Here is a 71,224-nt window from a genome sequence, read left to right on the forward strand (position 1 = left end):
ACAAGCACTGGCTTTTTTTTTTTAATTCAAGCCTCAGTAATTCCAAAGGTTAGATGTATATTTTGGTATATTTCTGAGAAAAATGTGTGGAATAATAATATTAATAATATTCTGTTTGTTGTATTTGTTTCTCTCTCTCTGTCGCAGCATGGAACTAATAGCAGAGCTGTCTTACTAGGTTAAAATATATTTTTATATGTTTTTGGGTGTGTGCCCGCAATATCAGCCCAATTGACCAAAGGATTTAACAAAAAAGAAAAAAGGCGAACATGTACATAATATGTCTGTGTATCTTGAAAAAAAGGCATTGTGTAAACCAATAACTACTCACAGTGGACATTTGGGCTCATCTAAAGGAATGTTTCCCCACTTTTCCCTCCCTTTTTTCTTACTCTGCAGTCTAATATTTCATAAGAGAACTCTTCTTGTAGAGTTTCCATCTTGGACTAAAAACACTGAGTTTCTTTCGAGTACAAACAAACAAAAGAGAAAAAAAAAGAACTAAAAAAACAAAACAAAAAACAACTGAACTGAAAGATTGTGTAGGAGTTTTAAGTATGTGAATCAGGATACATAGTAGGTTTTGATGCATTTGTCTGCTGTATTTTTGTTTTTATACACGTATATAAATAATCTTTTACTGTAAATGTACAGTTCTCTTTTGTTGTAAGCATCATTAAACCATTTTCAAGTGTTTTCACATGCCCTTGTCTGTTTTTTGCTTTCAAACTCATAAAATAGACCTGTTTGTACTCACCAGAATATAAGACACTTTTTAGCAACGTAGCGAAACAAAATTTTTAATTGCAAATTTTACTTTTGTCGAACCGAATAATAGACCATACATTGTATCCAGAAAGTATTAGCAGTGCTTCACTTTTTCCACATTTTACATTACATCCTCATTTAAAAATGAAATAAATACATTTGTCCTCAAAATTCGACACACAATACCCCAAAATGACAATGTGAAACAAGTTTTTTTGAGAGCTTTTTGCAAGTGGATTAAAAATAATACAAAATAGTATTCAGTCTTTACTCAGTACTTTGTTGATGCACATTTGGCAGCAATTACAGCCTCAAGTGTTTTTAAATACGATGCCACAAGCCTGGCAAACCTATCTTTGGGCATTTTCGCCCATTCCTCCTTGCAGCACTTCTCAAGCGCCATCAGATTGGATGGGAAGCGTCGGTGCTCAGCCATTTACAGAACTCTGCGGTGACGTACAATGCGACCCAAGTGTGGGTTCTGATTGGGCCACTCCAGGACATTTTCAGAGTTGTCCTGAAGCCATTCCTTTGATATATTGGATGTTTGCTCTGGGTTTTTGTACTGCTGAAAGATGAACCATCGCCCCAGTTCAAGAGCAATGTGGAGCAGGTTTTTCATCCAGGATGTGTCTGTACATTGGTGCATTCGTATTTCTCGCTATCCGGACCCGGGCAGGAATCTCACAATGGCCGTGCCCGTCGAAAAATACTACGCGCCACGGCCAAATTGGACGCAATTGTTTTTCTCTGCGCTATTTTCATGCCATGACAACTTCTTTGATCAGTCCCACATGCAGCACAGTGCTATACAACACAAAGGCATCACCAGGCCATACAGGAGTTAAATCTAGGCATGTAAAATATATGGGAAAATCTGCATTTTAAACATACATTTTTGCATCAAAAATCACTTACACGTTTTTATAATGAAAAGTCAAAACATCTCAAATGTAATGAATACTATTAACCGCAACATGCTAGTTGTCTTTTTGAAAAAGAAAACAATCTGAAGTTGTCTTTATTTTTTAATTTATCATGCCAGGATTTTACCAGCATGGCCCACTTGGGAATAGATTTTCCTCCATGTGGCCCCTGCGCTAAAATGAGTTTGACACCCCCCTGCTCTAGAATATTTATCAGTAGCCAGCAAGAAACAATATTTTTGGACAAGTTATTTTCCCTATACGAACCCAAATATAGGAGGATATTTTTCTTTAAACATGCAAACAGGTTTTAGAGCAGCAATCCTGAATATAGGACATTATTGTTCTTCTGAAAAAGACATGCGGTCTTGTACTCTCACCGTCTTGACCTGACTTTAAAATCCCTTTGTTTTCCCCTCAAAGTATTTAAAAAATAAAAGAGGAGTCTTAAATTTTAGGGGTTTCCATGCAAATGCAAACTCAAGAGCTGCTAAATAACTTGTCACTATGTGAGACAGAGCATCCTGAAGATAAGATTAGACAAAAAAGTGGTATATCTCAAGAGCCTACTGTCAGAAAAATGATATGTAAATTATCAAAAACCTTTCCGTTCTCTGAGTTCCCGGTGTACAGACGAAAGCTGTCTTTGGTGCACCAAGCCAGAGGCTTGGAAAATTCCGCTGTGTACGATGGGAATAGACGGGAGGGGTTATCTTTTATGATCCAAGACTTGCCCCAGCTCGATCCAAGAACAGTCCGAGCCCGAGGCATCTCTTTCTTTTGTGTTAATGTGACCGAACTCAATGGCTGTTTACATACCCCCCCATTCTTTTACAAACAGCTGTTGTTATGTAAACAGGGAACGTCCAAATAAAAAGAGGTGGCGTACAATCTTTCGCCAGAGCGTACTGAGACAATGTACAAGGGTACAGGGTCCAGGCGACTCTCCTCAAATTGAGCCAAATTAAATTCTGTCTGTTTAATTCCTTGCTTCTTGTCTCATTTAATAGATATCATCAGTGTTGGAACCTGACACTAATATAAGACAGTACCTTTTACTCTACACAAATATAGGGTTTACAGCTTTACACAAACCCAGTTTCTATATGAGTTGGGAAATTGTGTTATATGTAAATATAAACGGAGTACAATGATTTGCAAATCATTTTCAACCCATATTCATTTGAATATGCTACAAAGACAACAGATTTGATGTTCAAACTGATAAACTGTTGGGTTTTTTTGCAAATAAGAATTAACTTTAGAATTTGATGCCAGCAACACGTGACAAAGATGTTGGGAAAGGTGGCAATAAATACTGATAAAGTTGAGGAATGCTCATCAAACACTTATTTGGAACATCCCACAGGTGTGCAAGCTAATTGGGAACAGGTGGGTGCCATGGTTGGGTATAAAAATAGCTTCCCAAAAAATGCTCAGTCTTTCACAAGAAAGGATGGGGCGAGGTACACCCCTTTGTCCACAACTGCGTGAGTAAATAGTCAAACAGTTTAAGAACAACGTTTCTCAAAGTGCAATAGCAAGAAATTGAGGGGTTTCAACATCTATGGTCCATAATATCATCAAATGGTTCAGAGAATCTGAACAAATCACTCCACGTATGCGGCATGGCCGGAAACCAACATTGAATGACCGTGACCTTCGATCCCTCAATGGCACTGTATCAAAAACTGACATCAATCTCTAAAGGATATCACCACATGGCTCAGGAACACTTCAGAAAACCACTGTCACTACATACAGTTTGTTGCCCTATTCCACTCCCTTCAACTGTTCCACTGTCAAACATTCCTCTTAATTAGGACATAATACAAAATTGTTTTTTGAACTGGAAAAAGTCAAGGTTTTCCCGCAATTCCAGGAATTCCGTAATACCATTTCTCAATTCAACATCTTACTACTTTAACATTTCTCAACCAATTTGAAAAAATTCCAACACCAACTATTTCAAATCATTCAGACCATTCAAGTTTTTTACCATTTTCCAAAAAAAAAATCCGCTTTTCCAGAAATTCACAATTTTGGGGGGAAATTCCCATTTAAATCAATGAGACATTCTTCAAAGTTCCATAACTCCCACAATTTTCATCTGATTCAAACTGTTTCAACTTTAAAATATTCAGCCTGTTCAAAATGGTGTGCTCTCCTTCAACGATTCCCCAAAAATTCCAGGATTTCATTACAACTTCAGCAATTGAGCATTCACACACAATTCCTTTAGGAATTGCCTCGAGTTCCAAAATATATTATTGTATTTTGAAAAGTCTATAAAAACACAGGATTGTCTTGTATTTTGGGGGGCTTTCAGCTTTCTGTGCAAATCAATAGGTAGTGACAAACTACTTATTGCCAGAGCTTTTCTTCCTAAATAAATCGAGTTTTCCGCCTTGAAAAAAGTGGAAAAACACTGGTTATCTTGTATTTGTAGTCTAGAGCAGTGGTTCTCAACCTTTTTTCAGTGATGTACCCCTGTGAACATTTTTTTTAATTCAAGTACCCCCTAATCAGAGCAAAGCATTTTTGGTTGAAAAAAAGAGATGCAGAAGTAAAATACAGCACAAAGTGGCTGGGGAGAGGAAAGTCTGGGCTTCCCTGTTTAGGCTGCTGCCCCCGCGACCCGACCTAGGATAAGCGGAAGAAGATGGATGGATGGATGGATGGATGGATAGAGGGAAAAGTAAATAATGGGGAGATAGATAGATAGATAGATAGATAGATAGTACTTTATTGATTCCTCCAGGAGAGTTCCTTTAGGAAAATAAAGTAAACGTATAAATAATATGAATAATAAATGGTATAAATGGAAAAAATACAAAATATAACAATAATAAAAATGAAAAGCAACAGTAAGAAAAAAAATACAACAGTAAAAATAAGAATATAACAAGAGAAATTATGCAGTGGTGACCATGTTACGACAATGTATTGCACTGTTAATTGCACTGTTTTTTGATTGATTGATTGAAACTTTTATTAGTAGATTGCACAGTACAGTACATATTCCGTACAATTGACCACTAAATGGTAACACCCGAATACGTTTTTTAACTTGTTTAAGTCGGGGTCCACGTTAATCAATTCATGGTAGTAGAGCCCCAAAGGTTAAAACAAATCAATATAATGTAATGGTATTGAAAATGAAAACTATCAAAACGGCCCGTGAATGCTTTCAAATTTTCAGTGCCGATCAAGTTCTAAGTTAAGTCAGCTCACTACCATGAATTGATTAACGTGTTGAAAAACGTATTCAGTACGTGTTACCATTTAGTGGTCAATTCGCCGGAATATGTACAGTACTGTGCAATCTACTAATAAGAGTTTCAATCAATCAATCAATATACATCAAATGTATTTCTAATAAATATACTTGTTCTTATGGCTTCACGGTGGCAGAGGGGTTAGTGCGTCTGCCTCAGGGTTCAATCGTTTCTTTTCTTTTTCTTCTATGTCCCACTCTCCCTTGTGGAGGGGGTCCAGTCCGATCCGGTGGCCATGTACTGCTTGCCTGTGTATCGGCTGGGGACATCTCTGCGCTGCTGATCCGCCTCCGCTTGGGATGGTTTCCTGCTGGCTCCGCTGTGAACGGGACTCTCGCTGCTGTGTTGGATCTGCTCTGGACTGGACTCTCGCGACTGTGTTGGATCCATTATGGATTGAACTTTCACAGTATCATGTTGGACCCGCTCGACATCCATTGCTTTCCTCCTCTCCAAGGTTCTCATAGTCATCATTGTCACCGACGTCCCACTGGGTGTGAGTTTTCCTTGCCCTTATGTGGGCCTACCGAGGATGTCGTAGTGGTTTGTGCAGCCCTTTGAGACACTAGTGATTTAGGGCTATATAAGTAAACATTGATTGATTGAATCCCAGGCTCGGGATCTTTCTGTGTGGAGTTTGCATGTCCACCCCGTGAATGCGTGGGTTCCCTCCGGGTACTCCGGCTTCCTCCCACTACCAAAGACATGCACCTGGGGATAGGTTGATTGGCAACACTAAATTGGCCCTAGTGTGTGAATGTGAGTGTGAATGTTGTCTGTCTATCTGTGTTGGCCCTGCGATGAGGTGGCGACTTGTCCAGGGTGTAAACCGCCTTCCACCCGATTGTAGCTGAGATAGGCACCAGTGTCCCCGCGACCCCAAAGGGAATAAGCAGCAGAAAATGGACCAAAGGGAATAAGCGGCAGAAAATGGATGGATGGATATACCTGTTCTTATGCTATCTGAACTCACTATGTTCTCTGCTGGCTGTACATATCTTACTAAGTCAGACCTACACTGTTTCAATGTCCATTTCTCTGTTGATGCAACTGTTGATGACTGAAGTACTGATATCAACCAAAGCTCCTCATTTTTTTTGATTGATTGATTTTTTTATTAGTAGATTGCACAGTTCAGTACATATTCCGTACAATTGACCACTAAATGGTAACACCCGAATAAGTTTTTCAACTTGTTTAAGTCGGGGTCCACGTTAATCAATTCATGGTAAATGCCTTCCGCCCTATAACAAAGATTCATCCCACCCCCCGGATTGTAACTAATGTAAATAATTCAATGTATATACTCTGATGATTAACTTGTGTGATGACTGTATTATGCTGATAGTATACATTTGCACCATAAATTAAGTAACGTGGACTTAAACAAGTTGAAAAACGTATTTGGGTGTTACCATTTAGTGGTCAATTGTACGGAATATGTACTGTACTGTGCAATCTCCTAATAAAAGTTTCAATCAATCAATCAATCAATCAATCAATCAATCAATCAATATACATCAAATGTATTTCTAATGTATACACTTGTTCTTATGCTATCTAAACTCACTATGTTCTTTGCTCGCTGTACATATCCTACTAAGTCAGACCTACACTGTTTCAAGGTCTATTTCTCTAATGGTGCAGTCGTTGATTACTGAAGTACTGATATCAACCAGAGCTCCTCATCCCACCCCCCGTATTGTAAAAATTGTAAATAATTCAATGTATATACCATCCATCCATCCATTTTCTACCGCTCATTCCCTTTGGGGTCGCGGGGGACGCTGGTGCCTATCTCAGCTACAATCGGGCGGAAGGCGGTGTACACCCTGGACAAGTCACCACCTCCTCGCAGGGCTCAATGTATATACTCTGATGATTAACCTGTGTGATTACTGTATTTTGTTGATAGTATATATTTGTACCATGAATTGATTAACGTGGACCCCGACTTAAACCAGTTGAAAAACTTATTCGGGTGTTACCATTTAGTGGTCAATTGTACGGAATATGTACTGAACTGTGCAATCTACTAATAAAAGTTTCAATCAATCAATCAATCAATCAATCGCCACCACCTTTTTGTTGTTAGGAGGAACACTGGACCTTCTGGTCACGTGACGTTCTGGGTGCCTCCTAAACCTTGCGTCACATGACCGCCTCAGACGTCACTCTTTTGCGGAGTCTCTTCACAGCCAACACACGCCACAAACGCGACCCTTTTAACAGTCATCTTTGTTTTTGAATCTTTATAACGCAAAGAGCAACACTTTATCATTTAATGTGTCAGCGACGTAGACGTTTTTTTAACGCGGTGTCGACACGAGACTCCCTCGTCACGTGACTTTTCTGCGCGTGTCCCTTTAAAAAGGCCGCGTCACGTGACCCTGACGTCAGTCCACAGCGCTGCGAAAAAACCCGACGAAAACAAGTCCTTAAGACGAACAAACTTGAACAGCCGCGTACGTCGGAACACGGAACTTTACGAGTCTTTGTTTTGCTTTTCGCTCACAAAGAGCAGCTGTATTGCCCTTGTGCCCTCAAGATAGACTGGCGCCGGTTTCCCGCACCGCTCTTATTTTGCAGCTAAAGTTAGCTTGGAGCTAGCTGACACGGTTGGTTGTTTACGCCATTTCCTTGTTGACAAACATGACTCACATCGGCGGCGTCCTGGGATTCGCCCTACATCTTATTTTTGGTATGTATTGTTGACATTATTATAAACAAGAGTTTAACGACGATGTGAAGGTCACAGTCGTACTCCACGCTGAACAAGTTAGCATTTATTTGTACGTTTAGCATTTTCAAGGCGTGTACAAAGTCCCGTATTTCCTTGAATTGCCGCCCGGGCGCGAGTTAATTTAAAAACCTTTTCTCAGGCGCTTACCAAAGGCGTGTGGTAAAAGTAAGCATGTGCTAATTATTTTAAAACCTCTTCTCACTCCGGCCCTTACCAAAGGCATGCGGTAAAAGTAAGCATGCGCTTCTTATTTTAAAACCTCTTCTCACTCCGGCACTTACCAAAGGCAATGCAGTAAAAATTTGTGTGATGTAAAAATACCATCATGAAACCACATTTAATAATAAAAACGTCTCTAGGTCTTACCTTTACTTATAGATATAGTCCATGCCAGCTCCTTCTGATCAAAAGCATCGATAACTTGTTTATAGAAGTCTTCTTTATCTTTCTTCAGTTTTAAAAGTCTCTGTCTCGATGGAGATCTTCCTTTATTACCTTTTCCAGCTAGGGCTGGGCGATATCTTGATATATACGATATATCGCATGTTTATCTCTGTGCGATATAGAAAATGACTATATCGTAATATTTGATGATCTGTTCTCACACCGTTGCTTAAGCTGCGTGCATTACACAACAGGCGTTTCGCACTCCTTCTCGTCTCCTCAGAGACGTAAAATAAGCCCGCCTTCTTACATACGTCACATACTGTCACCCGTCTAGCGTCATATCTCATGTCCAAAGGCAAAACTCAGTAACTCAATTTTGGTCAAAACTAGGCCGATAATAATTTTGGAGTTACTAGGTGATATGCTTTATCAATCAATCAATCAATGTTTATTTATATAGCCCCAAATCACAAATGTCTCAAAGGACTGCACAAATCATTACGACTACAACATCCTCGGAAGAACCCACAAAAGGGCAAGGAAAACTCACACCCAGTGGGCAGGGAGAATTGCCATCCAGTGGGACGCCAGTGACAATGCTGACTATGAGAAACCTTGGAGAGGACCTCAGATGTGGGCAACCCCCCCCCCCCTCTAGGGGACCAAAAGCAATGGATGTCGAGCGGGTCTAACATGATACTGTGAAAGTTCAATCCATAGTGGCTCCAACACAGCCGCGAGAGTTCAGTTCAAGCGGATCCAAGACAGCAGCGAGAGTCCCGTCCACAGGAAACCATCTCAAGCGGAGGTGGATCAGCAGCGTAGAGATGTCCCCAACCGATACAGGCGAGCGGTCCATCCTGGGTCCCGACGAGCGGTCCATCCTGGGTCTCGACTCTGGACAGCCAGTACTTCATCCATGGTCATCGGACCGGACCCCCTCTACAAGGGAGGGGGTGACATAGGAGAAAGAAAAGAAGCGGCAGATCAACTGGTCTAAAAAGGAGGTCTATTTAAAGGCTAGAGTATACAGATGAGTTTTAAGGTGAGACTTAAATGCTTCTACTGAGGTAGCATCTCGAACTGTTACCGGGGAGGGCATTCCAGAGTACTGGAGCCCGAACGGAAAACGCTCTATAGCCCGCAGACTTTTTTTGGGCTCTGGGAATCACTAATAAGCCGGAGTCTTTTGAACGCAGATTTCTTGCCGGGACATATGGTACAATACAATCGGCAAGATAGGCTGGAACTAGACCGTGTAGTATTTTATACGTAATTAGTAAAACCTTAAAGTCACATCTTAAGTGCACAGGAAGCCAGTGCAGGTGAGCCAGTACAGGCGTAATATGATCAAACTTTCTTGTTCTTGTCAAAAGTCTAGCAGCCGCATTTTGTACCAACTGTAATCTTTTAATGCTAGACATGGGGAGACCCGAAAATAATACGTTACAGTAATCGAGACGGGATGTAACAAACGCATGGATAATGATCTCGGCGCCTTTAGTGGACAAAATGGAGCGAATTTTAGCGATATTACGGAGATGAAAGAAGGCCGTTTTAGTAAAGCTTTTAATGTGTGACTCAAAGGAGAGAGTTGGGTCGAAGATAATACCCAGATTTTTTACCGAGTCACCTTGTTTTATTATTTGGTTGTCAAATGTTAAAGTTGTATTATTAAATAGAGGTCGGTGTCTAGCAGGACCGATAATCAGCATTTCCGTTTTTTTGGCGTTAAGTTGCAAAAAGTTAGCGGACATCCATTGTTTAATTTCATTAAGACACGCTTCCAACTGACTACAGTCCGGCGTGTTGGTCAGCTTTAGGGGCATGTAGAGTTGGGTGTCATCAGCATAGCAGTGAAAGCTAATACCGTATTTGCGTATGACGTCACCCAGCGGCAGCATGTAGATGCTGAAGAGTACAGGGCCAAGGACCGAACCCTGGGGAACTCCACACGTTACCTTAACATAGTCCGAGGTCATACTGTTATGGGAGACGCGCTGCATCCTATCAGTATGATAAGAGTTAAACCAAGACAGGGCTGAGTCTGACATACCAATTCGTGTTTTGATACGCTCTAATAAAATATCATGACCGACGGTATTGAAAGCAGCGCTAAGATCGAGGAGCAGCAACATAGATGATCAGAGTCCATCGTTAGCAATAGATCATTAGTCAATTCTGCGAGGGGTGTCTCAGTCGAGTGATTTGCCCTGAAACCGGATTACAAGGTTTCACATAGATTGTTAAACGCTAAGTGTTCTTTTAGCTGCTCTGCAACAATTTTTTCGAGGATTTTCGAAATAAAGGGAAGGTGAGTCGGTAGTTTACCATGAGGTCAGGATCGAGGTTAGGTCTTTTAAGGAGAGGAGAATAACCGCTTTTTTGAATGCTAGGGGAACAGTGCCCGAGGAAAGTGATAAGTTTATAATATTTAGCACTGATGGACCTAATAATACAAAAAGCTCCTTGATAAGTTTCCCAGGAAGTGGGTCAAGTAAACATGTTGTTTGTTTTATTCCATTTACACGTTGTAACAATTCTTCTGTTATTTAATCAAAACGAGAGAAATTATTTTGGATATTTGCAGTATCCGCCGTATATACAGTCGTATCTGTGTTACTATAACCCAGTTGTAGCTGGGATGCATTGTCTTTAATCTCCTTTCTAATAAGTTCAATTTTCTTATTAAAGAACTTCATAGTCATCTTCCGAATGGGTGGAGCTACTGGAAGGAGTCCCTTGTTGGGTTAGCGATGCTACTGTACTAAACAAAAATTTTGGATCGTTTTTATTAATGCGGATGAGATTTGAGTAATAATTAGTTTTAGCTAAGGTAAGCATGCGTTTATAAGTTATTAAACTATCACTCCATGCTTGATGGTGCACCTCAAGTTTAGTTGTGCGCCATTTGCGTTCCAGCTTTCTACATAATAATTTCTGAACTCTAGTTTCTTCAGTAAAACATTAGTGTATGCGATATTGTAATTTGTTCCGTAAGTAAGAAGCTTACTTCCGAAATAAATTACAATATCGCATACACTCAATTTTTTCAGTAACTCAATTTTGGTCAAAACTGAGCTCATAATAATTTTGGAGTTACTAGGTGATATGCTTTACATTAGTGTAAAGCATATCACATTAATATGTACATTAGTTTACATTAGTAAGCTGCTTACTTACAGAACAAATTACAATATCGCATACACTAATGTAAAGCATATCACCTAGCATATCTCTAAGTAAGCTGCTTACTTACGGAACAAATTACAATATCGCATACACTAATGTAAAGCATATCACTTAGTAACTCCAAAATTATTATCGGCTCAGTTTTGACCAAAATTGAGTAAGCAGCTTACTTACGAAACAAATTACAATATCGCATACACAAATGTAAATCATATCACCTGGGATTCGCCCTACATCTTATTTTTGGTATGTAATTTGTTTAGTAAGTAAGCTGCTTACTTACGGAACAAATTACAATATCGCATACACTAATGTAAAGCATATCACCTAGTAACTCCAAAATTATCGGCTCAGTTTTGTTCAAAATTGAGTTACTGAGTTTTGCCTTTGGACGGGAATATGCTCTCGCCGAGAGCTAACGTTAGCATGGCTAACGTTAGCCGAGGCAGGTCAAGATGCATTTAGCTCCGGGCATCACACAACAGGCGTTTCTCACTCCTCGTCTCTCATTCAGACAGATACGGAAAACAAGCCCGCCTTCTCACATACGTCACATACTCTCGCGAGTCTAGCGTCAATAGCTTTCGCCGATCAGAGAGGTAGGAGCAGGGCTAATGTTAGCTGAGCCAGGTCGAGCGAGCGGAGCTTGTGACAATACAAGAGAGAGATGGTGCGAAACTTATCACAAATGGAGGAAGAACAATAAATGCCCAACATAAAGAGCAGGGGGTCCATTATCTGGCGGTGGTTTGGCTTCAAGTGGGAATATATTCAGCAGACAACAGCAATATGCTGTTCAATGTATATACTAGGATGATTAACCTGTGTGATGACTGTACTATGCTGATAGTATATATTTGTACCATGAATTGCTTAACGTGGACCCCGACTTAAACAAGTTGAAAAACGTATTCGGGTGTTACCATTTAATGGTCAATTGTACGGAACATGTACTGTACTGTGCAATCTACTAATAAAAGTATCAATCAATCAATGCAAAGTATGCAGCAGAAGTGTTACTACAAAAAGGTAGCAACACTATTAATTTGTTCTTTCATTTAAAAAGTCACCCGTGAGAGAATGAAGAGTATTTAATAAATACAGTTTTGGTCAATTGACTTAGTTGTGATTTCCCTCTCTGCATGAAAGTTTAAAATGAGCATATATTAATGTAGTATGAAGAAGAATGTTTTAATGTAGACACATAGAATCATCATACTGCTGTGATTATATGAATCAAGTGTTCATTCAAAATATCGTAATATATATCGTATATCGCAATATGGCATAAAAATATCGCGATATTAATATAAGCCAATATCGCCCAGCCCTACCTCCAGCACATCACGTCACTCATTTCACTTCTGCAGCCGAGTAGTCGCAAGAAGGATCACTAGCACCCTCTATACCCCCAGGAGGCGTGAGTCATTAAAAGACTCATGTTTGACAGACGCAGCTACGGTATTGTGACGGTCTCAAGCCATCGTCTTGCGGGTTCCCAGGACCACCAAGAAAGGACATGGCTTGAGCAGTTTGACTTTGTTTATTTTTCAATAAAATCTCAGTCCAGGTCGCTCTTCCCCTCCTCCTTTTGACTTTGTTTATTTTTCAATAAAACCTCAGTCTAGGTCGCGATCGCTGCCTTCTTGGGCCGGGCTCCAGCGTGCCCTGCCTGTCTGTCGGACCGTCGGCTCCACAGTTATATTAATAAAACATGGCTGCTTACTGTTCTTTTTAGCATACCGGTATTCAATAGCTTGGACCTTAAATCCTACTGAATATCTCCTAATTGTCTTCCCTCTATGCGATTTCAAATTACCGGTATTGAAATCAGCCTCCTTCATTTTGAAAATGATGACAGGGGAAGTGTCACTCGTGACGTCACGACTTCGACCCGGCGGTAATACTAAAAATGCGCTAATTATTTTGCGAAGCGAGTTTGACCCGGCAGTAATTCAAGGCAGGCGCATACTATATGCCCGGCGGCAATTCAAGGAAATACGGTTTATGTGTGGTATTCTATGTGTCTTACATTAAAACATTCTTCTTCGTACTGCATTCATATAAGCTACTTTTAAACTTTCATGCAGAGAAGGAAATCACAACTAAGTCAATTGACCAAAAGTGTATTAAAATGATTAAGCAATGGCACAAACATTCAAGTCATTTGTAAAACATAAAGTGCAAGATTGTCAGACATTTTAAGTGTCAAATAAAAATGAGCTGCATAATAGGAAATCGAATAGTATTTGTCCTTCACTACGTGGTAAGTTACTACGAACGTTATGAAATTCTCTTCATTCTCTAGCGAGTGACTTTTCAAATGATGCTACATATTAGGAATAATGTTACTTTTTATAGCAACGCTTTTGCCTCACACTTGACAAGTGTTCAAAAAGAGTCCATGAAGTTTTTGTGGCACTTACACAGGTCTTTTATTTATTTATTGTTTTTTTTTGATAGACCCCCTTCTGTTTTTATTGGGAATTTAAGTCTTCCTTCATTTGTTACCAGATCCGCACCTTCTTTCTCTCGTATTCCCACTCGTGCAGATACGTTAGCAGCTAACCTAGCCCAATCTGCTACCTCTCTGTTGGGCGGGGGCATATACGTATGTGACGTATGACGTGACAGTATGTGACGTATGTAAGAATGTGCGCCTGCTTGTCTGTGAGGAGAGACAGGAAAGAGTGAGAAGAGCCTGAAGTGTAATGCCCGCAGCTAAAAGCAACTGCGTGAGAACGTATACTCTAATATTACGATATTGTCATTTTATATATCGCACAGAGACAAACTCTCGATATATCGCCTAGCCCTACCTTCATGTCCACTGATTTGCTTCCTTCAAACAAATGTGTTCTTTAATTTCACGGGACTAAAGTTAGCCAACTTCCTTCCTTTGCAAACAATTTGCTAGTAATTGCGTTATTTGGATATAATGCAAGTTTACATACACTACCTTAAACTTTCTAATGGAATTACCGGAAGTAGTTTAACAATTTGCTTTGATTTGACGTTTTTATAAACTAGATTCCACTTGTCAACGTCCATCCATCTTCTGCTTAACCAAGGTCGGGTCGCGGGGCCAGCAGCCTAAGCAGGGAAGCCCAGACTTCCCTCTCCCCAGCCACTTCGTCCAGCTCTTCCCGGGGGATCCCGAGGCGTTCCCAGGCCAGGCGGGACACAGTCTTCCCAACGCGTCCTGGGTCTTCCCCGTGGCCTCCTAACGGTCGGATGTGCCCTAAACATCTCCCTAGGGAGGCGTTCGGATGGCATCCTGACCAGATGCCCGAACCACCTCATCTGGCTCCTCTCCATGTGGAGAAGCAGCGGCTTTACTTTGAACTCCTCCCATATGGCAGAGCTTCTCACCCTATCGCTAATTGAGAGCCTCGCCACCAGGTGAAGGAAACTCATTCGGCGGCTTGTACCCGTGATCTTGTCCTCTCTGTCATAACCCAAAGCTCATGACCATAGGTGAGGATGGGAACGTAGATCGACCGGTAAATTGAGAGCTTTGCCTTCTGGCTCAGCTCATTCTCCACAACGGATCGATACAGCGTCTGCATTACTGAAGACGCCGCACCGATCCGCCTGTCGATATCACGATCCAGTCTTCCCTCACTCGTGAACAAGAACAAGGACAACGTTTGCATTAAAAAAATACTGGCAACCCAATTCCTGGAAGGAATTAATACATTAATCGTTAATAAAACATAAGATAGGTTAGACTTAGTGTTGACATTTACAGGGGCTGTTTGCAACTATCTAACAAAAACACCACCGGCTGGCTTATGTTACTATTATTTTTTTAACAGAATAGATTTGTTATATAATATAAAACGGTTGGTGTTTACGGGAAGCGTGTGTACACATTAAAACAAGTCCAAAAGAAGCAAGTCATGATACGATAGAATACACACCTAAGGCCAGCTATCCAAATCGCGATTACAAGCCAACAACACCCAAGGCTAATGCACGCGCACGTTTTACATACGTCATTACTTCATAGAAGCAGTATTAGGGCGGGATATAAAATACATTGTAAAGTTATAGTACCACTGATAGTCACACACACTAGGTGTAGTGAAATTACTACTCAGTGGCCTAGTGGTTGGAGTGTCCCCCCTGAGATAGGTAGGTTGTGAGTTCAAACCCCGGCCGAGTCATACCAAAGACTATAAAAAATGGAACCCATTGCCTTCCTGCTTTGCACTCAGCATAAAGGTTTGGAATTAAGGGTTAAATCACCGTGAATGATTCCCGGGCGCGGCACCGCTGCTGCCCACAGCTCCCCTCACTTCCAGGGAGTGATCAAGGGGATGGGTCAAATGCAGAGGACAAATTTCACACCTAGTGTGTGTGAGACAATCATTGGTACTATAATTATTATTATTGATTAATTGTTTAATTCTTTAAATTAATTATTAATTAATTATTTAATTATTAATTACACTCTCCATTTGATCCATCCTCTTGTTCCACCCCATGGGACGTGAGAGGAGCAGTGAGCAGCAGCGGTGGTTGCGCTTTTTGGTGATTTACCCCCCAATTCCAACTCTTCTGGGCATCTGTGTAAATGTTGCAAACAGCCCCTTTAACTAAAACCAATACACCAAAGACATGGAAAATAAATAAATGCGGGAATAAGAAAAAATGAAAATCACAATTCATTATTAGCTTTATGTAAACCAAGAAATATCAAATCGGCGATAAATGACCTGTGTTCCATGCTATTGCTGCACTTTGACGTCAAGGTTCATCAGGTATTTGGGAGTTTTCTTTTATGTCTTTGGAGTTGAGACGATGTCGTCTTCCATATTTGTCCAGTTTCTTGATGTATTTTGACAAAAGTACTTACTCCTTGTGTGTAACCTAGCAGATTTTGCAATTGTAGCTCCAAATGTCTTGACTTTTCTCCTTGTGCTTTTGGACCATAGTGAATGTTAGCTTGTCTGGATAGGATAGATACATTTGAATTGTTTAATAACAATGTTTAATTCAACAATATTTTATTTAACACTGAGCTGATATTGATAAATGCGCTGTTCAGTTGTTGATTTTTGTCTCCCTTGAGTCTTTTGCTAGTGTTATTCTTCAATATAATTGCAATCAAACATAAGATGGCAGTAGTGTATAGGCTACAGAGGGTGTTTGCAGAGTTACGGAGTTAGACCCACACCAAGTGTCAGGATGTTGCTTCACCGTCTGAAAATAAAACCAAACAAAACAAGTGTCCCTTTTAGTAGATGTACTAAGTGTTTTTTGTCATCAGGAACTAGTCTTTGCCATTATGTTGTCTTTTGTGGAACCTACAAGTGCTGTACTTATTACACAATAACTGTAACGTGTATCTTAGTAGTTTTCATAAAGGAATTTGGAGGGTGTTGAAATCAGCATGCAAATACGCTTATCTACAGCATTCCTATGACATATCTTAGTATCAGCTAGCGCATTTTGAAAAAGAGATACTTTAGACGGCTTTGTATCCGGCATGCTCGCTTTGTTGGCATGAAAACTTGCAACATTACAGAGAGGCAGTCCGCTACAAATAATTTTCCCACCAAGTGCTGAGCCGGTGTCGAGTCTACAACCGGACGTGAGATCACGCGCAACAAAAGTATTGAAATAGTGAATTCGTACTCGGTAATACTATTACAGAATTCACTTGGTACCTACAAAGTACATTATTTGCTACTCATCCCAAATTTGCTAACGACAATACTTGCTATCATTTTTTGACGAGTTAGTTCCTCCTGCTAGATGGTATTGAACCCAATGGTGTTAACCTACACATCTAGAATTACGGTTGAGAACTGAATGTTAATTAGTTGCATTATATATTTAATTACTGACCTTTGAGTGTACTGTGAGTTGTAATGTGTATATTGTGTTTTCAAGTCCTGCAACAAAGCTTGGCTACCGTCGCCCCGCCAACCACTGACGCTCCTCACAAGAACCTCGGCAGACCCGAAAGGGGACTGTACCAAGTGACCGGAACCAATGACACTGTGTGCTTGCTGGCCTACATGGGCCTCCAGTTCAACATCAGCTTTACCTCTGCCTCCTTGAACAAGGTTGTCAATCCTAAACACACTATCGTTTTTCTATGCATGTATGTAAATACTAAACTGTGCATCTGTTTGTGCAGACGGTGCAAGAAGTCGTCAACCTTCAGCCCAACTTGACAAAGACTTCCGGGTCTTGTGGCGCAGACCGTGCCTCCCTGCGGCTGTCGCTGGACGCAGATAAAACCAACCTGACCTTTTTCTTCACTCTGGTAACTTTTATTTAAGTCTTAAGTGGTTAAGGGTGTCTCCTGCAGGGATATTCATTTGTTGCTACTTCCTTAATTGACAGCTAGATGGCAACAAAGTGAACTTTCTGATCATACTGTCATTTTCTGTTTTTTTTTTTTTGCTCCAGAACACTACATCCAATAAGTACCATCTGAGTGAAATTTCCCTGAATGCCACCTGGCCGGACATGAAAGGTAAATCATTTTTCCTTTCTTTAAAGCTTCACAGGCGACAACAAATTAGTATTGAGTTAGTACATAGTTTATCGCAGGGGTGTCCAAACCTTTTTCACGAGGGGTCACATACTAAAAATTGAAAGAATGCCAGGACACTTAGATACATATTGTACTTTTAAAGAAGCTAAAACCACTTCCATCAGAATATGCTGAGCATTCTTAGTTTTTATCGTAGGTGACAAAGGAAATAGAGTTGTCCTATTCTAATATCTCAGTCATAGGCCTTGTGGTTAATGTCCGCCCTGAGATCGGTAGGTTGTGAGTTCAAACCCCGGCCGAGTCCTACCAAAGACTATAAAAATGGGACCCATCTCCCTGCTTGGCACTCAGCATCAAGGGTTGGAATTGGGGGTTAAATCACCAAAATGATTCCCGAGCGCAGCCCTCGCTGCTGCTCAGTGGAGGGGAGAAGGGGATGGGTCAAATGCAAAGGGTAATTACACCTCACCTAGTGTGTGTGTGACTATCAGTGGTACTTTAACTTTAATAATGTATTAATTTAATTATATGAACATGACGAGGGCCAAAAAAACCTAATGGGTGCTGAAAATTGCCTACTTGGACACTTCTAGTGTAACACTATTTTGCCCTCTCAGAATGTAGGTATTCCGTCTGGCAGGTAAGTAAACAGGTCTTTAGTTTAGAGTCAAAAACACTTCAAAGTTGAGGTCGATTGATTTCCTAAGGGAAATTACTGTAAAACGTAGCACAAATAGTTCATTCATTTACAAATGAAAAAACAAACTTGTACAAAGAATGTTAAACAATAATACAGCCTGGTATGAACTGAAAAATAACTGAAATGTAAGCCCATATCCTGCTAGCTTGATGCAAACACAATGGATATTTACCATTGACAGGCTAATGAAGAATTAGCATCGCAATCCTGATTAGATTTTAAGAACAAATGTGACATCAAACCTTATGTTCATAATTACTCAGACACATATTCTCCAAACTGTCAAAGTGAAAATATATGACTGGGGACTTTGAATATTAACACTGTATGTTAACTGTCTACAAAATAACACTACCACTGTTATGTGGAATAACTGCCATGAGAGGGCAGCACGGTGAAGACAGGAGTGCTTCTATCTGTTGTACAATTTAATGAGATGCAGATATGTATGAAAAAATTATGTTTAAAGCAGTTTTAACTGACAGTCCACAAAAAAATGTTTGTGTCAGAGCCCTTCTCAGTCCGTAATGCCACCCTGGACTACCTTCGAGGCACCCAGGGTTTCTCCTACATGTGCCGCGAGGAGCAAACCCTCGCTGTGGTCCCACAATTGTCCATCAACACCTTCCAGTTGCAGGTGCAGCCCTTCAACGTCACCAAGAACCAGTTTGGCGCAGGTAGACAGAAAAAATCTCAAAATGCCCATCGAGACCTTTTTCTTACAGCCTTTCTGTCTTCCCCAGCCGAGGAATGCAATCTGGACAAGGAGGACATGTTGATCGCCATCGTTGTTGGAGCCGCTCTGGCCGGCCTGGTGCTTATCGTGCTGGTGGCCTATCTCATCGGCAGGAGGAGGAGCCACGCCGGCTATCAGACCATCTGAGGTGGCGTCCCCTTACATGTCCTCTCCTCTTCCTCCTCTGACTTTGATTACTGTTATATTATAACACTCCTCATATCTCTGCTCTTGTATGCTTCCCACTCCCAAATTCCTTCTTTAAAATTGATCTTGGGGGTAGACATTTTTCTTCATAACAAAAAATGCAGAAAGATGGTGATGAAAGTGCTTTTTGTTTGAGCAAAGCAAATGACAAATCCTCATTGTTGTTCTGCTATTTATGATCTGTAAAGGGAATTGGTGGAATTTAAGGGATTTTTTTGTTTTGTTTTGCTGGTTTTAATTTAAGGGAAATAATGTGTTCATTGCACTTAATTTAGTTACGCAAATATGTTAGCGGTTTGTTTGGGTTTTTGGTCCATCCTGCCGCTCATGATTGTCTCAGGAACACCCGGTGGAAATGTTGTTACATTACGCAAACATGCACTGATGGGGGGCTTATTTTTAAAAGTTTTAATGTTAGTCACCTCACAAAAACACTACTGTCACCACTGCAATGGTTACAATAAAGCTCCGCACCATACTTTGTCAGTTCTGATATAGCATCACAAAACACTGTCGGTTTCATTAAAGTGGCACAATTTATGACAGTGGCTTTAATAAGATGCCAGGGCTTAGTATGCGGGTTCTAAAAAGGCGGCACAAGGTTCTACGCTGGTTTTGATAACTAGGTATGCGGAACACTTTGTTGGTTCTTATAAAGCAGCACAACTCAGCTGTCGTTTCCAGAAAATTGGAACAACTTTTGACACTGGTTCTAATAAGATGCCACAGCTTGGTTCACCAGTTCTGATAAGGCGCCACAAGGTACTATGACCAGGCTGAACCCCACAACTTGGTATGCCGTTTCTGATAATAAATGTGCTTAGTTCTGAAAGCATTACAACTCACCTATATAGATCCCAAAAAAGTGGAACAACTTTGGATGCTTGTGCTGATAAAATGCCACAGCTTATTACACAAGTTTTGATCAGGCGTCAGAACTCACTTCACCTGTTAGGATAAAGCGCCGCAACTAGTTATGCCAGTTCTGACTAACATATACTCTGTTGGTGGTTCTGATAAAGAATCAGAACTCACCTGTTGTTTCAAATAAAGTAGAAGAACTTTGTAGACTGGTTCTGATAAAATATCACAGCTTGGAACGGCAGTTTTTGATCACCGATAAAACAATTTGGTACACTGGTTGCACGATAAAGCTTCAGAAGTTACTTTGTCGGTTCTGTTAAATCCCCACAACGTACTCTGCTGTTTTCCGATAAAGCGGTCCAACTTACTGCAGTTTTCAGCCCACATGTTCAACAACCACGATAATGTTAGCCTAGTTTTGCACAAAGCATGTTGTTGCTGCCTCATGTTGTGAAAGTTTTTTGTTACCACTTGATGATGCTTTTCCTTTCAAAACAACCCTTGAAGTGGCTAAAAATGCCATGGTCAGTGTTTTTCTGTTTAATCAGTGCCTTTTCCTGCCTGCTGCAACAAACAGATGATATAGGCGTACCTGCTCGGTTCATTTATGGAAGGTGTTGTGTGTCCAGCGTTGCTCCTTTTACGGAGCTTGATGTATTAAACACGCGTCTTTAACGTTAAGAAAGTGAAGTTTTCATATAACCTCCCTTCTCATCTAAATCATTGTTTGGGGACTTTATTTTGTGTGCTTTTATTGTATTATGAGATTTTTTTAAATGACGATCAATAAAGTGTTTCAAAAGTTACTCCAACTTTTTTCTTTTGGTTTGATGTAGGCCACATATGCCCCTTTGTGCAGTTTCACAGGCTATTGAAGAAACCGAGGAATGAGCTTGTGTAAATCAAAATAGATACATGTTCCAGTCTCCCCTTCATTCATTGTAGTAGAGTAATGGAATACCTTTACAACCGATATTTATGTACACATATGTCCAAAATGTACACTAACGAAGGGATAAAAAATAATGTCGACTATTTCTTAACTTGAGTACAAATACACTTCCGACTATAACCCTGACCCATGCAAACACTTCAAATTATTGCGTGGAGCAAAAAATACTTTCTTACATTGATAGACTACAAGCATAAGTATTCTGAATGTAAAAAAAAAAAAAAAAAACCCTGCTCAACACTGCATACATAAATGATTCCAATACAATGGAGCGAGGCCAGGGGTCGGGAACCTTTTTGGCTGAGAGAGCCATACAAGCCAAATATTTTTTAAAGTATTTGCGTGAGTTTTTTTGTTTTTTTTTAACACTGAATACAACTAAATGCGTGCATTTTTAAGTAAGACCAACATTTTAAGAGGATAATTATTCTTTTTAATAACATTGTTATTCTGAAGCTAAACAATAAATAAAATACTTCTTACCATTAATGCGACTTCTTGAACAAGTCGGGTTAAAAACGGATGGATGGATTAAATGCATGAGAATGTTTTATATTTTGAACGTTATTTTTAACACTGATTACCAGTAGAAGTATTCACTACTTATCGTGTTAAGCAATGTCAGTTAAGATTTATCTGAGAGCCAGGTGCAGTCATCAATAGAGCCACATCTGGCTCTAGAGCCATAGGTTCCCCTACCCCTGAGCTAGGTCAATAATAATCGGCATTGCCAATAACACCAAAAAAAGTTTTTAAAGAAAGTGCAATAAGGGCCTGCCCCTTAGAAATGCAACTCAAAGTAAATCAGGGTTCAAATTAAGTGCATTTTTTTTCCATGAAGAGTACCTGTTTTCCAGATGACAATGAGGTAAAACAACTCATTTGTCTATTTCTTTCGCCTTATTGCTCCTTGTCACTTATCAGTTCTATGGCTTCACGTTTACTGTGGTCCCCGCTATTAACAATAGGTCTTGGCTTAGCAGCAGGCAGCTTTGTACTGCTTCTGTAAATTTTCACATTAGTGAATTTTAAGGTGACTTACCAGATTTTATTGTGTTGGAGCTTGTCTTTAACCCATGCCGTTTTATTTCTGCAGAACGCGTTTCACAAACTTATGAGTGAAATGTCGTTTGACACTGCAAACTCGCACGTCGTGATCCTTTTCTCTATACAACAGGCCGTGCACGCAGTATCATGACACCACTAATATGCAACCATGCTGTAGGGGTGGAGAGGTTAAGGAGCCAGGCGCAAAAACCAACGACAAACGAAGATGATAAGCCTTTAGTATTATAGCCTCAATTTATTGGTTATATAATCGGAATGATGTGATGTCATAATGTGTTTGTTTTACTGTTTCCCTTAGTGTCAGCTTGGACAGAGCTAGAAAGAAAGTTACAGTTGCCCGTTTGTTCTACCCTTAGTCTCCTGTTGGATAAGGCAGGAGGGTAGATAAATATTTAAATCAACTTGTTCCATAGATCACTTTGCTCCAGTGGAATCAGACCAAGCTAGAAATGATGGTAAAAAAATAAGCAAAACCAGTCTCCACTGCTGATCTCATTCTCAACAAAAACATCTGTCCTCCACAGTCTCCACTTGGCTGCGGCAGTGCCATTTTCTTACTACCACAGTTAAATTTGAGTCACAGCTTGTTAAAAGTGTTCCGTTTTCTTGATGTCCTTTTAGATAAAACATGTATAGAAATGTCCTTAGTCTCCTTTTAGATAAGACACAAATATAATGATAGAAATATAAAAACGCATGTCCCACAGTCTCCACTTTGCTGTCGTCGAATAATATCGAGCCAAACATGACAAACTTAGTGATATTGCCGAAGTTATCTGTTTTCTTGCTGCCCTCACTCCTTTTGAATAAAATGAAACAGATTTAGAAGCAAAATGTGTTATATTCTCTGCTGCAGTGTGCGGTTTTCTTGCTGCCCTCAGTCTCTTGTGTCCATATAGTGTCTATATGATTACCAGTAATTTATGTCACGTCACTTCGGGGAAACTTTACAGCCGTCTTGATTCGTCTTCCTGTATCCTTTGCCGACATTTGTCTCTCAGTTTATCAACAGTTGCCATAGACAGACTCCCGGGTTCTGCAAAGATTTTCTGCAAGAAACACAAAAAAAAGAACATTAGTAATTGCTCCTCATGCCTGTCCAAAGTGGGAGCACTGAATGTGTACCTGCATGAACGTATGGCAGTCCAGCGTGAAAACGCCACAGGTGATCTGTTTGAAACACTGGCAAACATCCTGCAAAGAGCGAGCTCGCAGGATTTCCGGCTGGTGGTGTCGGATCAGAGTCAGTGCCACCCGGAAGAGTACCTTGGAGCCTTCGTAGAAGAGACAGTCCCAGATCCGCAGGACGGTCTGAAAGCACAGCGACATTAAGAAACACCCGCTACCTCAGGACCAGTGGAATCTATTATAGCCTCGCCTCGATGGGCAGAATGTCGACGTAAAGACAGATGAACCAACGTGACACTACCACACTCCATATGCCAGGATACTGGTCCATGAGCTGGCCCACAGCTGGAGCTTTGGTCTTCACCAGCTCCTTAAGAACCTCCTGGTCCGTCCTCAGGCCCAGCATGGCCGGACTATAGTAGTCTACAATGACACAACACTGTAGGTTATAAACAAGGTTGTTTATTCTGGTCATTGTTCCATTAGCTTTCCATGAGAAGTAAAGGATATAAAAAAGTTGATAAATGCTCCAAAAATTGCCTCGACCAGGGGTGTCAAACGTACGGCCCGAGCGCCGGATCAGGCCCGCAAACAGGTTTTATCCGGCCCGCGGGATGAGTTTGCGAAGTATAAAAATTTACCTGAAATTTTTTGAATGAAAAAAAACTGCTGTTTTAAATGTGTCCACTGGATGTCCCGATAGCAATCATTTATATATTTGTAGTGATGTTAGTACATCAGTCGAGGAAAATCTTTAAACTACAGAAATAACATACTTTGATTTTGATATAATTTTTTTATGTCGATAGAGTGAAAGTTAACACCAATGAGTTGACTGATGAACTTTATCACATAATGTATTAAGAACATATAAATAAACACAAAGTATATAAACCATTAATCGCAACAGGAAATTGTAAAAAAAACAACATGATTTGTACAATTTCAGAATGTGCTTGTTCTTTTTTTTTTTTTTTTTAAAGAACAATCTGAAGTTGTCTTTATTTTTAAGTTATTGTGCCGTGATTTTACCAGTCCGACTCACTTGGGAGTAGATCTTTCTCCACGTGGCCCCCCATATGGCCCCCCATATAAAATGAGTTTGACACCCCTGGCCTAGACATTTATTCAGCAAGCGGAGCTGCATGATTTCTGAACATTTCTGGTATTAATCGCATTTAACTAGCCCCTGGTCCATCAAGTGTTTTAGTCGGAAGCATACTCTGAGATGTGTTTAAAGTGGTGTGCAACAAGGCTCTCATTTAAGTCCTCATATGGTGTTATTTTGAGCTAGGTACCTTTTAAATTGTGTTTTTGAAAACCTATAATTCATTGGTTCTCAACCTTTTTTCAGTGATGTACCCCCTGTGAACATTTTTTCAATTCAAGTACCCCCTAATCAGAGCAAAGAATTTTTGGTTGAAAAAAAAAGAGATAAAAAAGTAAAATACAGCACTATGCCATCAGTTTGTGATTTATTAAATTGTATAACAATGCAAAATATTGCTCATTTGTAATGGTCTGTCTTGAACTATTTGGAAAGAACTATATAGACATAACTAAAAACTTTGTTGAAAAATAAACAAGTGATTCAATTATAAAGATTTCTACTCATAGAAGTAATCATCAACTTAAAGTGCCTTCTTTGGGGATTGTAATATAGATCCATCTGGATTCATTAACTTAATTCTAAACATTTCTTCACAAAAAAAGAAATCTTTAACATCAATATTTATGGAACATGTCCACAAAAAAAATCTAGCTGTCAACACTGAATATTGCATTGTTGCATTTCTTTTCACAGTTTATGAACTTACATTCATATTTTATTTTTTTTAGAATCTTTAAAAAAAATCTCACATACCCCTTGGCATACCTTCAAGTCCCCCCAGGGGTACGCGTACCCCCATTTGAAAACCACTGCTATAATTCATCACTAAAGTCTACCTGGAAGTATTTTTCCCAGCAATGCATCCATCAGCCAGAAAGCTTTTTCTTCCTCCTTGGTGATTATAATGATGTAGCCTGCAATAAAGTTCATCCCCTGGAATAATAAATGGGGATGAGTGATGAAGGTAAGTTTAAAGAACACATTTGCCTTTGAAGATAATTTCTGCAGCTTCTAAGAGGATCCATCATTCTAAAAACACAGCTGATGTTCGCAGTCTTTACCTGACAGTACCCCACACCTGTGTTATGGTGTCCATAGGCCAGCAGCACATTAGACAGTGCCTTCAGCAGGCCAGGCTCTGCTTGACTTTGGAAGAAGACATTGTCAGGGAAGGTCCTGTGGACGTCTTAGAAAAAAAGTATTTTAGATCATGTTGAGCAAAAAAGAACAAAAAAACAAAAAACCCCAGATTGGTTAAAAGGTGAAGCTTGCACCTAAGTGGATGGTCTCTGTCAGCCTGGGGTCATGCTGCATGTCCAGAAGAGAGCGGTAGTAGCCAGGCTTGCTGTCCAGTCGCTCCTGGGCGCCACTGGTTGACATCCACACTTTGGCACGGAGCTCGCTGGGTACGCCTTTACGCACAAATCTCTTTACTAACAATAAATGGTTATGGTTTGAGTTGATTTCGAACATGCATGCAATTACAACATGATACAAAGACCACCATTACTATTTTAACCAGTACAGAGATTAATTAAATTCTTTCTATCAGGTTACAGTTTTGTTCATTCAACCCATGTTTCATTGTTGTTATATTACATTCTCCCCCCAAAGTCCTCTTTCTCCGATAATATTTCCTCTCAATATTTATATTTGCAGGCTCTTATTTTGAAAAGCGTATTTTATTTGTTCGCTTCATTTCCTGTGGCACATCCGTCTTGTTTGCTGCACGCGCTTTTTCTTAGGGACTGTAAACAAGTCACTGTACGTATTCTTATTTGTGTCAAAATGTATTCAAAAAAGATGCTGAATATTATATTTATTATGGCTGTATTATTTATTTTAGTACGGAGTGGTGTTCTTATTAACGTGAGTACATCTAACTTGAGGAATTCGAATGTTTTTGCTCTTTATGCTAGCTAGCTACTTGAGAGAAGGCTCATCCGCCATTTTTGTTATTTTTTTGTCTCCATTTATTTTAGTGCTGTCCATCCTGTATAGTTTTAATGTGGTCTGAATATTATTGTATGACCGTTATATTCTTTTTTTGGCAAAGGGTGACGTTTTTTCAACGTGTGTATGTTTAACTTAAGGAATTCATAACTTTTGCTATATTTACAATTTTGTGCCGTAAATCCTGTATATATAGTTTTAATATATTTAAGTGATAAACTCAGACACGTGTTTGTTTAGTTAAACGGATACTTAGACTTAGACGTCCTTTTATTGTCATTCAAATGTTAACTTTACAGTACAGATAAGAACACAGTTTTGTTGCATTAGCTTGTTGTAGTGCAGGATAAAAGAGCAATAGGGTGCACATATAAGTACATAGATTACTGAACAGATAAAGCCTTGTACCTACGATATACATCAAATATTGTACAATTGTTATATTAGGGCTGGGCGATATATCGCTGGTTTGTCTCTGTGCGATATAGAAAATGACTATATCGTAATATTTGAGTATATGTTATCACGCAGTTGCTTTTAGCTGCTGGCATTACACTACAGGCTCTTCCCACGTCTCTCCTTCTCACAGACAGCTACAAGTGCACGTGACGTCTCTCCTTCTCACAGACAGCTACAAGTGCACGTGACGTCTCTCCTTCTCACAGACAGCTACAAGTGCACCTTACATACGTCACACACTGTCGTCACATCATACGTCCATTACGCATACGCCCTCGCGGAGCAGAGAGGTAGCAGCATGGGTAACATCAGCTGTGATGCTAGTGGTAATAAAAGGGAAAGAAGGTGCCAATCTGGTAACAAATGAAGGAAGAATTAATTCCCAAGAAAAACAGCAGGGGGTCCATCTTCTGCGGTGGTTTAGCTTCAAGTGGGAATATGTCGAACAGACAACCGTAATTTGTCGAGTGTGGGGCAGTATTGTGCTACAAAAAGTAGCATAACTGCTACTATGTAGCATCATTTGAGAAGTCATCTGCTAGAGAATGAAGCGTGCTTACTCCGCATGTCAACATCTCCATTTTGTGACGCTTAGCTGGCATCGTGGTGCGTGATTCCCATGTCGCATGTATTCATGTATTTTATCTACGTTAAATAGTTGTTACGAGGTGTCTTAGATGTTATATTACACAAGCTCTATCGCAAGCTAGGATTCCAACTCCTAGTGCACATGTTAACTAATTTGAGAACATTATTACGGTTAGTGATCAGTACCTAAATCCATAATGACACTGGTGCCGACACAAAAAGTAGTAAAAAGAGCGCAAGAAAAGTAGTTATCAGTGCCTTATTTCAGTGTTAAATTAATACAGACTCAGCCACTTAGTAAGTGTTTCAATGCTATATTTTGCAAGTAACGTCTTGAAGGTAGAGACATAGAGTCTGACGCTTTTTTTAAGCTTTATTGTTGACCATAATATGCAACTTTTTTTACTCAGCCCCCCACAGCTTCTACCTTTTTCCCACCGGCGACCCATCACCTTTTCTGTTGTGTACTCATGTACAGTGTTGGTCTAATCTTGAATGTTTTTTTTTAATGAAAATGACATTTCGTTGTACTTGTGCAATGACAATAAAGACCATACCATACCATACCATACCATACCATACCATACCATACCACACCATACAGTGTGGAGCCACTCTCCTAAGCTAATAATAATCACCTTCATTACGGCAAGTAAACTACATTTGTATCTTAAGTATTAAGTATTATTTTTACTGGAGGACGAGGCTGAATATATTAGGCATATAGTGAGAAAACAAGGAATATTGGTAAACCGTCAGTAGCACTCACCAAAAATGAAGAGAAAAATGTATAGTTACTGCAATTCAAATTATTTGTTATTTGCAAACATTAAACATTGTATTACTAGAAATGTCCCTAGTTTTAAGACCTATTTACTTATTGACTCATTGAGTAATCTTATTGTAGCATGAATAATTTGTTTGTTTACTCTACTTAAAAATTGTATGAAATAATTATTCAAATAAGATATTTTGGTTTCACCCACCTGCGATGAGGGGGCGACTTGTCCAGGGTGTAACCCGCCTTCCGCCCGATTGTAGCTGAGATAGGCACCAGCGCCCCCCGTGATCCGAAAGGGAATAAGTGGTAGAAAATGGATGGATGGATGGGTTTCACCCACATAGAAAATATTTTTTGAAAGATCATCTCGAGGATGCTTAATTTAAGAATTGCAAGTTGAATAATGCTCGTACTTTTTTCTATCTTAAAAGTCCTGCTAATTTGTAGATATACAAATCTTAATTTTGGATGTCTTATCAAGTAAAATTATTTGTGTATATAGCTGGTTAATTTCACTAGTTTTTAGTTTTTCTTTAGTAAAATCTAGTTTAAAAAAAAAATCTTTGTTCTGTATTTAAGTGTACACGTGATTGGTATTGGTATCGGGTGAAGTCATTAAGGGATGATCGGTATCGGAATGGGCAGCATTGAACCCCAATCGAAACACCACACTTTTTACTTAAATTATCCTGATGCATAGTAACTGCTTTATCGTGATGATATCCAATTATTCTAACGTCATTATATTGCAAGCTACTGTGTTTGTTTAATACCTGTCCAGTCCTTCTTGACATGCGGTTTCTCTTGAAGGAGTTTGGACCACCTCATGGACCGCCTGCTGAGGACACCTTCATACCTGTCCATCACTTGGCTGTAGGACTCCACATGGTGACGCCTCTCGAACCCGTACGTGTCTGTGCTGCTGAGGCAACGTCCATTGGTTATTACACATGGTAAAGAAGAAAAGGGTCAGCTTTCCTCCTCTGTCCACTCTTCTTTCTTTTTATCATCCCTCGATGACAAGCACTGCCTCCTCCTGGCTTGTGTTTCTCTGGCTGGGAGATCAAATGCCCTGACTGGTAAGTTTTAAGTTACGTTTATGGTGAAAAATAACCAGCTCGGAAGTCAAAACCCTGTGAATAAAAGAGGGTATAAAGTCTGTGATGTTCTTTTGCATGGTCACTGCAGGTGTAAGTTTGAAGAGCCCTGCTGCAAATGTTACTTCTCATATTACGCTGTTAAAAATATTGTCATAAAGGAAAAACTATGTCCATAAATGCCTCTTACCTGTCACTTTTCCCCTTTGTATTTTCCTCCATTGCTCCAATGGCAACAAACACGTTGCACTGCACAGCAGAGGCTATTCCATATGCGCTCCTATCAAGGTAAAAACCAATAAAGACACCTGAGCGTCTAATGTCTCACCTTACAGCATGGACTAGAAGAGGGGAATTGCAATAAGAGACATTCAAATGACATCAATTTGCATAGAAACCAGCTGAGACATGATTTGGAGGATATTTAAAGGGCAACTGTAACTGGAAATGTGTCGTTCGTTCACAATCATTATGAAAGACATGACCACGGATGTATTTTTTTGATGCATTCTAAATAATAAATAAATGCCATCAAAAGTCTGCTTACAATGGAGCTCTATTCTGTCTATAAAGCACTCAAAAAAACCCCAAAACCTCCATTAAGGTTGTATATACATAATGTAAGTATACCGTATTTCCTTGAATTGCCACCGGGGCGGTAATTAATTTATAACCTCTTCTCACTCCTGCGCTTACCAAAGGCATGCAGTAAAAGTAAACATGCGCTAATTAATATAAAACCTCTTCTCACTCCGGCACTTACCAAAGGCATGCAGTAAAAATTTGAGTGTGATGTAAACTTGGACCTTAAATCCTACTTAATAGCTCTTAATTTTCTTCCCTTTATGTGATTTCAAATTAACTGTATTGAAATCAGCCTCCTCCATTTTGAAAATGATGACAGGGGAAGTGTCACTCGTGACGTCACTAATTTGACCAGGCGGTAATACCAAGCATGCGCTAATTATTTTGCAAAGCGAGTTTGACCCGGCAGTAATTCAAGGCAGGCGCATACTATATGCCCTGCGGCCATTCAAGGAAATATGGTATATGTAATTTAGTAACAGGCACATTTATAACAACATTTAATATTTATGGATTTTGATCATTTTAAGCATACATGGCACATTAATTTCAAAACCGCATCACAACGTTCAGTTTTTTTTCAACATTATCACTAATTATTACTCACTGCAGACTTCACAAGAGCCAACAAACATAATAAAACATCAGTTAGTTACTGTACACTGTGATGAGGGGGAGACTTGTCCAGGGTGTACACCGCCTTCCGCCTGAATGCAGCTGAGATAGGCTCCATCACCCCCTGCAACCCCATAACGGTAGAAAATGGATGGATGGCACTTACTCTACACGGTCTGCTGTCATTACGATGCCGACTGCTAGGAATGTTCATATATTCCCATTTAGATGAAGAATGACTCATAATCCTCACAAAGAACCAAATGTTTTTTCATGTTCTTGCCATTTCTGAGTTTAAATTGGCTGTCAAAGTATACCAACATGTCAGAATACATCCTCGTCCTTCTACTATCCAGGTGAGAGGCACGAGTTATGATCTACAATAAAGTTTGACAAGCAAGAAAACAAGGAAGGAGCTGATCAGTCGATCATTTCAACAACAGCCTCTATAAATAGTTTGTCTGTGTTAGCGTTTATAAAAACAATATCACTAATACTTGGTCAATATTCGAGTCACGAAATGTAAATGAAGTATTGTTGGCGCTTTTTGGGTGTTTTTTATTTCGTTTTATGGCTAGAATAGAGGGCATCCCATTGTCTCTGCTGTAAGCAGACTTTTATTTATGTTTATCTACCAGTTAGAATGCATAAAAAAAAAAAAGATTCATGATTGTGAACGATAGGCCAAATTCCAAAAAAAGTGGAGTTCCCCTTTAACACTGAAGCACAATTTATCCTTTTGGATGGCCTAATATAATACAAACTAAGGTTTCTTAACGTTTTTGACCTTGGGGCCCAACTTTTCCACTACAGAGAGGTCCGGGACCTACTTAAATATTAACACTAAATTAGTAATCTTGCTCTTGATTTTAATCATATTCAATCATTTATACCCTGAAGAAATCTAATTAAACCTTGTCAAATATATGAAACCATGTGTTAATCACAAAGAGTATTACCAAGGCTTAGGTCATGCTGATTACAAAAATAAATTCTAATGCTAATTACTGCAAAAGAAAGCAACTCATAAAAATACATTTAGATACTATTACAAATTGCCAAATTAAATTAAATACATTCTAATGTGGCCTAAAAAAAAAATTATAAACAAAAAAAAAATTATAAACAAGAAAGCACTCGGAGACTGCCTTATCTCCCAATAGTACATTACCTTTTAAAAAAATTGTGAATTCAGACAGTGACCCGGATCGCCCCCAAAAACCTTATCACATTTTCCTTATCCAAGTTCTGATATTTACTGAAAATATGTTAAACTTTTTGAGCTATTTTGCTAAATTAGTGACTGGCTGACAAACCCCAGTGAATACTGCTTGTGCAGGTAAAATGTAGCACAAAAAAGCATAGGGTTTTCCGCCATTTCAATACTTTTGTGTCCTCTTTTTAGGTCATAGGCCTGGTAAAAGTTCAAACCCTTACTAGGACCCCCAAAAATTTACCTTTTTTTCCAAACCAAACTTTTTGCCAATACAAAAATCTTCAGTATAATCCCATTAAAATGCAAACAAGTCCAGCTTTCAACATTTACTGTATACTCTAAATTGGCCTCTACAACATTCCCATGAAAAACACTGTATTGACCCAAATATAAGTCAGTTGTTCCTATGTATTTTATTTGGGATCTAAATAAGTACACACACTAGCAAGGGGTACTAAGTGATGTATCCCCTGAACAAGTTAGAGCTTTTCTTCCTGTCAGTCACTTACACCAGTGACTTGTGGACTTTTGACGACTGGGTGTCGAGTGGTCTTCATTTACAATGTTTTAAGCTTAACATGCTGTGTATGTGATACAATCAAAACCTTGGTCAATGTCAAAATGCCCTTGCGAAATTATGGGAAAAAAGCTCATGCTTTATTTGATCCGTGTTAAAATCCACATTATATACTGTACTTGCACGGATTAACAAGAAATGGTCACTTTTACTACCTGCAGTAACATTGGACAATTGGCTTGTCCCATTCACTTTTAGTAAATGGGTTGTTGAAAAGTGACAATGTCCGCGTGGCAGATTTGGCAGGACAATCTCTGAATGTCCAGAACTCCTGTTTCCATGCCAGCGTTGTACGGTGCTGAGTTGTTGCCAATTTAGCGGAAATCATGTTCTTCAGATGGCACATGAGTTGTGACTGAATCAACAGTGCCTCTGGTGGTAGTAGAAATGTAGTGCACTTTGTCTTGAACACATACTCTTATTGAACCAATGCATTAATATCTTCATCCCGACTTGGATAAACAACTTTCCGTGGGGAAAATAAATAATAATAAGCAAATTTGAGGCCAGCATTGTTTTGACAAGTACCACTGAAAAAAACATGATGGCTTTACTTGATCCAGCATGAGGTAACAACACATACATATGGTGACAAATATTCTCCACCTAGACATGATATACATTATATATATATCTATATACAAAGATATATAGATATATATATTAGTCAAAAACCATGACTGTACATAAAAGCATTTATAAACTCAACATATTTATATTATTCTTCATATAGCTCTTTGTAAACTGTCTCAGTAGATACAGTATGTACGGTAGTCTGTTTTCTGTTGTTTTTTGTGTGCTGGTGGTGTTGCGAGCACCCTGTCCACAAGTCATAGTTTTGAGCAAGCTTGGAAAAAAAACTCTTCTTTTTCGTACAATCAGCCAGGTCACGGCCTGTGTTCTGCCTGTGCTGTGTCAGCCTCCGACCCGTAGCGCAGTGCGGATGTAGGAGAGCGAGAATCCAACAGGGGGAGCCAGAGAGGACTCCGGCGAAGTGGCAACAGGGTAGGAAAAAAAAAAGGAGGCTGCTTCTCACTGTTGATAATTTCAAGTGCTTCTGTTGTCCTTTGCCAAGTCCACTATGTTTTTTGTAACTTTTTTCCAAAACAAACCCCAGGGAACTATGTCGTCGCTGTAAAAGAAACAGTCAGTCTTTTTTCTTAGAGAGTTTTACGTTTTGTTCCTGTTACAATCGGTCGAGCAAATTCCACAAAGTCGTCTATGAGGACTGGCCACGCCCCTAAGGGAAGAAAAACATGAGATATCATATTAGAACACAGAAAATCACATATTAACTGTACAGCAGGACATTTTTTGACCGCTCTATAACCCATTAAAACTCTCATTAAATGATAAAATAAAATTATGTATGAAATTACAATTAGAATTAATAGAATTTTCCGACACATTTTAAAGACTACAAAAAGATACAAATGCCATATGGTGATAATAATTGTTACAAATAAATAAAATAACTGTCCTAGGCAATGAAAGTCTGATGGAAATTAGTATACCGGTAATTTAAAACTGATGAATAAAATTATAATAAATCAAAAGTGAAACTAACTTTACAAAAGTGATGAAAAAGTGTCAAATATTTATATTTAAAAATAAATGGGTGAATGCCACAATGTATAACGAAAATAGCTGTAGAAATGTTGTGTTTTTATTTTGAAATGTTCAAGCTGTTAGGGTTTGGATATACAGTCTTCCTTTGCGGTTTAGTAAGTACGGTCTCAGTGAATCACAAAGTTTAAAGTACCATTGAGTACATTGAGATTTAAGTAACCATTTAAGTTGTCATGCCGAAATGACGCAAGTTTTAGAGTGTGTAGAGTTCTTTAGTAGCATAGAAAGTGTTTATAAGTGTGTGGAAGCTGATTGGAGGTCTTATATAAACTTTAAATGCATATATTATTCACACAAGAGCTTCCCTACTTTGCTGAAGATCACCTAACACCAGCAAACATCAAGGTAACACTGTTTTCTTTCCCAAAATTCCTTTAAAAAAGTAAGATGTACGATTTCCAGGTATAATGTTTAAAGTAAATACAGTACATACCTGTATTTTGTTTAATAGTGGATAAGATCCCTAATGTTGGTAACGCACTCAGATTGCTGTTTTTCCCAGTATTCCACAACGAAAATGTGTTAATGTGATTTCAAAAGCGGTGAGGATCCTGAAATATGATTTCCCTTTAAAACCATTGTTTAAAAAGTCTTATACCTATCCCAAAAGTGCACATCACTTTTCCTACCATTTGAACATTTTATTACAATAAATTAGAAAAAACATGACTTTTGAAAAAAACAAACTTTTTTTAACAGCTATCTACTGTTAATATCTAATACTAATAAAATTCTAGGAACCCCCCCAATTGTATTATCCAGTTCAACTTACGCACCCTCCTCATCGTAGTTGGACATGTCATCTGCTATCATGTTACCAAAGTCCAATAACAGGTTCCATGTGTCTTTAGGGATGGAGCGTTTATGGTGTTCCTGAAAACAGCATTGATAAGCTTGTAAATTTTTAGGAACCTGCACATTACATTTTGTTAAGCATTTTAACATAAATCTGGGTATTGGCCACTTAAATAAATGTTTTTAGACAAGAGTTGTACGATTATTTCTGCCTTCATCCAGACACTAAAGCTCAGTATTGTTTACAACATCAGAGAGGTATTATTACAGAGAGTATGTTAATTATTGTGGTTGTAGTTTGCACTGACGTTTGGACTCACCAAAAGAAATCTATTCCAAAGATCGAGGAACTTAAATCTTCCTAACAGAACCAGGTTCCAGTAAGCTACGGCCATCTCCAAGTCTACAAGCAAAACAACACAATTCAGAAACAATGCTTTTATTCAAAGTATGTTCCAAACCTTACCAAGCACAATGCACAAGGAGAGGTGAGGTCCAATAATCAGTAATTACAACCTTTTTTCTCTGACTTCTCTTCTTCTGACTGATATTTTTCTTCTGTAATCTAGTAAATGTTACAAGTCCTTTGAAATTATTACTACCACTCCCTCCTCATATTGATGCAACTTTATTCTCAAAAACATTCACACTTCGCAGGATCCAACTTCATTTTTGTAAAATTAGGACTTTACCCTGAAATGATACCACGTCATCCTTTTTGTCTTGTGACATTAGAATTACAATCTTATACAATTACAATTTACAGGTTGACCCTAAACTCTGGACACCGTTTAATTATCGTTATTGCAGACTTATTGCATCCAGTTCACATGAATTAACCTTTGCATCGCTGACATTAGAAATATAGTTACTATATTTTGGTTAAAAAAAAAGTTGCTGAAAATGTATTTACTTAAAAACATGCATTTGTAGTTAAATGAAGATTATTCTAGTAATATTACAACTTTTTTGTATAATAATATGATATATTCTTATAACTTTTGTTTCGTAACCATTCATCCTTGTAAAATAAAAAATTGTTGTGCCATAACAAACATACTTAATTCTCGTACAATGCTTTTTCTTATTATATCACAACTTTATTGTGATAATTCGACGAGGCTACCACTTCCTTGGTATCCACCTGAGCGTTACATTTGATGATCAAATTCTATGACTACCAAAAGAACGCAATGTTTGTTTGCTTTCCTTACCTAAACCCTTCTGCCCGGGATTTTTGGCAAAGTTAAAGGTGAACTGGTAGAAGTCCTTGAACTTCAGGCTGTCTTTCAGCTCCTGTTCCAATCTTGGCAAAATGGCCTTGAGTTTGTCGATGCTGTCACACCTGTGTGTGGGTGGTGGTGAGGGACAGAGAGGCTAGATTAACGACAATTTAACCACGATAGTAAACTCCACATTAACCCATAAGGTCAATTACAACCGTGTTTACGTAACATAGTAAAAATTTGAAGAGGAACTGCACTTTTTTAAAAAGCTGTCTATCGTTCACAATCATTATGAGAGACAAGAAGACAAAAGTTTTTTTCTTTTTGCATTCCAACTTGTAATAACCGTTGTTACATTCTTATTGTAACAGCGAACATTAAGGAACTATTTTGCTAGCGTAGTAACACATCGCCATGCTACGGCATTAGCCGTAAGCTAGCTTCTGCGTCAACAGCAAAATGGCTTTTGAGTTTGTAATGCACAACACAATGCGATAAGATAAGTTTTACCATGAATTGATTAACGTGGACCCCGACTTAAACAAGTTGAAAAACTTTTTCGGGTGTTACCATTTAGTGGTCAATTGTACGGAATATGTACTGAACTGTGCAATCTACTAATAAAAGTATCAATCAATCAAGACACCAATCTGTATTGACAGAACAACAAAAACAATCATATTGCAGTGTCTGTAAAGTTTTAGGCCAAATTTCATGTCTTGTTTGTACAAAGCTAACTCAACAGCGTATGTACTGTAGTTGTACGGTGATGTGCTTATATCAGGATCAGTATTGTAGTGACTGACTAAATGGATAGTTGTCCGTTTTGGTCTAGCTGGCCCGGGGACATTTCCAGTTGATTTGGGTAAGCATCCATTTATTTCTGTATAGCTTGGCACAAAGTTACACTCGGCTTCCGTCAAAAAGTTAAGGTTGTGAATCCTCATTTGTCCAAAAATAGTTGTCTTTGTTGTCTGTTACCAAGTCTGTCATGATTAGAACACATACGCGTTTGTTTACGGAAACAAAAATAAATGCACTGAGGAAAGAAGTTCCGGTATTACTTAAAATGACCAAAATACAGTACATACTGTACATATTGTTATGAACGTGTCTGTTAATACATTATATACATTATATATAGATTTGCAATGTATATAAAACATTGATGGAGGGTTTTGAAGTTGTTTTAGAGGGCTTTGAAAGCTACAATGGTGAGTCCCATTAGCCGCATTTTGCAAGCGTTTTTTTTTTAATCATTTTTAAAATGAAACAATGTACTAATATGATCCACTTCAAGAAACTCTTCAAACTTAAAGTGTTTACAAAGTACAAAGAAGAACCATGATTAACATTCTGAATTTATTTCATCCGTCCATTCTTTCATTCTCAAAATTATTTTACTTATCTCATCATATGAAATATAACTTACTTCACCAATTATTATAATTTTTTTCTTTTTTATTGTGATCACCAATGGAGTATATTAAATTGAGGACAGGAAGAAAACAAAAGTTATAGCAACTGTTATGTTAAAGAAAAGGTGTAGGATTAATAAATAAGCTCTGCTTCTTCCTACTCCTTTTTGAATATGTCGAAAAGAGAAACTGAAAATTGCGATGTATCATGTTGTATGCTTGCATGTTCGTAATAAACTCAAAATCTCCCCCTCCAAAAAAGACGTGTGTTCTTGTCCCTCATAATGATTGAGAAGGATAGGCAAAATTCCAAAGTGCAGTTCCCCCTTAACTCTTGACACTCGAGCCACTAGCATCTCCCCTACTAAAGGGTTCTATTTTTACATACAGTATACTCATAGACCTTCCCATCTACAGAACGTCTTTATGCTTAGCTTACCCCCTCGCTCGATGTCAACACTTACCCCAACTCGCTCATGCCGTCCAGAAACTCCTTCTTGGTGAACTCGCACTGGGTGGCGGCTCGAAACTTCCACGCCACCACCAGAACGCTGATGCTGGCCGGGTCCAGCGTGAGGTCGTCACAAAACTGCTGGATGCCCTCGATCCCGATCTTGTTCTCGTCCTGGGGATCTGACAGGAGACAATACAGAACTTTATGAAATAGGGTCTTCTGCTCTAATAGATGCTGGGTGCACAAATAAATGCCACTACCCCTTTTTTGGCCTCAGGAAAAACTTCTCTCATAGACACTTTTCTACCAAGCAGTACAGTGCACTAAACTGTGACTTGGTTACAATGAAATCAATATGAATATCTTAAAATAGCAACTATTAAATTGACATTTCAGTTTGGTACACTACAGTACATCCTGATTCAGTTAGCGTTTTCACCACAGGTGGAAAGCGCTGCTCTGTCAATAAGGGGACATCAGAACTGGACAGTGTGTAACCCGCCAGTAAATGTAATCAAATAATAAAACACAAACATCATCAAATAATCTTTTAAAGCCACTCACTGATTGAAACAGAAACCAAATGCACACCAGCATGATCTCACAGCCGTGTAGCAAGCGCAAACTCCAATAAACATCACAGCACATTCTATATTTCTTAATCGACATAATGTTTAGAACTTATTGTGCTAGATTTATAATGCTATCCTTTGTGGTACTGAATTGTCCCCCAACATGTCACTGTGCGATGTAAATTACAATGATGATATTTGTGTTCATTTTGTAGTACCTCAGTACTTTATTACTTATAGTGTAAGTAATATAGTGTAATTAATATACTTAATATACTTATACTATAAGTAATAGTGTTTCAAGGTACACTATTATACACTATTACCCACAGTAAGTAATATAATTAAGTACTATATTTCATATACTATATAGTCTTAAGTATATTAAGTACAAGTATATTGCTTACTAAAAGTAATAGTGTATTGAGGTACTACAACATGAACACAAAAATCTTCATCGTAATTAATATTGCACAGCAACATGTTGGTGGACGATAAGTTAAAGTGATGAATGCGAAAAGATACAGCCTTCAAAGAAAATATATTTTATTATCACTTTTATAAGAACAAAGGGATTTCCGTTTGCTGCTACATACTATATATTGTATAGGACGTATCTTATATCAACTATTATAACTGTTGTTGTGCGATATTATTAGCAAAAGATTGTGCTAATATCGTACTTAGAGTTGCAGCGATTAATCAATTACAAAATGTATTTGATTAATTTTGTTGTTTCGCTTAATTGTTAAAATAGTAATAAAATATATCAAACATAGACCGCATGGAATGCACAAAACTTTGAATACGTGAGAATATTTTGCGCTCAGCCGCTGCAACATGAGAGCAGTGGTTAGGTACGTGTGTATTTGCTGCTGGCTGGCTCTACGCAGCGGTCGAGCGTAGCGACCGGACCCCAGTTTTCAGAGTTAAACTGGGTTTGCGTTGTTTCCACCACCACAAAGCACCAAAATCTCATGGTTTGGAACACATATCGTAGTTTTATTCAGAATATCCAAATTTAATAAGGACTCATGCCACATAAGTCCCGTGCAAAAAATCTACAGTGAGTAAAATGTTCATCCTAACTATAATGTAAAGTTATGCATTTATTAGTGAGTTTGCCAAATATTTTTTTAACTGATCAATTCACACACTGATTTTTTGGACCCAATGCCTGAATGCCTGGCCCTTTGTTTTTTTGAGTCACAAGTCGAATCCGAGCAGCCATGTTTACTCAAATTTTCCGTCTTTTCCAACGCCAATTTCATAAACTAAAAATACATTGTGAAACATTTGTTCTGTCTTTATTCAGCAAGCTTTCCAATGATATCAACCTTTTTAAAATGCGGTAACTATTAAGAAATGTATAATATTTTTTACCAAAAGTATCCGATAAAACCTTGAGTTTGTTTGACTTTGTATTAAAGAGGTTGACCATAATTTAGTGCATTTTCAGCAGTTTTAAAAGTCCATAACTTTTTAAATATTTATCACAGACAACTTATCTCACTGGAATTGTCTTTACGACACTTGTCTGATAGTACTGGTTTCATGTAAATCAATGTTTATTTTTTATTTTAGACATATACTGCACATGGAGGGTTGTCTGGGGGGGCTGTGCTCTTAGTGGAGTTTTTATTTCATTTTTTTATAACGCACCTATGTCAAAAGTGCAGATTCAATGTTGAAAAAGTAATGAAGGTTAGGGCACGCAGAAAAATGCTTGTATATTTCAACTATTTTCCTTAAAATACACTTTGAGGCCTTAATTGCAGCAAAGTTGTGCGCCTACTTTTAAAGAGTGCATCTTTGATGAGCTAAATATCTTGCTGTCGAAGTACCTGCTGAGCTTCGTGGGGCAAGTTCCTCTATCAAAAAATAGACGCTTTAAGTCCTACTGAAACCCACTACTACCGACCACGCAGTCTGATAGTTTATATATCAATGATGAAATATTAACATTGCAACACATGCCAATATGGCCGGTTTAGTTTACTAAATTACAATTTAAAATTTCCCACTGACTTTCTTGTTGAAAACGTCGCGGAATGATGGCGCGTACGCGTGACGTCCCGGGTTGCAGGCAACATATTAGCGCAGCACCATTTGCGGCTAAAAGTCATCTCTTTTCATCGCGCAATTAAACAGTATTCTGGACATTTGTGTTGCTGAATATTTTGCAATTTGTTCAATTAATATCTGAGAAGTCAAAGTAGAAAGATGGAGGTGGGAAGCTTTAGCCTTTAGCCACACAAACACACGGTGTTTCCTTGTTTGAAATTCCCGGAGGTGAAGCTTTACTATGGATCAGAGCGGTCAAGCGAAAATGGTTCCCGACCACTTGTTAACCGGCAGGTTTCGGTGAGAAAATTGTGGTAAAAAGTCGCCTCTTACCGGAGATCAGCTGAGCTTTCGCTGTCCATGCAGCTGCCGTCGACTTCCCTCAGAGACTGGCGTCAAGGCACTCGTGGACACACCCCTCCGACTATCAGGTACTATTTAATCTCACTAAAACACTAGCAACACAATAGGAATATAAGGGATTTCCGAGAATTATCCTAGTAAATGTGTCTAAAAACATCTAAATCCGTCCCAATGCAATCGCCTTTTTTTTTAACTTTATTTTATTTTTCCTAATTCTTTGCTATCAATATCATTATCCACTAATCTTTTATCCTCGCTCAAATTAATGGGGAAATTGTAGTTTTCTCGCTCCGAATAGCTCTTTTTGTTGGAGGCTCCCATTAGAAACAATGTGAATATGTGAGGAGCCATCAACATGTGACGTCATCGTCTGCGACTTCCCGTAAAGGCAGGGCTTTTCTGTTAGCACCAAAAGTTGCAAACTTTATCATGGATGTTCTCTACTAAATCCTTTCAGCAAAAATATGGCAATATCGCGAAATGATCAAGTATGACACATAGAATGGACCTGCTATCCCCGTTTAAATAAGAAAATCTCATTTTAGTAGGCCTTTAAGTTGGAAAAACTTGTTTTGCTGCTATCAATGATCAGTCAACTAAGCAACATAGCGCTTTTGAATGAAAACTCCTTCCCCATGCGGGAAACTTTCTAAGCAAACAAGAGTGGATGTAAACAACTAGTCCAACATGTACCTTTATAGCGATTGTAGAGCTGCTCCAGCTTCTTGCGGTCGACGGACGTCCTCATGGACTCCTTGCAGTATAGGTCTGGGTTCTGGAAGTAGTTGTCGGTGGCCACTTCCAGCTTCCAGTCATTCTGTGTGAGGCAGTAGACCGCCGTCTTCTCGCCCGCCTGGGTGACGGACATGAACTGCCGCACTTTGTCCCTCTGCGCCGACTTCAGCTTATGCTGCAGGGGCGACAGGTCATACAGGCGGTCAAGGAGGGGTGAAGCCAGAACCCGCAGCACTGTCAACAACCCCAAATAAACACAGAGACAAACAAGCACCCCCAGTAACACCTCCACAGACATTCACGCAAGTGTGAAGACACTTAGGACACACTGGAAGTGAATCCCGTCCAACTAAAACATGTGCTTCTCAGATGGGGGAGTTGTTGACCAACTCATGTAATGGGATGCCATCCTGCAGTGTTCATAACAAACCCATTAATAGTGCAATGGTGAATTTGAATCAAGCTAAACATGACACGTATATACATGTGAGGTTTGTTGCCAACCTTTAATTGCAGACTGTCATAAGGTTTATTACGTGATGTAGCGCTCTGACACAAAGTTAGTGTGGCGATTACTAGCAAATAGACGATAAGCTAGCATTGGCTACACACCGCCGGCTAACGCTCATAACTTCTACTTGCTATCCACCGCTTTTGTGTTATAACATGAATATTACACGTCAGCGTGGCCTTCAAACGCTGTTGTGTGTTTTGGTTTTGTCGCTAGTTAACATGCGCGACTGTCAAACAGCAAAACGCTGCGGCTTGTAGCTACTAGCTAGCTTGCTCCCAAAAATATCAACTGACCTTCCGTCAAAACAAGAGCGAACATCACACGGTGGTGATCGGACCAGAACGCGACACGAGCTGAACTTAGAGTAGAAAGAGGCGAGTGGGTCAGGTGTGTGACACATCGCTTTTCCGAAAGCAAATGAGTGGGATTGTTGTTTATTTTGGTTACCTACCATTTTCACACCCGCTATGTGACCACTTCGGTAGCCCGACCGACGCTCATTGTGCGCATGCGCGGAAGTAGATGCAGAAAAAAAAGGCTCAACTTCATATTAATATTCTCTTCACGTTATGGTTTTGGTATTACCGTATTTCCTTGAATTTCCGCCCGGGCGCTAATTAATTTAACACCTCTTCTCACTCCCGCGCTTACCAAAGGCATGTGGTAAAAGTAAGCATGCGCTAATTATTTTAAAACCTCTTCTCACTCCGGCACTTACCAAAGGTATGCAGTAAAAATGTGAGTGTGATGTAAGCTTGGACCTTAAATCCTACTGAATAGCTCTTAATCTTCTTCCCTTTATGCGATTTCAAATTACCGGTATGGAAATCAGCCTCCTCCATTTTGAAAATGATGACAGGGGAAGTGTCACTCGTGACATCACGAGTTTGACCAGGCGGTAATACTAAGCATGCGCTAATTATTTTGGGAAGCGAGTTTGACCCGGCAGTAATTCAAGGCAGGCGCATAATATATGCCCTGCGGCAATTCAAGGAAACATGAACATGAGTACGGTTATGACATCACATGTTTCCAAATTTTATAAACTTATTTTAATAAACCTGAGCAATATTTTACATTATTATTAGTTTTTTGTTTTTCATTTATTTCATTGTTTTGTTTTACAATATATTTTTCCAGACAGGTCTCTTGTATATCAGTGGGGTTTCAGTGTGTTAGACAGGGCCTCTGCGCCGACTCCTTGCAGTATACCATGAATTGATTAACGTGGACCCCGACTTAAACAAGTTGAAAAACTTATTCGGGTGTTACCATTTAGGGGTCAATAGTACGGAATATGTACTGTACTGTGCAATCTACCAATAAAAGTATCAATCAATCTACTAATAAAAAGTATCAAAGCCTAAACTGAGTTTTATTTGGAACCCCATTACAAAATTGTTCAAATTTTATTTACCGTATATTACCAAATAAACGCCCCTTGGCAAATAACCGCCCATGTCCTAATAGCCGCCCAGGGTCTGACCCCATCCTTCAATTTTCTACCGCTTATTCCCTTTTTGGAGTCCTGGGGGGCGCTGGCGCCTATCTCAGCTACAATCGGGCGGAAGGCGGTGTACACCCTGGACAAGTCGCCACCTTATTGCAGGGCCAACACAGATAGACAGACAACATTCACACTCACATTCACACACTAGAGCCAATTTAGTGTTGCCAATCAACCTATCCTCTGGTGCATGTCTTTGGAAGTGGGAGGAAGCCGGAGTACCCGGAGGGAACCCACGCAGTCACAGGGAGAACATGCAAACTCCACATAGAAAGATCCGGAGCCTGGGATTGAACCCAGGACTGCAGGACCTTCGTATTGTGAGGCAGACGCACTAACCCCTCTTCCACCGTGAAGCCTGGGTCTGACCCCATTTTGTGAATTAACCGCCTCTTCCTAACAACCGCCTATGTCCAAATAACCGCCCATGGGCTGTTTTTTGCATAATTTAGATTAAAATCATATTGATTTCATTAAGCCCAATTTATAAGCTAAAATGAAAAGCAAAGGTGCAGTAATTCTGGTAATTACGGTAACAGCAAACGCGTTGAGTCCAGGGAGTTACATGACAATCAAAGGCTTAACAAAATCTGTGCAGTGATGGCTTACGTTACGTGGGGATTCTGGGTAATCAACATATTGCAAAGGGTCACCGCATATAACGTAACACACACTCAACAACAACAACAAACCCACAAGGAAAAGTTTCAACATGGCAGGCAACAGTAGCAGTGAGTCGAATGAACAGGATACGGGTGCACCACAACTGATGGACGGTAATACTTTAAGGGGGAAGAAGAACAGAAAGTTTTACTTAAAGTTCAAGCTAGCGGTTGTGAAGTATGCGGAGCGGAATTCTGGTTTGGCAGCGGCCAAGCAGTTAAACGTTGGCCCAAAACGTGTACGAGAATGGAAACAATAAAATTGAGAACTACTATCTCAGTCGGCAATCGATGGAAAACGAGCTGGCTTATCTGGTGGAGGTAGGAAGAAAGTGAGCGACGAGATTGATGCTAATTTGTGTCAGTGGATACATCACATTCGTGGATTGAACCACCGTGTGTCCCGCAAAATGATCCGCATTAAAGCCTCAAACATATACTCTAAAGAGAGGCTCTTTCTTGCACACTTTTAATATCCCTAATGTGTTATATAATAATTCACACATTTACCTACTACTAACCCCACTTCAAATATCGTGTTAGGTCCGCTTGACATCCATTGCTTTCGGTCCACTAGGGCGGTGCTAGAACCGCGGGTTGCTGACCCCCACGCTAGACAAAGTTGACATGTATGACTTAAGACTCAATGGTCGGGAACCTTTTTGGCTGAGAGCCATGAAAGCCAAATACTTTAAAATGTATTTCCGTGAGAGCCATATCATATTTTTTAACACTGAATACAGCTAAATGCATGCATTTTTTAAGTAAAACCAACATTTTTTGAGTATAATAAGTCTCTAATTCTTTTCAATAACATTGTTATTTCTTCAACAGGTGCGGTAGAAAACGGATGGTTGGATTAAAATGCATGAGAATGTTTTATATTTTGAACGTTATTTTTAACATTGTGATTACCAATGTTTTATATTTTGAACGTTATTTTTAACATCGTGATTACCAGCGGAATCATTCATTATTTATCGTGTTAAGCAATGTCAGCTAAGATTTGTCTGAGAGCCAGATGCAGTCATCAAAAGAGCAACATCTGGTTCTAGAGCCATAGGTTAAACCGAGATTCCGATCTAAAAAAAAAAGGTCTTAACTCATTCTCTTTCTATGCCACATCAATGTGGAATGCACTCCCAACAGGTGTAAAAGTAAGTGCATCTCCATCCTCCTTCAAAACCGCTCCAAAACAACACCTCCAGGCAACTTCAACCCTTTACTAATACCCTCCTCCATTCACATCCCATCTCCCTGGATTGTAAATAACCTAATGTAAATAATCAAATGTATTTCTAATGTTTATACTTGTTCTTATGCTATCTGAACTCACTATGTTCTCTGCTGGCTGTACATATCCTACTAAATCAGACCTACACTGTTTCAATGTCCATTTCTCTGTTGATGCAATTGTTGATGACTGAAGTACTGATATACACCAAAGCTCCTCATCCCACCCCCTGATTGTAAATACTGTAAATAATTCAATGTATATACTATGATGATTAACTTGTGTGATGACTGTATTATGCAATAGTATATATTTTTTTACTATGAATTGATTAACGTGGACCCTGACTTAAACAACTTGAAAAACTTATTCGAGTGTTACCATTTAGTGGTCAATTGTATGTAATATGTACTGAACTGTACAATCTACTAATAAAGGTTTCAATTAATCAATCCCTACCCCTGAATTATCAATCAATCAATGATTTTACTATAGCCCTAAATCACTAGTGTCTCAAAGGGCTGCACAAACCACAACACAACCCCCCCGTAGGGGACCGAAAGCAATGGATGTCGAGTGGGTCTAACATGATACTGTGAAAGCTCAATCCATAGTGGATCCAACACAGCCGTGAGAGTCCAGTCCAAAGTGGAGCCAACAGGAAACCATCCCAAGCGGCGGCGATCTCAATGATTGGTCAAAAGGCAATCACATGACCTCAGGGCGCCATGACTGTTACTAACCTTGAGCTAATGCTATGTGTTTAAGCGGATTTCTGGTTACTTTTTTGAAATGTATAAATGCCCTGCTGTGCAGAATGGGTCTGCTCCACCCGCGAGAATTGTGGAAAGCTATTACATCGCTTTCTCCTCAACCCGAAAAGAAGACAAGTTTGAGAAGTGAAGGTTGGCGAACAACACTGGAGAGGCACCAATTACAGGGTCTTGTGCGAAGTAAACACACGACACAACGTCTGCGTTTTGCTCAGGAGAGAACACACATAAGCCAATACAAATAATAAAAGAAATTAACTAATTTAAGAGCTAGTTTGACAAAAAAAGACCGTCTTTGAATCTCAGTAAAATGAAAATAATGCAATTCGGTAACAGAAGAGATATTCAAACACAAATACAAATAGACGGACATTGAAAGAGTAAAATAAACCAAATTTTGGGTGTAACTATAGATGATAACTGAACTTATGTCAATAATGAATAAAACAAAATATGTTCTGGACCACATTTCACTCCATATTCTCCATATTCCTGCTCGCCAGTGTTGCCGTATCTGAGTTATTGCGCAGCAATTGGGGGAAATAACATTGCTTTCGGTCCCCATATGTGGTCCTCTCCAAGGTTTCTCATAGTCATCATGGTCGACGTCCCACTGTGGTGAGTTTTTCCTTGCCCTTATGTGGGCCCTACCGAGGATGCCGTTGTGGTTTGTGCAGCCCTTTGATGCACTTGTGATCCAGGGCTATATAAATAAACTGATTGATTGAGGCCTCGAATCAACGAAGCCAGAGAACAACACAACTTCCTTTACGGCAGGTGGCAGTGTCGCGAATACCAAACAATCTGTTGTCCAATCAGAGCGTTGATGCAGATAATGGGCGGGGACTACTTTGACTGTTTGGCCGACGTCTCGCCGACAGCGGCCAATGAGAAGGAGCTGGAGCCAGACACCGCCAAGATCAGATTGGGAGTCCCGCTGCAGCAGCGAGGCTAGCGGCGAGAGTACACACAAGCCGCTAACGTCACCTGCTAACTTGTGGAGCCGGTAAGCCTTGTTATTTATCAGTATGTGGAAACGTATATATTTTTTTGTGTCGCCTCTTAAACAGAACACCACTGGTGGAGCCTTGTTTATTCCATTAAGGAGTCAAACAAAAACAGCTGAGCGGGTTGAAGTTGTTGAGCTAACTCCGGTGACAGCTGTGCGTTAGCTCGGCCGCTAGCCTGCTTGCTACTTAGCCGGTCGGCTAACAAAGCAGCGGCGCTGCTACCAAACACCGCTAATCAACCCCCCTTCCCGTCCCCATCATCCAGTGCTGTTGCCACACTCTTCAAACTGGTTGCTCACTCACCCTTGAGCGGATTGACGTAACTCCTAACTTCACTCGCAAAACCACTTAATGAGGCAACAACCCCTTCCTGCAAGATACACACATGTAGGTCACGGAACGCTGAATTAACAATATTACGCGTATTAAGTACAACTTATACTATTAGTATATATTTGGTGTTTGCGTCAAACGTAACATCAACAAGCAGCGATGGCCGAGTTAAGTCAATTGTGTGTCAATATAAATATTTCAACTTGTGAAGTTGCGTTTAAAAACCGTCCACAACTTTTACGAATATATATATATAAACAAAGCTACCAACGTAAGTCGAGCGTAACGGCGAAAATTGTTGAAGTAGTTTGACTTTGCTCTGTATGTTTCCTGTTTGCTAAAGGATTTAGACCTCCTCTTCCTCCGCTCTCTAACGCCAACAACAACAGCCGTCGAAGAATCAGCAATAGTGTCCTCGTAAGTGCACATCATCTCTCCCGCAGCTTCTCTTTCAAACGCAGTTACGTGCCCACGCCGGTGTCGGACGGTGGTCTCCGGGTAGGTCAAGAAGAAACAACGGGGCGATCATTTTGGCCAAGATTGGCTTTCAAAGCGTGCATTAGCTTGCCGAGCTAGCAGCAGCGGGCTGTGCGTGCAGGCACGGCGGGGTTAGCGCTATTGGTTAGCTAGCCGCGCCTCAACAAAAGAGTTGCTATCGTTTCCATCACTTTCTGCCAAGTCCAGCCTTTATTGCTCCTATTACGCGCTTGTGGTGTGCTTGCGGCCTTGTGTGAAGTTTGCATGTGTGCTTTTTTTTTTTTTGGGTATCGCTTATGACCTGTAGCAGAAGTTCGCCTATGTCTCTCTCCTCCTTTCTCCTGACGTACCTGAATTAGGCCTTGTGCGCTTTACACCATAAAAAGTTCCATTGACCGGAAAACTAGACCCCCACCTTTCTAAATATGCGTGTTTAAAGGCCTACTGAAATGAGATTTTCTGATTTAAATGGGGATAGCAGGTCCATTCTATGTGTCATACATGATCATTTCGCGATATTGCCATATTTTTGCTGAAAGGATTTAGTAGAGAACATCTATGATAAGGTTCGCAACTTTTGGTGCTAACAGAAAAGCCCTGCCTTTACGGGAAGTCGCAGACGATGGCGTCACATGTTGATGGCTCCTCACATATTCACATTGTTTCTAATGGGAGCCTCCAACAAAAAGAGCTATTCGGACCGAGAAATCGACAATTTCCCCAGTAATTTGAGCGAGGATGAAAGATTCGTGTTTGAGGATATTGATAGCGACGGACTAGAAAAAAAGAAAAACGCGATTGCATTGGGACGGATTCATATGTTTTCAGGCACATTTACTAGGGTAATTCTGGAAAATTCCTTATCTTTCTATTGTGTTGCTAGTGTTTTAGTGAGTTTGACAGTACCTGATAGTCGGAGGTGTGTCTCGAGGGGTGTCTTGACGCCAATGTCTCAGCGAAGTCGATGGCAGCTTTATGGACGGGGCAAGCTCAGCTGGTCTCCGTTAAGAAGCGACTTTTTACCTCAATTTTCTCACCGAAACCTGCTGGTTGACATTCGGTCGGGATCCATGTTCGCTTGACCGCACTCTGATCCATAGTAAGGTTTCACCTCCAGGAATTTTAAACAAGGAATTACCATGTGTTTGTGTGGCTAAAGGCTAAAGCTTCCCAACTCCATCTTTCTACTTTGACTTCTCCACTATTGATTGAACAAATTGCAAAAGATTCAGCAACACAGATCTCCTAAATACTGTGTAATTATGCTGTTGAAGCAGACGACTTTTAGCTGTGTGTGTGCACAGCGCTCATATTTCTTAACAGCCCGTGACGTCACACGTACACATCATTACGCGATGTTTTCAAGCAAAAACTCCCGGGAAATTTAAAATTGCAATTTAGTAAACTTAAAAGGCCGTATTGGCATGTGTTGCAATGTTAATATTTCATCATTGATATATATAAACTATCAGACTGCGTGGTGGGTAGTAGTGGGTTTCAGTAGGCCTATAATCAATCAATCTAATAGACTGGACAAGCTGGTAGAGAAGGCCAGTAACGTGGTGGGAGTGGAGCTGGACTCTCTGGCGGTGGTGTCAGAGAGTAGAAGTCTAGCAAAACTCCTAGCCATTATGGACAACACCTCCCACCCACTACACTCGGACCTTGCTGAGAGAATGAGCACATTCAGAGGAAGGCTCAGACTCCCAAAATGCAACACGAACGACACAGGAGGTCCTTCATACCGACAGCCATCAGACTGTGTAATGCATATGTTCCTTCTTGACTGCACTTAAATGTAGAATATATTTATATCATTCATATATTATTTATATAGTATATGTCATATATTATTATTATTGTTTATTGTGAGCAAACTGTGGTGCTGAATTTCCCCCAGGGATCAATAAAGTACTTTCTATTCTATTCTATTAATTTATATAGTCCTTAATCACAAGTGTCTCAAAGTGCTGCACAAGCCACAACAACATCCTTGGCTCAGATCCCACATCAGGGCAAGAAAAAAACTCAACCCAATGGGATACGATGACAAACCTTGAGGGTACCGCAAATATGGGACCCTACCCTCCTGTGCGGCCGGTGCAATGGACATCGAGTGGATGTAGTCAATAGTGTGAGAGTCCAGTCCGTAGTGGGGCCAGCAGGAGATCATCTTGAGTGGAGACCGGTCAACAGTGCAGAGACGTCCCCAACTGATGCACAGATGAGTGGTCCACCCCGGGTCCCGACTTAGAACAGCTAGCAGTTCATCTGTGGTCACCTAACTGCTCCCCTCTCCTCCCAGGGGGTGATCAAGGGTGATGGGTCAAATGCAGAGAATAATTTCGCCACACCAAGAGTGTGTGTGACAATCATTGGTACGTTAACTTTAATAACCTCTCCACGCAGGAGAGCGGGCCAGAGCAGAAAAGAGACAGCAGATCAACTGGCATAAAAGGGGGGTCTATTTAAAGGCGAGAGTATACAAATGAGTTATAAGATGGGATTTAAATGCTTCTATTGAGGTAGCATCTTTAACTGTTACCGAGAGGGCATTCCAGAGTACTGGAGCCCGAACAGAAAACACTCTATATCCCGCAGATTTCTTGCCGGGACATATGCTACAATACAATTAGCAAGATAGGATGGAGCTAGACCGTTTAGTATTTTATACGTAGTAAAACTTTGACGTCGCATCTTAAGTGCACAGGAAGCCAGTGCAGGTGAGCCAGTATAGGTGTAATATAATCAAACTTTCTTGTTCTTGTCAAAAGTTTAGTCTAGTTAATAGTCATTGTGCTGTTAACAATTCACTTTGTGCACCACATGGGACAAAAATTTACACAAGCAGTTGTATGAACACAATGTAACTAAGTTATGACCATACTTTTTACAATGTATATTTTTAACTAGTATGACAATAACTATTTTGTATCTGTCTTTTATGGATTCCAAGATATCTAATCAACTGTATGTTTTCTCTTTCTAAAGGTCTGACTAGTGACACACAAGATAAATAGACCTTTCCAACAAAGGCTCAACCTTCTCGGTCCTTTGGGATCATGGCTAAAGATGTAATGGACTCGACACGTTTAGGAAAATACGACTTCCTTTTTGCATCATTTAATTGTGTTTTTCCTGTCCATCGCAGGCCAGTCTAATAGAAACGAATGGAGAGCTGAAGGTTTTCATTGATCAGAATCTGAGCCCCAGTAATAAAGGTAATAGTAGCAGCTAATACCGTATGTGTCATGGGGGTACTTCGGTATTTTCGTAATCCAGAAGTTTGACTAAGACATAATCGTTCAACAACCCGCAATTTTCTGCAAAAGAAAAATGTAGGCCGAAATGTTTTTTCAGGGACCCTAAAAGAGTAACACAAAGCACATTTTACAGATAATAATTATAATGCAAAATACATCATTAAACATAACAAAACATTTCAATTTTATTTGGAATTTGTTAAAATCATAAGCTCACATTTTTGTTCAAATGATTAAACAACCAAAAGAAGTGGGAAGAAGCAGAGCTTGTCTGGTCCCATCCATGTGCCATCAGGTGCATCTTAAAGTGAGTCAATTGAACCCCATGTAAGCAAGCACTTAGCGACAGAAGCCAGGAAAAACTCTCCATTAGGGAAGAAACCTTGGACAGAACCCAGGCTCTGTCGGGTGGCCGTCTGTCTCAACCAGTCTAGTAGCTAGATACATAAAATAATTGAAGTTCATAAGGAGTATGATAAATCAGAGCCCACAATTAGCATCTGATAGTAAAACTATACACTTCAGTTGTTCTGTTTTTAATTTTTTTCACAGTTTAATTCCACATACAGATGTGTAGATTTTCCATTCAGTTTATTCCCAAGATTATATTTTGGATTTGTTCAGAAATACTGTTGCACATTTCTGGGCAACCCACTATTTGTCATGTACATGATTTTTGCAGTTAGGAATCTTATAAGATGGATAAACCGTAACCTCATGTTCATCTTTATTGAGGACTCTTTTTGGTAAGGACTACCGCAGTAACCAGGTTCATTGCGACATTTGCTTCGCCATCTCGTGATGGGCAGTCGAGGAACCTGTATTTTTGTCTTCAATCTAAATTATAACAATTAGCTGAGAAAATAACTGCACTGGGGCCCTCATAAACCCAGGTACTACCATTTTGTAAAAAATAGACTTCAGAAGTTGATCAAAAGCTAGAAATGTTTATTTTTGTTTGTTTGACTTTCCGACCTCACATTTGAAAAGTGCATTTGAACGCTGCACAAAGCAAATTACTTCAAGATGATGAAATTCAGCTGCACACACAAAGTTTGGAATTAAAAAAACAATTCCTAAGAATTAAAACCCTCGTTTGGATTCCTGGGAATCATTTGTCAGTTTTGTTAATGTTTTCTTTATTGTTTCCTGTGGGCGCACGCAAGGTGCAGAAGCGGCACGAATGCTGGAGATTTATATTTTCAGAAAAGATAATAGTGCAATTTGATATACTTGTAAAATGGATATTTCATCAAAGGGAGGGAACACTACCAGAAACATTAGCACACACAGAATGTGATAACTTTTAATGAATTAGAAATTTTTTTAACCACTCTGACCAGGTAGTGAATCTTTACCGGCAGCCACATCAGCATGTCTTTTGCTGTTAATACTGCAGATAACTAACAGTATTATGTTAGCGCCTCATAGTAAACCCTGCTATTATTAACTGTTACCATGAAATTAATTTGTGCATCACATGTCAAGACAGCATCTGAATGACTCCGAAGGTGCACACCTCCTACACAGGAGGTTTTCTCCACAGCGAGACACCACAATTAGTCAGCAAAATTGCGCATTTTTCCTGAAAAACCTTGTGCTTATTTTTCTGCATAATAATGTTTAATATTCATAGCTGATGGTGGTAGAATTGCACAATGCCCTGTTCTGTTGGATTTGACTTGTTTGTATTTATCACAGTAATTCAGTTTCAAAATGCTAGAAATAATGCGTGGCATATGACCGTATCAAACTAGATCTCTAGTATTCCCGTCTGTAGTTTTTTTTCTGGTGCTATTAATTGGGCTGGTCTGAGAAGTAAACTATACTTCTCATAATCCCTTGCACAATGTTGACAAGCAAAGAGGATAAATTCCTGCAAAGTTTAAAAAATAATTAGGACACATTTTGGTTTTACGATGAACACAAAAACAGAAGACATTATGTTGGGGTCTCTCTTTGGTCAGATGAATGAGCAGACAAGCAGTTATGTTCTTTTGGTCTAAATCTTCCTGTGGAAGAGCGGGCATTAAAAAAACCCACTGCGTACACCGCAAAGTCTACAACGAGCAATATGATTCTTTACACTTAAAAATAACTGTTTAGTGATATGATTTGAGCATTATGTTTGTGTTTAGTGACAGTACGTGTGTTTATCCTTAACATTCTTATACCACTTCATTTTACACACCTTAGTATTTTTACCAAGTTAATTTTTTCAGATAACACATTGTGGCTATAAAGGGGAACTGCACTTTTTTGGGGAACTGCTTATTATTCACAATCCCTATGTAAGACCAGAACGCACGTTTTTTTATTTTTATTTGCTATGCATTCTAATTCGTAAACAGCAATTATTAGTGAATCTAATTGGAGTACTCTTATTGTGCCAATAAAGCCCTTTAAAAACATCCAAAAACCGCCAGCAATACTCCATTTACAAGTGTTGACCTGAATATTAACAAAGTATGAGTGATATTATTATTGTAAGAATTAACACCAGGTAACTACTTTTTTCTGGCTCTGTGATCACATAGAGGTAAATACCTTATGCAGCTATTGACATACTTAGCCGGTGAGCTGCTGCATCACCTCTGAGCTGTTGAACGTTAATTCAATGTTAAACATGCCTCACACTTTTATCGACGGTGTTGGTCATAAACTGTGAAGTTGGTGAACTTTGCATTCAACTTAAACCTGTAATTGGTGGAAAAGACACAAATAGATGCTTTTTTTATTTTTCCAACTTGCGTGAGGAATATGATTAACTATTCATTTAAATGGGAAAATATAAACATCCCATCAATCGACATCACATTGAGAGCAGAGAAAGAAGGTACAGTAAGTGTTTGTTTAATGTTCGTAGTTTGTATTTCTCTGTGCGACAAATTTACTTACACAAAAAATAGATGTGCGAATATGGATTTCAACATTTTCATTCCCATTTTGCTCCTAAAATAAATCATAAGTGGATCGAATAGAGTAAGATTTGGGGAAAATAAACTGTTGTCAACAGACCATGCTCGCGTTATATCAACCATTTCCACGTCTGCTCAGCGCAGACATCACATGTATACAGCATTGCCAGTCTTGACTATACAGGTGCTGGTCATATTATTAGAATATCATGAAAAAGTTGATTTATTTCATTAATTCCATTTAGAAAGTCAAACTTGTAGAATGTATACATTCATTCCAAACAGACTGATACATTTCAAGTGTTTTTTGCCAAAAAGGAGATGATTATAGCTGACAACCAATGAAAACCCTAAATTCAACATCTCAGAAAATTAGAATATGGTGAAAAGGTCAGATATTGAAGACACCTGGTGCCACACTCTAATTAGCTAACTCAAAACACCTGGAAAAGCCTTTAAATGGTCTCTTGTTTTGATTCTGTATGACACACAATCATGGGGAAGACTGCTGACTTGATAACTGTCCAAAAGATGACCATTGATACTTTAAAGAAGGAGGGCAAGACACAAAAGGTCATTGCCAAAGAGGTTGGATGTTCCCAGAGCTCTGTGTCCAAGCACATTAATAGAGAGGCGAAGGGAAGACAAAGATGTGGTAGAAAAAAGTGTACAAGCAAGAGGGATAACCGCACCCTGGAGAGGATTGTCAAACAAAACCGATTAAAAATGTGGAGGAGATCCACTCTAAAAATGTGGAGGAGATCCACAAAGAGTGGACTGCAGCTGGAGTCAGTGCTTCAAGAACCACCACGCACCGACGTATGCAAGTTATGGGCTTCAGCTGTCGCATTCCTTGTGTAAAGCCACTCTTGAATAAGCGACAACGTCAAAAGCGTCTCGCCTGGGCTCAAGACAAAAAGGACTGGACTGCTGCTGAGTGGTCCAAAGTTATGTTTTCAGATGAAAGTAAATTTTGTATCTCCTTTGGAAATCAAGGTCCCAGTGTCTGGAGGAAAACAAGAGAGGCACAGAATCCACGTTTCCTTAAGTCCAGTGTCAAATTTCCACAATCGGTAATGGTCTTGGGTGCCATGTCATTTGCTGGTGTTGGTCCACTGTGTTTCCTGAGGTCTAGGGTCAATGCAGCAGTCTACCGGGAAGTTTTAGAACACTTTATGCTGCCTGCCGCGGACCAATTTTATGGAGGTGAAGATTTCATTTTCCAACATGACTTGGCACCTGCACACAGTGCCAAATCTACCAGTACCTGGTTTAAGGACCATGGTATCCCTGTTCTTGAATGGCCTGCAAACTCACCTGACCTTAACCCCGTAGAAAACCTATGGGGTGTTGTGAAGCGGAAGTTGGGAGATGCCAGACCCAACAATGCTGAAGAGCTGAAGGCCACTGTTAAAGCAACCTGGGCTCTCATAACACCTGAGTGCAACAGACTGGTTGACTCCATGCCACGCCGTATTGCTGCATTAATTCAGGCAAAAGGAGCTGCAACTAAGTATTGATTGCCGTACATGCTGAAACTTTCCATGTTCCTACTTTTCAGTTGGCCCACATTTCTAAAAAATGATTTTTGGTACTAGTCGTAACTAATATTCTAATTTTCTGAGATACTGAATTTTTGATTTTCAGTAATTGTCAGTACTAATCATCAAAATTTAAAGAAACATTTCAAATATATCACTATTTGTGTAATGAATTGATATAATATGTAAGTTTCACGTTCTGAATATAATTACTGAAATAAATAAACTTTTTCATGATATTCTAATAATATGAACAGCACCTGTATGTAAAAAATCCAATAAACAAATGTTAAAAAAATATGTACATTAAATTACACGAAAATTCTTACATTGAATTAGTTTCAAAAGCTCTTCAAATCCACTAGCTGCTAAAAAAAAGAATCAGCTGAATAGACTGTCTAATATATTTTTCTTATGACCGTCCAAAATGTTGATACACACACATAGGATGAAGAATTCTCGTCTGTCCATCTTCTGTGCAGCATAAGCACGGATCCTGCAGCCGTGTCGAACTGTCATTTTGCACACGTGCTAAATAAAACAAAATAGTGCGAGCAAAAAGCTGATGAGTGTTGATAAATAACATTGCGTGTGCTAAATGATTATATTTGCATCTTCTCCCAATATTATGGATGTTTTGACAATTACCACATATTTTGCATATTAATAAAGATAGACTAAAAAGTTAATCGCACGCCCTATTATGCTTGTCACTTGGCTTCTAAATCCTGTAGCTGATTGTCCGCATATTCAGGGAAAAAAATATAAGCTTCTGGATCATTTGTCCCAAAGTAGTAGTCGTCTCCCTTGAAACTTATTTGTTGTCTGCCATGTTTTTTGTTCACTTTCAACTGAAACATGTTAAGGTTTGACTTTGGAATTTTAATTTGGGATATCGTCTTCCTTGCATTGCGTGAGACAACAACTTTACTAGTGTTTTCTCTTTTTTTATGCCGCCACAGGAGGGAGTGCAACGCGTACAAATGTGTTAAAACATAGAAGTTTCCTGTGTTGTAGTGTCCTGGTGCACAGTGCATTTATGCAACTTTTGTCGGAGCTTAGACAACATGGGGCAGTGACAACTAACCACTTGTGTCCTGTCAGGTGTCCTGTCTTTGGTCGCTGTCCAGCCTGCAACTGCCCCCTTGGCCAAACAGCTCCTACCCAAAACACTTGGGCCATCCAATGTGAATATTGCTGCACACATGCAACATATACCACACATGGTAAGTTGTGCATCTACACACGGCAACATTACATTAAATGACCTGGGGAAATTTGCCATGTTGCCATTGTTTAGAGGTGTAAAAACACATGTATGTGACATGTTAATAGTCAGTGACCCATAGAAGCATTTATGCACATATCTCCTCGCCGGCTTGCTCTGCTTTGTATCTTACTCCTGTATAAGCCCCCCATTATCATTGTAAGGGTGACCTGGCTACTGAAGAGTAGCTGAAGACGGGCACTTGATCCTAAGCCTATCAATTCTACCGTCAGCAGGATTACATCCATCATCCCATTACATACATGGAATATTTACATCAGCTTAGATATCACCTTACAGATGCCATTACCATGCCTCATTTATCACAATGTGTACTCAGTTTATTTCTCATTATCGTGCACCGTCTTAAAACTTAGTGATTTTGCTAAGTTTTGACCTTCAGCAGTTTTGCAGTACCAGAGAAACCAACACAATCCTTCAGTAACTCAGTGGTAGAATTTTACTACGTCACATAATTGTCTGGCAAGTGCATAAAGACATCAAGGCCATGTCGACACGAACATGGAGAGTTTCAAAAACACATATTTGGGGTTAAAACAATCTGCATCTACACAAGTGTAGTTTCAAAACTGTCTATGTCTACACACCAACGCATACACGTGCTGTCATGCACATTTTGTCCAATCAGAAACCTGAAAATAGCAATAGCTGACTTGGTGGAATTACACCTCCTATTATGTTATTTTGATCGACTTTAGACATAAAATGACTTGCACAATATCTTTAAAACCAGACTGGGAACATTATTAAAGAGCAAATGCACGCCTGTGCTGCTGAAACCCAACACTCATAGAAATATAACATGTTTAGCAACATGGTGATGTATTACGTGTCTAGTGAAGTGTGCATTATTTTTTAAATCAGCCACACTAACCAATCAATCATCAATGTTTACTTATGTAGCCCTAAATCACTAGTGTCTCAAAGGGCCAAAGAAACCTTTTTGCATGTTTAATTGCCTATATAAAACACACGGACGAGCCTGTGCCGCTGCAAAACTCTAATGGAATTATAAAGCCTTTAATCAGTGATATAGTGATATGGTAGTGAAGTGAATTATTTTTATATAGCGCTTTTCTCTATTGACTCAAATCGTTTAATATGTGAAACCCAATATCTAAGTTACATTTAAACCAGTGTGGATGGCACTGGGAGCAGGTGGGTGAAGTGTCTTGCCAAAGGACACAACGGCAGTGACTAAGATGGCGGAAGCGGGAATCGAACTTTGAACCCTTAAGTTGTGGACACGGCTACTCTACCAACCGAGCTATTCCGCCCCGTCAGGTGTCCTGTACATGCGTAATGAAGTGTATATTGTCTCTAACATCAGTACATACTACAAGGAAGATGCCCTATTGTTTTTATTTAGTTGCTTGGTCGATTTTTACGTGCAAGCACGGTCACGCCCAGCTCCATCTACAATAAATGGAAGCAAGACACGTAATTTAACTTAATTAATTGTTAAACAAAGACTAAAAACATAAATAATATTGCATCTTTCCTAAGACACAGAGCAAAAATTCTTGGTTTTCAAAGTTGTCCCATCAGGTGGAGGTTACACAGCAATCGTATCCAAAACAGCTGACTGTCATTAGCGCCGGTGGGACTGTCTCAAAGCCCATTTTGATGTGTTTTTTTTAATTAATGTTGAGTGAAAAGTATAGCATGTTTACGTTCAATCATTAATTCATCTTGTAGTGTGTTTAAAGGCAGCAAAGCAGTGTTGTTGAGCTTGGAAGTGACAGCGCACAACCTTGATGTCATCTCAAGTCTTCGTTTGGGCCATGTACACACATATGCTAAGCAGAGGGTTTTGGATCTCTACACTTTGGCCAGCGTTTGTAAAAGTATGCGTTTTAAAAGACAATAGTATGCGTCTGCATGTGGATAAGAGGCCTAAACGCAGAGATAAGTATGTGTTTATTAAGTATCTGTGTTCCTGTGGACATGTTCTTGTTTTTACATTTTAATATTAGGCCATGTCCACACAAACACAGATACTTAATAAAAGAATACTTATCTCTGCGTTTAGGCCTGTTCTTGTTTTTACATTTTGATATTAGGCCAAGTATGGTGATTATTAAACCCCGTTTACACTGCACACCACATCTGATTTTTTTGCCGTCAAGTGACTCAAACGCTCCAAAGTGCAATAAATTTGATCTTTTGGCATCAGATTCAGGCCACATCAGGAGGTAATCTTGAATCCGATTGGAATCGTATCTTTTCAAATGTGACTTATGTCTTAACGCAATGCGACCCGTATGTGACTTCTTCGTCAGCTTTGGGTGAGCTAAGTCACTCATGAGCGCAGGGAAAGACTGAGTCGCCAGTGGAAGTGGATATTTAAGACGAGCAAATTTTCGTTGCATCATGTGTCAATAGTCTGCAAATAATAGGCTACATTGAATATATGAAAATATATTTCTTTCCTTTTCTTTTCATAGTTTATTTCGAACATGAGCACATTTACAACACAATACATCACACAGTTTCATATTAGCTTACATCGCATCATGGAGTAGGAGTAGGAAGAAGCAAAACTTATTTAATCCTACCCCTATTTAGATTCAGAAGAAATAACGAAGGACTGGAATTGACGCTGTGGCGCATTTACTTACATTTCAGTTGAAAAATAAATTTCCGCTGATGCAGATGTCTCCTTTACTTATCAGCCATTAAAATATTAGAATCCTCCCAATTATATTACACTATGTAGATCCTTTCTTACATTATATTACTTTCATTTACCTTCACTTAAACACTCACTTTTATTTTATTTTGTAGTAGTTGCGACTTCCTCACGGTCAGCTTCCTTTGTTTTCACCTCATCACAGTGCGCATGCAAATGACTTCGAGGCCACGTCGGGGACTGTGCGCATTTACACTGGAATCTGACAAAAAAAATCACATTTTACGTGCAGTGTAAACAGCCAGCGTGGAAAAAAAATCAGATATAAAAGAAAACAGATGCGGGCTACTTTGACGTGCATTGTAAACGTAGTCTTCTTGTACCTTTCGCGTTTGAACCGATAAAGGACCAATTCCTGGTACCTTTTGTATGGGTATCTAACCGTAGACATTTTTGGTACTTAAGCCTGTGTTCATGTGGTAATGAAACAAATGAGTACATTTAATGCTGCAATGATAACGAGAACGGTGCTGTCCTGTTATGTATGTAACACTAACCCCTGACCGCAACGATATGAAAATGTTATATCATGATTATTGTGACCAAAATTAGCATGGTAATCATTACTATCACCGTATTGTTGAATGTGCCAAAAAATTACTTGTACACACAAAGATTTTTTTTTAATTTGTTCTAGCTTCTTGGGAGCCATATTATTTGTATTTGCATGTTTAATTATATGTATCTTCTTTTGTTTTAATTTGTAAAGATTTGTTTTTCAACAATGAAGGCCAAATGTGTGTTTTGCGCTTCACTTTTGGTTAATGTGACGTGTTGAATTCCTCCGAGTATACTTCGTTCAAAAAGAGCACAGCCTGTAGGTTAAATGTACACAACTATATATCTTAGTTGTTCAGAAAGCAATGTTTATTTTGGGATATGTTAATAGAAAACAGGTTTGTGTGTCTTGTTTTTGTGTTAGTATTTAAAGGGGACCTATGATGTATTTAGTCTTTTCTTACTTTAAGCGTTACAAAGTTGGATACTTGTGTATAACAATTGCTGTGGCCGGGTAAGTCTATATAATGTTTATGAAGTTTATTATTGAACATGTCTGGAAAAAAATAGCGGTGACGACTTCCATATATATAATTTAATAGTGTACTTTTTCTAAAGATAAATTAGGATACTTTTGGAGAGGGTGGGGCATGGTTTCATTTGCAATTTGGGAGTGCCTCTTCAATATAACATCTTGCAGACAGACTCAAAAAATGGGTTATAAAAGTGACTTTGCAGTAAAATGTATACTGAATTTACACCAAAGAATATCAAATGTATTATTTAGACCACAAGAAAGTGTTTTAAATGCAGATTAAAATCATCATGGGTTCCTCCAAGCGAGCTAGCGCTAGCCAGCTTATGACATTTGTGCAGTTATCAATGAAAGTTTTACAGTAATTTTTATTGAAAACCTTTAGAATTATTACTTTTTATTGTTACTGTGTGTCATTTGCCAGAATGCATTTGTTTCAGTTTGTCCTCGTGTGTTGCCAAAGTCAGGAATTAGTCTTTTGTCATTGCGTTGGATGTGCCAGTAAGTGGAGCCAACTTGCCCTGGTTATAGAGGCTTTCTGAGAGACGGAGAGATCGCACAATTGTTTAAAAAAAAAAAAAAGATTTTGTGCTGCCCTACTTTTTTTTTTTTTTTTTACCCTTTTCTGCTATATATTTTTTAAGTTTCCTTGCGGTTTTTACGAATTTCCTTTTGGCGTTTATTCCTTTTTTGACAAAGTTTAACAGACAGACCAATCAAAACACAATAACTGTGTTGAAGAGAAACAATAATTTTATAAATAAAACATACAAACAAGGAAATTCCCAGCAGCTATGCTGCAAGTGCAAACTACCGCTTGTTTTCTCTGGGTTACGTGTTCAGGCAGATGTGTGTAATGGAGCCTTAAACTAGGGAGAAAATCAATCCCACCTCAGTCTACTCTACATTTGTTATTATTCATATAAACTAAGAATAAAAAATATATGAGAGTAATAGGAACTGCTATTTTTTTCAGGTGATTGGAACACCTCAGAGAGCGACGGTATCCAATACTATACTGGTCAATAGTCCACACACGCCCAACTCCCAGTTCCTCACGCAATCTCAAACTTCGGACGCCTCCCCTTGGTCGTCAGGGTAAGTTGACTGAAACGCAGACATTTGTGAGTTTTCTGCAGAACATAGCCTGGGTTTTGAGAACTTTGCCTTAAGTATTGAGATTAACACAGCTTTTTGCTCTGTGTTTGCAGTAAACGTGGCAAGAAAGGGGAGAAGAATGGGAAAGGGTTGAGGCATTTCTCCATGAAAGTGTGCGAGAAGGTGCAGAAAAAGGGAGTCACAACTTACAATGAAGTGGCAGACGAACTGGTGGCAGAATTCAGCTCAGGCGACAACCACATGTCACCAAATGACTCAGTAAATGTTACAGATTACGACCTAATTCTCTCAGAAGGATTCTAAGTTGTTGTGGCTAAAATTTTATGTATTTTTTTTCTAGCATGTGTATGACCAGAAGAACATTCGGCGGCGTGTGTACGACGCCCTCAACGTCCTCATGGCCATGAACATAATCTCCAAAGAAAAGAAAGAAATCAAGTGGATCGGCCTGCCCACTAACTCTGCACAGGAGTGCCAAAACCTTGAGGTAAAATCATTGTTGAAAACAATTGCCTGGCGTTCCTTCTGTCAGCCCTTTGTTTGGTAAGCATGTTTTTTTCTGGATGGTAGGTGGAGCGGCAGAAGCGGCTAGAGAGGATAAAACAGAAACAATCCCAGCTTCAGGAGCTCATACTACAGGTGGGTCATGATGGACAAATTTATTTTTTTCTGTTTAGTTTGTTTGGCTTCCAAATTTAGGGGAAAATTCTTGTCTTGTAGCAAATAGCGTTCAAAAACCTGGTGCAAAGGAACAAACAGAGCGAGCAGCAAGCAAACAGACCTCCACCCCCCAATTCCATCATCCACCTCCCCTTCATCATTGTCAACACAAGCAAGAAAACTGTCATCGACTGCAGCATCTCCAATGACAAGTAGGTTGTTGTGCTCACCCCTGTCTGTTGGTCATGTTTTAACGCTAATAAACAGTCGACAAAAAGTTCCCACTTTGCTTGAAGACATTTAATACTAAACATAGGAACTGTCCTATTTTTTATAAGATGTGACCATGTGTTAGTAGCACTGTCAGTCAAAACTGGTACGGGAGTTTGGTACACGCGACATTTCATTGTTGTGCTTCTTTGGCAGGTTCGAGTATTTGTTCAACTTTGACAGCATGTTTGAGATCCACGATGACATTGAGGTGCTAAAGCGTATGGGCATGGCTTGTGGTTTGGAGGTGGGCAAGTGCTCTCCGGATGATTTAAAGGTGGCACGCAGCCTGGTGCCAAAAGCTCTGGAGCCCTATGTTGTTGGTCAGTGTCTGTCATTGCTATTGCTAATGTGTCAACTGCACACTTTGAACTCGCACAATAACTTTCTCTGGTTTCTCCAGAGATGTCGAAGGGTCCCATCAGTAACGTCTACATCACTGGAGCGTCGTCTGCTAATGGAGCCCGTTACACAAACAGGTGAGACACATTTTTTTAACAATCAGGCTGTCAAACAAGTAAAGCGTAACGTCTGTTTGGCTATAGGATGCAGTTGTTCAACTGTATCATTGTTTAGTTAGCCACAGTTTAACCAAAAATAGTATTTGATATAACAAATGTTTTATTGGTGGTGTCATACTGCTGCATATAATCCCACTTTAACATAAGAACAACTATGATCCACATGAACAAATACTAAATAAGGCCAAAATGATGTTAACGACAGATACGTGCATTTTTGTTGCGTTCTGCTTAAGGCTGGGCGATATGGACTAAAACTGATACTGTGATATTTTTAGTTTGAATACCAGTATTCAATATATATAGTTGTATATTTAAAAAAAACATTTGATGTGCTTAATATTGCCCTGGTGTTTTATGGCTAGATATCTGTGTTGAGAGCACTCAGATTATTTTGTTGTAAGTAGTAATGTAATAATGATACATTTTAGTTGGTATAGCGCTTTTCTGAGCACTCAAAGACGCTTTACAGGATAAAAAAAATTAAAATATAAAACAGTTTAAAGTAATAATATAAAATACAGGAAATATAAAAGCAGTACATTGTAAAATACATAATAATACAGGACAATTACAAGACAGGACATTACAAGACACAGAACACTAATCACAGGTTAAAAGCAGATCTGAAGAGGTGTGTTTTGAGAAGGCTTTTGAAGGTGGGAAGGTCTGTGCAGTCACGGATGCTTTTGGGAAGAGTGGTCCAGAGGGTGGGAGCAGCGATGGAGAAGGATCAATCACCCAGGTCCGGAGCTTGGTTCTGGGTGGTGGGGAGAGGAGGTTGCGTGAAGGGGTATGGCGGTAAAGGAGGTTGGTGAGGTAGGAAGGGGCCTGGTCATGGAGGGCTTTGTGGGTGAGGAGGAGGATTTCAAAGTGGATCCGGTGAGGAACGGGGAGCCAGTGGAGTTTCTGGAGGACTGGGGTGATGTGCTCACGGGAGCAGGTATGGGTGAGCAGGGGGGCGGCAGAGTCTTGAATGTATTGGAGTTTATTAAGAATTTTGCAAGATGAGCCATAAAGGACGCTGTTACAGTAATCAAGTCTGGAGGGGATGAAGGCATGGATCAGGGTTTCAGCGGCAGAGAAGGAGAGGGATGTACGGAGACGGGCAATATCTTTGAGGTGGAAGAAAGCCGTTCTTGTGATGTGGTTGACATGGTGTTGAAAAGAGAGGTTATTGTCCAGAATGACTCCAAGGTTGCGGATGTGAGATGATGGGGACAGAGTGGAGTTGTCGACAGAGAGGTGGAAGTTGTGAGCAGTTTTGGTGAGGGATTTGGGGCCGATGATTAGCATGTCAGATTTGTCACAGTTGAGTTTGAGGAAGTTGGAGTGCATCCAAAATTTGATTTCAGTGAGGCAGTCGGTCAGGGTGGAGAGAGTTATGGAGGAGATGTATTTAGTGGAGATGTATAGCTGGACATCATCCGCGTAGCAGTGGAATTGGAGGTGATGGCGGCGGATGATGTTATCGAGGGGGAGCATGTACAGGATGAGGAGAAGTGGCTTAAGCACCGAACCCTGGGGGACACCTTGTGACCGAGGGGCAGTGGAGGAGGTACAGTTGTTTATACTGATGTATTGCTTTCTGTTAGTAATGTGGTGTTTATTCTTTAAAAAGTAACAAGTTGGCTATTACTATGTCAAATCAATTTTCGTTCATTTTGTTTAGGAATGTTAGGTATATGTCCTCACGCTTGGGCTCGGGATAGATGGAGCTTCTAGTTACTTATTACTGTGAAAACCACTGGCTTTTCAATTTAAACAATTTTTTTAGCCACCCAGCAGCTACACTACAATACCTTAGTCTGCAAAGACTAGATAGAGGCACTTTTAAACTGAGTTGTTAAATATTTGACACACCTAGCAAGCAGCAGCGAGAAGCTATTGTTAGCTTCTGTGCTAAGTCGCTAAGAGAAATGAACAATATAAACACAGGAGATTAGCGATAAAGTCGCTACAAGAAGAACTATAGGTTCTAAAGCAAGTTGGTGTGGGTGTAAATAAAGCTGTAGTCACTCACAAAAAGCCAAATGCAGTCACTGACCAAAGCATTATATCACACTGGAGTTGAGAAGTCGGCACCGCGCAGCATGCTTTTTTAAAAGTTTGCACAGCGCGTCATTTCTGTTTTAGTGTAAAAGATGTCAATCACTTACTACTTAATAGGGCTGGGCGTTATGGCTGAAAGCTTTATCACATTATACTGTAAGTGTTTTACAGCAGTAGATAACGATGATTATTTATATTTTTATGATTTATCGAAAACAAGGCCTAGTAGTAAAATATATTAAATATATGTTAAGCATTTTTTTTTTTCAAATGTGCCCTTCATCAAATTATAATCCTTACAGCTATCAAGGCAGAAAAAAAAATGTAAACACAACCAATGTAAACAAATTTATAAAATCCCATTAAACACATAGCAATAACCTCTTTAAAATTAATATTAAAACATTTAGGAATGCATAAGAAATACTAAGTGTTCTTACGTCTTAAATGGGCTGGACAATATGGCTGAAAACCGGATCACAATATAAGTGTTTTAAATCCATAGATACTGTTAGTAATTAGGAGTATAAAAATTAATCTGTACAAATTTTAAACCGATAATTTTAGAGAAATTAATACATCGTTTGGCGGGCCTCCGATTTGATCTCTATCTGGTATGGACTGGTCGATGTCCGGTTGGAAAGTCATGAATTGGTTGATTGGAACTCAAATATAGCCCCTCTAATCTTGCCAGACTTCTGTGATGTCTTAATACGAGACTAACGTTCATGTTCGTGACTGACAACATGGCAGACAGCACCGATAGTTTTGCAAACCGCACCTTAAATTGGAGTGTTTAATCTCGTTATATGCAAATATAATGACAATAAAGTCCATTCTATTCTATTCTAAACGATGCACCCCCTTATATTAAATCTAAAGTAGGTTAAATGTTTGGATATTTTAAAAATAATGGTCAGTTGGAATAAAGTATTTGTAATGTTTGGAAAGCAGCGCTAAATTAGCAGCAGCACGACTAATCTAAGCACCCACTTGTTGTGATGGCATGAAGACACTCAAGCCGGCGATGAGGGAGCTAGGGATGCGTCATGCTAATGTTAGCAGAGCTACCAACTGCAAGACAAGGACACCGATTTGATAGACTTGCAGCCCTAACAAAGCTATAATTCTACGAAGTAATCATAGCATCTATTATACTGTTCTTTGTGCTAAAGATAAAGACCTAGCTACACACTAACTAGCAGAATGGCATTTTGAAAAGAATGTGAGTTTTTTCATTAAATCTGCTGTTTAGTTTACTTTGTGGCACTTAATTGTAACTAGATAGATAGATAGAACTTTATTGATTCCTTCAACAGAGTTCCCTCAGGAAAATTTTAATTCCAGCAGCAGTGTACAGAATTGCGATCGAATTTAAAAAAGTGACAAGTAATTATGGGGGTATGAATGGAAACAAAATAGAATAACACAACTTGCACTTATGTTACTATGGTGTAATAACACCTCAGCGTAATTCGCAGCTTGCTTTTCTCTGTGTTTAATTGTTGCTACCTGAGCAAAAAACCTGGTAGCTTTTCGAAAAGGGTTTTGTTTACAGCTTCTTTTCGCAAAGTTTATGGAATGCAATGCCTTAAAGTTGATAGTTCTATTTGCTCATAATTAGACCCGCTAGACATCCATTGCTTTCGGTCCCCTAGGTGGTTGCCCTTATATGCGGTCCTCTCCAAGGTTTCTCATAGTCATCATTGTCACTGTCACCGACGTCCCACTGGGTGTGAGTTTTTCCTTGCCTTTATGTGGGCTCTGTACCAAGGATGTCGCTGTGGTTTGTGCAGCCCTTTGAGACACTTGTGATTTAGGGCTATATAAATAAACGTTGATTATTTGATTGATAATTAGTACAGTAACCACCTGTTTTGTCTGTGTATTTAAAGAATAAACAGATAACCTGTTCTGACATGATACATTTTTTTTTTCACCATGCAGAGCGTCCATCTGCATTGAATTGTATCGCATCAAATCGTAATGTTTTAAAATGTATTGTTACATTGTTTACATGTAGGAGAAACCCTGGGTGAAGCTGTAGTTTCATTTGCGGTTAAATTTTATTGACACTTTACTTAAACATGTTACTTATTACTAATTTAGTTTATTTTAGCACTACAACATTTTATATTATTCATCAGTGATTTGAGTTCCTTCTTATGCAGTATATTTGGTTAATACATATTTTTTTAATCAGCCTGACCTAAGCCTAAGGTTAATGTGTTGAATAAATAATGGTTGTGATTAACACATGGTTACATATACTTTGACAAAGTTGTAACCTGTAGATAGGTTAGATATAATAATAGAGTATGATTACAATCAAGAGTAAGATTACTACTTCAGTTTTAGTGGGCCCTGAGTCCCTCTGCAGTGGAAAAGTTGGGCCCCAAGGTCAAAAAGGTTAAAACACCTGCTCTAGGAGATGCTGTATTTTTCAATCGCTGGGTGTGCCATCTCCTTGAATAAGTGCAGCATGAAGTGTTACCTTTACTGATTAGATAGTACTTTATTAGTCTTCGTTAAATTTGATTAAGGTTTAAATCTTTTGACATTTCTCATGTTTCTTCCCTCCCGCCCCCCAAAAATGTTGCCTAAAATATATTTTAACTATTTGACACTAGTTATGAGCACCTTGTTATTTTTCCTCTATTGTAGTGATGGTGGCCCTGACGGCACCATGGCCTCCAGCTCTAACGACTCCCACTACAGCGGCTCCCGTGTGGAGACCCCGGTGTCTTACATGGGCGATGACGACGACGAAGATGAGTACGACGAGAACGATGACGAAGATTAACCTGTCTGCACCTCACCATTCCAATAAGCACAGTTTCTCAAATCGCCGCCACCTTGGGAACGAAGTCCTGCTTCCCCCGTTTCTCTCTCTCTCTCTCTCCCACACCCGACCCCTTCCCCCACGGCTTTTTTTTTGTCTGGCTTTCTCAGGGTTGGAGATGAGTATAGAAAGAATGGGGTGTGCTTGTCTGCCCCCTTTCTCCAAAATCACTTGTACACGCACCGCAGCTTTGAAGGTTTCGTTATGGGAACTGTAACACCTGGCCTCACCTCAAAACTGAAGTCTGAGTGTGTTTAAGTCATTGTTCAATAAGCCATCCCACAAAAACAAAAAAAAACCCTACTGCTGTTGGAGAATTGAAAAAAAAGTTTTGCAATATGTTACCGTTCCTGCGAGCAAAAGGCTGATCTACAATGTTCAAAGACGGCCAAAGTGTCTGCTTGAACTTGCTGCCATGACTTCTCAGTGGCATCCTATGATGCAGCCCCATCATGTGTGTGGATTCCTTTTCTTTGGTTCTGGGCAATAGTTTGGAATGATTATTCCATTCCTCATTCTGTTGGGCTGGCTGGCTTCCTTCTGTTTTGTTGGCAGCTGCTTTCCTTATCTTATTTGCTAGTTTCTTCTTCTTATTTTTTTTTTTTGTATCTTTTTGTTTCTTTTCTTCCATGCCAGAGTTGAATTCTCATTCAGCACCCTGCCTAACACATTGGTAGTGTTTACACATTTAATGGCACCAGCAAGGTAATGACTTTCATAACCCAGGTTCCTGATAGGTGAATAAGCTTTGTTGATGATTTGAACCCTGTTGATGATTGTAGCTTTATAGTATTCTTTTAGAGGCCAGTGGTAAAGATACTAGACCATCAGACAATATCCATGTGACTAATGTGTGGTTGTGTAGGTCTTTGTGTTCTCTTTTCAAAGATCTCCCTGTTAAAACTGAGCAACACATGTACTGACTTCTTCCAAATACCCTTTTTCTGTAATCTAATATAAGTTTTCAAATTAAATCTAGATTGTTTTAAAAGGTTCTCTAATTGGTCCATGTGAGTCATATTGGGTTCAAATTGTCATATGTTGATCATGTTTTGGAGCAAAGGAGTGGAATTAGTTCTTAAGTGCAACCAGTAAAGGTGCTGTCTGGATCTTTACCACGACTAAATGTTTGAAAATTGGCTTGCATTTAACTTACTCCACAAGTCATTTTCTTTTTCTCAAGCTATTTTATTAGATTTTTTTTTTTTATATAGGGCCACTTCCATAAGTTGCAAATTAAAAATAAGTGTGATAGTAAACATCCATCAGAACAGGAAATAGAAGTAAATGTGTGAGAGGGAAGTGTCTGGCTGCTCAGCTAAATCAATCAATCAATCAATGTTTACTTATATAGCCCTAAATCACTAGTGTCTCAAAGGGCTGCACAAACCACAACATAAACCACTACGACATCCTTGGTATATGACCGATGCAATCTAGCGAAATATTAGTAATGGATCAATGATACGGAAGCATCAATGAAAGAACTGATACTTTATCCCTTTGCACCCCGATGTGTGTATCAGTTTAAGAAAAAAAAAATGTGACCAATAGAACTTTCATTTGACTGAAGCACCAAACCGTGTTTTCCAGGAAGTGCTTCTTCCTGCTCACAAGTGACTGTTTTTACTGGAATAAATCCGATGAGTGGCATACCGTGTTCGACATCAGGCTTTAACTACTGCAATGACCTAACTGCAAGTGGCTAATGTTTTTCTTCTTTTTCTCGCCGCGTCTTCAAAATCAGAATGGTTGAACTTTAGGTCATTGGCCCGCTGGCCAATCAAAAGAAAAGGCAAGTTTGCGCGTTGCAGCCGAACAAGTCAGTGTGCTAATCTCATTAGGCTTCTCTTAGAAGTCCACTTGTAACAGTAAATATACATGAATATAAATGTTTCATCCTCTCATATTATACAATTACCAGTGCATTAGCTTAAAATATTTTTTGTACAAATTGATGGATAACCTGACTTAAAATCAAAAGTCAGGGTGACAGTTTTTTATTTTGACTTGGGGGGGGCCAAATTTAAAGAATAAAATGTGTCTGGGGGCCGGTATATCTTTTTTTAGGAACTCTTAATACAAAACCTCACAATGTCTGATTGAATGCTAAAAACGTTATGACAGACCACCTTAAAAAAACAGAATGGAATTTAATTTTTTTTCCTGAATGAGACACCCAGGCTGTACATGAACATAAAGAATGTAGGATTGACATTATTTACTATGAACGATAAAACTTGGAATATTGACAACATATGAACATCACAGCCCCTCTAGATCAACATATTTTACAATCAAGCGAAATGCTCCAAAATTGCAACAAACACAGTGAAATATGAATGTGAAAGGTAAAAAAACAACACCTACAGTCTGATACATCACTAAGCTTTAGAACTTTGTTGTAAAAATCCCCTTCCGCGTCTGTCCCTGACACCTTTTCAGACTGGCCGCTTTAGAAACACTCTGTGGAAACACTCCCCACCCACACCCATAGTAACTAATTAGATTACCATAGTAACTAGTCTATTATGCAAAAGTGCAGATTCTAAACATTGAAATACTTTGAATAATTCAAGATTTACAGTAATTTGAAAACATCACTGCACATCATACTGGTAGCTACAGTTTCCATCTTAAAGATCCAAAACAATTATTTGGGAATGTCCGGCGGGCCAGATTGAAAAGCTTCACGGGCCGCATGTGGCACCCGGGCCTTAATTTTCCCAGGTCTGCTCTACATGCACGTCACCTGGTCTTTAAAGTGCACAATCTACAATTGCAATTCAACCCACAACACAAAAGGGATTGGTT

The 71,224-nt window shown here is 39.3% G+C and overlaps 5 protein-coding genes and 1 long non-coding RNA gene across 21 annotated transcripts in view; 4 read left to right on the plus strand and 2 right to left on the minus strand.

Moving 5' to 3' along the window:
- pou2f1b (POU class 2 homeobox 1b) overlaps positions 1-702 on the plus strand; it is a 44,817-nt gene extending 44,115 nt beyond the window's left edge. For all 10 annotated transcript variants that reach the window (XM_061879248.1, XM_061879247.1, XM_061879253.1 and 7 more), the window contains one exon: positions 1-702. This exon is cut by the window's left edge and continues 5,787 nt beyond it. The gene's annotated coding sequence lies outside the window, so the exon portion shown is untranslated.
- Positions 703-7,351: 6,649 nt separating this feature from the next.
- On the plus strand, positions 7,352-21,121 carry lamp1b (lysosomal associated membrane protein 1b). Its single transcript, XM_061879260.1, has 6 exons — positions 7,352-7,673; positions 17,196-17,371; positions 17,446-17,574; positions 17,721-17,787; positions 19,018-19,185; positions 19,252-21,121. The coding sequence occupies exons 1-6, from the start codon at positions 7,625-7,627 to the stop codon at positions 19,389-19,391; spliced, it is 729 nt and encodes a 242-aa protein (XP_061735244.1). The 5' UTR covers positions 7,352-7,624; the 3' UTR covers positions 19,392-21,121.
- A 1,370-nt stretch (positions 21,122-22,491) lies between these two features.
- LOC133538024 (growth hormone-regulated TBC protein 1-A-like) lies at positions 22,492-26,007 on the minus strand. Its single transcript, XM_061879261.1, has 6 exons — positions 25,849-26,007; positions 25,636-25,760; positions 25,411-25,507; positions 23,714-23,886; positions 23,461-23,646; positions 22,492-23,384 (listed from the first exon to the last, which is right to left on the minus strand). The coding sequence occupies exons 1-6, from the start codon at positions 25,952-25,954 to the stop codon at positions 23,283-23,285; spliced, it is 789 nt and encodes a 262-aa protein (XP_061735245.1). The 5' UTR covers positions 25,955-26,007; the 3' UTR covers positions 22,492-23,282.
- A 315-nt stretch (positions 26,008-26,322) lies between these two features.
- On the plus strand, positions 26,323-29,648 carry LOC133538025 (uncharacterized). Its single transcript, XR_009802917.1, has 2 exons — positions 26,323-26,443; positions 29,166-29,648. It is a non-coding gene; the product is annotated as an uncharacterized LOC133538025 (long non-coding RNA).
- Positions 29,649-32,262: 2,614 nt separating this feature from the next.
- LOC133538022 (DCN1-like protein 2) lies at positions 32,263-42,795 on the minus strand. Of its 2 annotated transcripts, none has more exons than XM_061879258.1 (7): positions 42,667-42,795; positions 41,660-41,876; positions 37,978-38,146; positions 36,084-36,214; positions 35,190-35,272; positions 34,851-34,947; positions 32,263-33,685 (listed from the first exon to the last, which is right to left on the minus strand). In XM_061879258.1, the coding sequence occupies exons 1-7, from the start codon at positions 42,667-42,669 to the stop codon at positions 33,606-33,608; spliced, it is 780 nt and encodes a 259-aa protein (XP_061735242.1). In that variant the 5' UTR covers positions 42,670-42,795; the 3' UTR covers positions 32,263-33,605. The 2 variants fall into 2 exon arrangements, with proteins under 2 accessions (XP_061735242.1, XP_061735243.1); XM_061879259.1 differs by lacking the exon at positions 42,667-42,795 and adding an exon at positions 42,509-42,645.
- Positions 42,796-47,243: 4,448 nt separating this feature from the next.
- Positions 47,244-69,405, plus strand: LOC133538027 (transcription factor Dp-1-like). Of its 6 annotated transcripts, none has more exons than XM_061879266.1 (13): positions 47,250-47,397; positions 48,078-48,232; positions 51,203-51,285; positions 51,363-51,432; positions 57,038-57,159; positions 61,923-62,044; positions 62,158-62,323; positions 62,406-62,552; positions 62,636-62,704; positions 62,786-62,937; positions 63,152-63,318; positions 63,399-63,474; positions 68,233-69,405. In XM_061879266.1, the coding sequence occupies exons 3-13, from the start codon at positions 51,274-51,276 to the stop codon at positions 68,369-68,371; spliced, it is 1,242 nt and encodes a 413-aa protein (XP_061735250.1). In that variant the 5' UTR covers positions 47,250-47,397; positions 48,078-48,232; positions 51,203-51,273; the 3' UTR covers positions 68,372-69,405. The 6 variants fall into 6 exon arrangements, with proteins under 6 accessions (XP_061735249.1, XP_061735250.1, XP_061735248.1 ...); XM_061879264.1 differs by having other exon boundaries at positions 48,078-48,151; XM_061879265.1 differs by lacking the exon at positions 48,078-48,232 and having other exon boundaries at positions 47,244-47,397.
- Positions 69,406-71,224: the final 1,819 nt, after the last annotated feature.

This window comes from Nerophis ophidion, linkage group LG19, assembly GCF_033978795.1.
Source record: "Nerophis ophidion isolate RoL-2023_Sa linkage group LG19, RoL_Noph_v1.0, whole genome shotgun sequence".
In the NCBI taxonomy this organism is placed as follows: domain Eukaryota; kingdom Metazoa; phylum Chordata; class Actinopteri; order Syngnathiformes; family Syngnathidae; genus Nerophis; species Nerophis ophidion.

What these genes read in the sequence shown, in the direction of transcription:
- LOC133538027 (XM_061879265.1), top strand. An exon ending in GCCTCCCCTTGGTCGTCAGG is followed by an intron (nt 62,045 to 62,157) that starts GTAAGTTGACTG and finishes CTGTGTTTGCAG; the next exon opens with TAAACGTGGCAAGAAAGGGG. An exon ending in GGAGCCCGTTACACAAACAG is followed by an intron (nt 63,475 to 68,232) that starts GTGAGACACATT and finishes CCTCTATTGTAG; the next exon opens with TGATGGTGGCCCTGACGGCA.
- lamp1b (XM_061879260.1), top strand. Translation starts at nt 7,625, where the DNA reads ATGACTCACATCGGCGGCGTCCTGGGATTCGCCCTACATCTTATTTTT. An exon ending in TGACCTTTTTCTTCACTCTG is followed by an intron (nt 17,575 to 17,720) that starts GTAACTTTTATT and finishes TTTTTGCTCCAG; the next exon opens with AACACTACATCCAATAAGTA. An exon ending in CAAGAACCAGTTTGGCGCAG is followed by an intron (nt 19,186 to 19,251) that starts GTAGACAGAAAA and finishes TGTCTTCCCCAG; the next exon opens with CCGAGGAATGCAATCTGGAC.
- LOC133538022 (XM_061879258.1), bottom strand. An exon ending in TCCCGGGCAGAAGGGTTTAG is followed by an intron (nt 35,273 to 36,083) that starts GTAAGGAAAGCA and finishes TTTTGCTTGTAG; the next exon opens with ACTTGGAGATGGCCGTAGCT. An exon ending in GTCCAACTACGATGAGGAGG is followed by an intron (nt 33,686 to 34,850) that starts GTGCGTAAGTTG and finishes TTCTTCCCTTAG; the next exon opens with GGGCGTGGCCAGTCCTCATA.
- LOC133538024 (XM_061879261.1), bottom strand. Translation starts at nt 25,954, where the DNA reads ATGTCAACCAGTGGCGCCCAGGAGCGACTGGACAGCAAGCCTGGCTAC. An exon ending in GACAGAGACCATCCACTTAG is followed by an intron (nt 25,761 to 25,848) that starts GTGCAAGCTTCA and finishes TTTTTTTCTAAG; the next exon opens with ACGTCCACAGGACCTTCCCT. An exon ending in GCTGGGAAAAATACTTCCAG is followed by an intron (nt 23,887 to 25,410) that starts GTAGACTTTAGT and finishes GTGTCATTGTAG; the next exon opens with ACTACTATAGTCCGGCCATG.